The sequence below is a fragment of the Hevea brasiliensis genome, chromosome 16 (assembly GCF_030052815.1).
Source record: "Hevea brasiliensis isolate MT/VB/25A 57/8 chromosome 16, ASM3005281v1, whole genome shotgun sequence".
Classification (NCBI taxonomy): Eukaryota; Viridiplantae; Streptophyta; class Magnoliopsida; order Malpighiales; family Euphorbiaceae; genus Hevea; species Hevea brasiliensis.
The window spans coordinates 5,217,541-5,289,629 of record NC_079508.1 but is presented as its reverse complement, the minus strand read 5'-3'; the positions used below and the strand labels follow the sequence as shown (position 1 = coordinate 5,289,629).

The window sequence follows — 72,089 nt, the reverse complement described above, 5'->3', positions numbered from 1 at the left end:
ACCACACCTCCATGAAAGCTTGCTCCAAGCTTTAAATCCCCCATTAAACCCTAATTTCTTCCCCAATCACTTCATAAAACCTTATTTTCTTCCTTTGAGAAAGAGATTTAGCAAGAAAGAAAGAAGAAAAGAGGAGAAAAATTAAAGATTGAATATCAAAGTTGAGGTAAGTAATTTACTTTGGAATTTTGAGTTTAATACATGTGTTTATGATTGAATGAACTTGAAAATAAGCTTAAAATGAAATGAAGACAAGTGTTAGGGGAAAAAACTGAATTTTGGCCAACTAGGGTTTTGATATATGTATGCATGAATTTGGCAGATTTGAAAGTGTATGTGAGCTTAATTGTGTTGAATAATTATGATTAAATGCATTGAATTGGTTAAATGCAATTAATTGGTGAACTAGGGTTTTGGACACCTAGGGTTTGGGAGACAAAATGTGGAGAAATGGTGAAATGATGTAGTTGACCTAGTTTGAGGTGAGAAATGGTCATTTGTGACCAAATGAAGTGTGTTGGAAGTGTTCGAGTTGAGGTTAAATTCGGATTCCATGTGGTCATGCTGTTGGCAGCAGGACCAAGGTCCCTTTGAGGGACCAAGGTCCCTTTGAGGGACCAAAACTGAAACTTTACAAGTTCAATTGGTATGAGACCAATTGGGAATGAAAATAGACACAAAATTACACAATTTTCATTCAGGAAGCATGCCCAAAAAAGTGATCTAAACCTAGTGAATAAATTGACCAAATCTGGAAATTCTCAGTCTGCCCTGTACAAACTGACCAAATGAACAGTGTTTGTTCATTTGGCCATAACTTGAGCTAGGCAGGTCTAAATGACCTGAAATTTTACCAGTGGACAGATGAGATATAGACCTAAAACTTTTATGAAGAACACAAACCCAAATTATGCCATTAATCAAGTCATTTGGCCACCCAAATTTGGTGACCTAAAACTGCCAGAACCAAAATTTGCCCAGAAATCTGGGTTGAGTCCAATCCGGTAGCCATGGTTCAAATGGCTATAACTTGAGCTACAAAACTCAAATTGGAGTGATTCAAAAAGGAGAATACAATAAGGAAAATTTTCTATGAAGAAAGTTTTGCCAAATTCTAACAGTAAAGTGACCAATGGAACAGTGCAACTTAGGACACCAAAACTGAAAATTTGCAAATTTTCCTAAAAGACTTAGAATTTGAGAAAACAACCAAAACCAACAAATTTAGTGACCAAAATGTGGTATGTGGGTGAAGTTGGAATTCCCATACCTATTAAGCCTTAGAAAGTCAACAAATTGACTTGAATAGTGTAGTGAATAGTAACCCTGAAACACAAATTTTGAAGAATGCCAAGTTTAGCATATTAAAGCTAGGTATAAGTGAATTTGAATTTATTTTTGGATTTACGATGAGTTATGATACTGAAACAATGTGAAACTGTGTGCTTCAGTTGAAAAGAATACCTGAAAAGAACCCGAGGGATCGAGTCAAAGCCAAGAGGTGATCATTTAAGGTTTGTGCACAACTAAATCTTTTGTTATTTTTCAATTCCAAATTGATTTGAAATAAATTTATGGTATGATTTATGATTTTTGTTGTGTTGATAATTTTAACTTATTGAATGAAATTGTATAATTTGAATATAAATTTTCTTATGCATTTAAGGATTTATTACATTGTTTTGAGGATTGAAAATTTTAAGTTTGATGTGTAGCCAACCTTGAGCATGAATTTATGATGATTAAATATGTTGATGATTTGTAAACACTTTATAAATAGAAATTGTTTTGAATATGATTTGAAACCACTGTTGACATGGCAAAATTTGTTGTGAATTCTCATTAGCTTGTCTAGTGAGATATCTCCTCCACTAGATGGGGCGAGTTACTTCCTCTCTGAATTGCCAGTTGGGGAAGAATTTGAATGGGTACTCATATATACTAGCTAGTCTTTGTTTCTCCCTTTTATCCTCGGTTATTGGGAGAATGTGAAATGTCGTGGTGTACAACACGGCATCTATTTGAATTTTGGGTCATTGGTTCAACTGTGTGAATTGTTGGCAATGCCCTTTAAATTATGCATAATTTGATAAATTGTGATTGAAATAAAGTGATTCAAAATATTTTTGTAATGTTTCGGAATTTAAAAGAAATATAAATAAATAGTTATTAATTGATCAAAATATTATTCAAATAAATAATTTGCATGAATGAAAATAATGATTTTTGAATGTCATGGATTTTGAAGAGTTTAGAAATTTCAAATTTTTATTCATTATGAATTGTTAAGGATAATTTGTATTAAGTTTTAAATTATTAGTTTGTGCACCACTGAGTTCACCATCAGCGATAACTTTGTATGCTGTCGCAGGTGCAAGTAATAATAAAGCAGCTGAGCAAGATTTCTGAAAAGACATAATGAGACTATCTTCGGGTATATCATAGGTATACCATTGTACATTAGCTTTTGATGTAATTCTGTAATTATATGTATGAAATTTCCTTTGAGCAGTTGTACCAACTCTTTTGTAATATATTTTTGGATTGTAATGAAATACAAATTATTGTAATGTTATTTTGAAATTTCATATACTTATGAAGTTTTGCATTATTAAATTTTAATGCTCCCATGGATATGAAAATTAATTTGTTTGCCTCAATGAGATGTTTTAATATTTGATTTAATTTACACTGTGTATTGAGTGGTTTATGCAGATTTGTGAAATGAGATTGAATAATGGAGTTGGGATTGAGAAATATATTGGTAGTGTCTTTATTTTCAGGTTTTGAAGAATTGTTTTCTCTAAATACAAATGGCACTCTGCCGAAATTTTTGTAAAAATTGTGGAGATTTTAAATATCTAAAAATTAGATTTATGTTTGCACTTTAAATAAAGGTTTTTAATATTTGAGAAAATTTTACCCACCAATTTAAAAATGAACGAAAATTGTTTCAAAATCTCTTGTAGTATATTTAATGGGTTACCGGTAGGTGAAGTACGGTAATTCATTAGGTGTACTACAGGAGCATGTTACATTTTACGAGGAGTAGGGTGTGACATGTTTTTGTGGTATCAGAGCAAGGGTTTCAAAATAAATTTTTAACTGTGAATTTGAAATATTTTTCGATAAGTACAACTGCTCGAATGTTTGATACATATAGTACATTTACATCATAAATATGAACTAACGGGGAGAAATCTCCTTGTGTTGGTTGTACAGGAAATAGAAAAAAAATCCTGTGAATAGATATGGATAAGGGGGATAAAACAGTAGAGTAGTCTGATATAGCTAACATATAAGGAGGGGCCCCAGTTTCGCAGAGCGTTGGAGGTCCAACTGCACCAGTCGCTCCTATACAAATTACTGCACAAACGGCCCAGCAGATGGCCATGTTCTTTCAGCAGATGGCCATGTATCTATCAGCCCAGGCCCAAGTACAAACCCAACCCCCTCAAGAGCAGCATGAAAAAGAGAAAAGTGGAAAACCCATCGGTCAAAGTTCGAGTAGTAATTTGGGAAGGAGAAAAGATTTTGAGGGACTCCGAGCTCTTAAGTATGACAGAGGCGGATCTTCAGGGCGGAAGCAATCAAAAACCATTCGTCAAAGAACCAGAAGTTCCTACCCTATCCGTATCTGTGACGTTTGTGGAAAATTTCGCGGGGGTATTTGCCATAGGGTCACTGGATCCTGCTTCAATTATGGTGGAATTGGACATTTCGCTCGAGATTGTACTAGCGCACGTCGATTTATGCCACATACTACACTAGAGAAATCAATTAAAGATTCTGATTTTAGAGGCTCATTAATAGTCAGTAGGGGCAGAGGCAGAAGTAGAGACAACACTTCGGGTAATCCTCGCACAATGGACCAACCCGAATAGAGGAATACATTAGAAAGACGGAACGCCATGCATCGAGGGGAAGAAGTAGAGACTTCAAATATAGTTGTCGGTATATTCTTAACTTGTGAAAGGAATAATCATGTACTATTTGATTCTGGCTCTACTTGTTTATATGCTAATGCTAAAATTATATGTTCTACTGCTATTCCCTTGCATGGAGATAAATTTTAATGTGTTAGTAATTAGTCTTTTAGGATATGAATTGCGATAATAAGCATGATTGGAATTAATTTTGGAAAAGTTTCTAGTGAGAGACATCTTCTAGACTATGATAAGTTATAAAGTTAATTAGTAAGCCTAATTAGGTAAGGCATGTCACACCCTATCCCTCTGTAAGGCATAACATGATCCCGTAGTATACCTAATGAATTACCAACTCTGTCTACTGATAACCCATTAAATACACTACAAGGGATTTTCAAAACTTTTCTTACTTCTTTTACAGTGGTGAGCACTATTTACAGGTGTTAAAACCTTTTTGAACTGAAGTGATAGAATTGACACATTTGAATTATTTGAAATTTCTGTAAAAATTTTGGCAGAGTGCCCTCTGTATTTTGGATAAAACAGTTCTTCAGAAAACCTGTAAAAAGCACTTCAATATGTATTTGCAAATCTCAACTCCAACATATTTCTCAACACAACATTTTTCTCAACTCAAATCATGATGATTTTTCAAAGACTGAGATACAAGAAATATAATACAAAACTATTCAAGTAAATGAAATCTCAAATTTACATTTACAATAATTTACATTTAATTACATACCAAAATATTTTACAAGAGTTTCTATACAACTGCTCAAATAATTTACATACATATTATTACATGCATACATCAAAACCTATGTACATGGGTATACCTATGATATACCTGGAGCTGATCTGAATATATCTTCAAGGAAATTTACTTACTACTCTATGCTCTTCTTACCTGTGACAGCATACAAAGCTATCGCTGAGTGGTGAACTCAGTGGTGCACAACTAAAATTTAAAACATAGTACAATATACATTGACAAAATTTACAGTAAATAAATTGGGAATCTGAATAATCATCAAATTTCAAAACTCAAAATATTCGTTGCCAATAATGTAAATCATTTGTATAAATGACTTTGATCACAAAATTCAATTTATCAAATCATGACTAACCATTTAAGTAATTCCAACAAAATCAATTATACATAAACCATAATTGAAATCACAATTTCTTACCATTCAAAAGCCATTCTGTATCTCAAAAATCAATCTTTATCTCACTAATAAGCAAGACTAATCCGAAAGGGCCATATTCGATGTGATTCTAACTCCCTATGGTCGGGGAGGTCGAATCAGATTCTAACTCCCTATGGTCGGGGAGGTCGAATCATCGTGCACAGTACCATCACAATAATGAATCTTCCGCAAGGGCCATAACGATAAAATAAACTTAGATCTAACCTCAAATCAGAGGAAAATCTAAGCCTGTGCACGTACCATGGTAATCAAAACACAACTAACTCCATTGTCTTCTCAACAAATGAGAGAGACGGGTAATAACCTAGTCAAGCATCTATAGTGAGATATAAAACAATATCACAATCCTTTTAGTGAGCATAAATCACAATATAATTCGATTCAAATTCAATTCCAATATCCAATAATTTTTATGCTCGTCACAATTCAAATCATAAATTTGCATTTTTCCATGAAAATTACAATCACAATTCAAAACATGTTCTGGCACAATTTTCCAAAACATAATTTATTCAATCCATAACAATGCTTAACACTTGTGGAAATACCATTTCACAAAGCTAAATTCATACATACTATAACAATTTCAATAATCATTGAATTAAATCCAATGCTTGTTAAACATAATACATAAGAAAAATATGTCATTTAATCATATGAAATATTCAAAACAAAATCAGTTAAAAACTAGTTGTGCACAAACCTCTGATAATTGTCTCCTGGTCTGGACTCAGTGTTTTCTTCCCTTTTCCTGAGTCTTTGGTAACTGAGAAACACAATTTGAAGTGTTTCAGTACTAAATTAAACTGTCTCTAACGATAATGTTCGATAAGTAATTCACTGAAGGCTATTATTTGCTCAATTACCTAATATACCGACCCTCGATGCGTTTAAGGTAAATTAGGTTTTGGTGTCCTTAATATGTCACATTTGATAGGGTTTTAGGGTTGGTACATTTTACCAAACTCATTTCCTTGTTTAGTGCATTTTCTTGCAATTTGCTGGATTCCGGGATACTAGTTTGACCTAACCGGACGACCTAGTTCCCTCAGTTTTCGGGTTTCGGTCAAAACTACAAACTTGTAGATCTATGTCTTATTGCACGCGGGGCAAAATTTCAGGTCATTCTGAGTTATGTAGACCAAGTTATGGTCATTTTACTATTGCTGGTCAAATGGCATCAAATTAGGTCATTTTAGGTCAATTTGGTCAACTTTGGTTCGGCCAGTTTTTGGACCCGAACTTGTGCAAGCTGTTTGACTTGCTTATGGTCATTTATGGGCTTTGGTGTCTTCATAAGACTTGTAGGTATGGGTCTTAAATATTCATGGTTAAAATTTCAGATCAATTGGACCTGTTTTGAGTGAGTTATGGCCTAAACACTCACTGCTGCCCAATTGGTCATTTTTCAGGTCCTAATTGTACCTAATCCGAATTGGTCATTTTCTTAGGTCACCTTGTAAGCAGAATTTTGGTATGTTTTCTCAATGAAAGTTGGCACATTTTGTGCCTAGTTCCACCTCCAATTGGTCTCATACCAATTGAGGTTACACATTTAAACTTATTGGCTAAAATGTACACTGCCCTTAGTTACCTTGCTTGAACACACATCAATCACACACTTACCTTGCAAATATGTTACCAAATCTGTTTTGGTACATTACCAAAAACATATTCCACTTTACATTAACATTACTTTGGGCAGATTACAATTATCCTCAACACACCAAATATAATTCACATTTACAAGTTCTAAGTACAATCACACACACACCTAACCATTACAAATCTTACATACACTTTACAATATCAATCTATATACATATCCATCAAACTTCTATGTCAATATTCTGCCACCACCTTCATGAACACACACATTTATTCAAGAATCCCCAAGCTGCCGAAATTCTTCCTCAATACCAAAGTGTCCTACAATCATCAATTTTCATCCAAGTGCAAAAATCACCTTATACATATGAAATATTTTACTAGGATATTAAATCACCATAACCAACATAATTCTCATCAATTATATGTACAAATACTTCATCAATACATGAATACATGGCTGCCCAAAAATGGATATCTCAATAACTCTTCAAACTTAAAAATTTCCTTCACAAAACCAACACCCATAACATGTACACAAATTTTAACAAAGAAATCTTCAAAAATGCTAACTTACCTTATGGTTGGGACTTGTTAAACCTTCACCAAACTTCTTGATTTTAGTATCAAACCCTTCCTTGTGATGTGTAGACAATTTTTCATGAAGGAACCTAAGAGATTGGAGTTGAAATGGAGGGGTTGATGGAGCTTGCATGAAAATGGAAATGGAGGTTTTCTCTCCTCCTTCAATTCGGCTTGGATGATAAATGAAGAAGATGAAGTTGCTGCTGGATATAGTGGACTTACATCAGCCTCATTTTGTGTTTAATTTATTCCTTTAGTGGCTCACTCACTCCATTTAATCATATAATAAGCCTAAATGTGTTATTTACACATTTTTCACTCCATTTTTGGTTATTTGTATTAGGTATCCCAAATTTAATTTTTCATTTTATTTTCTAAGTGTAATATTATTTATTTTTAATGGACATTTAGGTCAAAAGATAATTCGGAATGTCAAATGACCATAATGCCCCTGTTCGGGTTGCATTCCCGATTTTTCGGTAATACCGGGTTTTGTCTGTTTTTCGATTTCTCACTTTTCTTTGTACTAATTATTTAATTTTTCTTTGATCTTTCTAATGATATTTATTCTTCAATAAGGGTCTATTTAAGTCCTAAAAATATTTTCGGGGTTCCATGATCCGAGGGCTAGTCAACGGTCCACGCCGTGACTTCCCGGTGCGGTCACCCATCGCTAGGATTCTCGGCTCGCTTAACTTGATCACATTTCTTTGCTATTATTTTTCCTTTGTTTTTCTTGTATTTCTTTTCTTGTATTTCATTATTTTATGTCTTCTCACTCATATCGAAGTGTAGTTCTAGGCATCCTAGCTGTCCCGACAACACTGGTCACCAGAATAGTAGAACGCACTACCGAACTTAGGGGTGTTACAAGGCAAGAGGACCAGAAAGTAAGTTATAGCAATATATCTGCCCTAGATGGAAGTAAAGGTATTACTGTTGATAGATGTCAGTAAGTACCATAATCAAAATAAGTTTAAGATATTAGTGGATTTGAAAGAAATAAGACATAGGAAAGTTTGATCTATTAGGATATATCGTAGTAACTATGTAATATTCTTGATGTTTGTGCTGTAAGCTACAGATTACAGTACTGACTTGAGATTTATTGTGTAGAGCTACGTACTACCCAATGGTACATAAGGATAAGAATAGTTGTAAATGACTTTCGCTCTAGTACAAATATACCAGAATAGAGTTTTATTACTAGAACTGAGTTTGAAAATCCTAATTCGGGATTTAAAACTCTATAATTAGAATATCAAAAGATCATGGTTGCAAGGTAGTGAGAGTTAAAGACTCCGTTACCCTAGCACGAATTACAGTACATCAGGAATTGTTATGGGATTAGAGATTTTAGCATGGAAAAATTTAAAAATAACACCTATAGGGCTAATTCATCCAGTCTCTGATATGGGGTTTATAGTTGTTTTAATATTGCAACGGATCTTTTGCTCAAAGTTTAGTAAGGAACAGTATTCTATTTGTGTAGCAGTAAGACACAAAATATAATTTTGTTCCCCTAGAAGAGACATGATGCTATGGATGACAATTATAACTTATAAAACTGTTAAGAAATGATATTCTATTGATAACAGTAATTTGATAGGAACTAGTTGGCCAGGTATTCTTTAGGAAGAGCACAATTTTATTGTGCGGATCATAAGGATTAGATTAGAATTAAAGCGAAACTTTTGAATAGCATGGGAAACAGGAGAGTCCGGTAGACTCCCTTCTTAAGATTAAAGAATTGTTTATGGTTGAAAAAAAAAAGGGTAATGATCGCAAACGAGCAGAAAATAAGCTATAGAATATTGACAGATAAAAGAGTTGTGGATGTAAAAATTAGAATAGTTGGTGCTAATGTAATAAAGAAACGTTATGAATATTAGTTAAAGTGTTGACTAGAATGGTCAAAGGACCAAATCAAAGTAATATTGAAGTATAGTGAATTTATTAGGGATGATAATAGGTGCTAAATCATGATTCAACAGTTAAGTTAAGGAAGAAGATAAGATTGAGGAATAAAATAATTAAAGTTAAGTTGTGGAATAAAATAATTAAAACAATTTTCAAAGCTCATATAACACAAATTTGATCAAATAATTTGATAACACAGTGTTGCCAATCAATAGCACAACTTAGGTCATGACAAAAATTTTCCAAACGTGCTATGTTGTACACCACGACAAGACAAACTCACCCCACTAATCGAAATCAAGGAGGGAGGTGGCTAGCTAGCTAATGAGTACTCATCCAAACTTACCTCAGACTGGCAAGTCAAAAAGGGAAGAATATAGTCTCACTTGCTCTACACACTTGGTTTGATTTCATAGAATCAATCTCTTTTTCTATTGCCTTAATTTATTCATCCTTAGCAAGACATATGAGGTCATTCATCCTTGGTAGGGCATATGAGGGATATATTGAGGGATATGCTTACTATCACCTGTTTCTTTATCTTATGTAGTAACTATAGATGCTTCCCCTTTGATTTCAAAATGACGATGGGAAACATTCATACGACTCGATCGTTGTGATTGAGATTGATAAATTGACTTGTCAAAGTTTATGTGTTGGATTCTCTATAGGTTGTATTTCGATGGCAATTAAAACGTGTTTCGTTTTCAGTAGAAATACTCCCAATCGAAAAAAAAAAAACCATTTGGATTTGTATAGCGGAAGCAGTCTGGTCTGCAATTTTATATAGAGATAGATCTTGACCTATCCTGCCCTGTCGAGAAAATTATTCTTTAAGAATGCGAATCTTATGATTCTAATTCAATTATAGTGCCATTATCTTTTTCACCCATAAATACATGTCCTTTTGATTGTTCTAAGTTTTTCCTTCCCCTTAGACCTAATTATCCATATTTATGAGAAGTATTGTGAATAAAAGCAGCATACCTCAATGTTTCCAAAAACACTTAAGCTGGGTATTCTATTAGTCGATACACATATGGAGTTTGTAGTAACTAATTTGGATAAAACATGGTGAAGGATAAATGCAGTGGTAAGCAATATATCACCCTGTAATAGACAAATTAAGAACCTTTTGTGCTTACAGGATATATGGGATTTACTTATTGATATATAAATATAAACTAATATGAGATAATATGTAATAAATAATAAATTTATATACATAAATATCCTATATAATAATTAATTATGTTAATAATTATTTCTTATTAGATTTAGAATCAAAAGTTCACTATGTTCCAAATCATCATCTAAAATTCTAATGTGCAATAAGGTTAACTTAATTAATTATGTAAGGAACTCTAATATTAAATTACTCAAATAAAGATTAAACAATAATATATTCAATATCAAATACTAAAATATTTAATAAGACACCCATACACGTATATATGTCTTATATGCATAATTATTTACAGATAAATAACTTATAAAGATATCGACAAATGTATATATGACACCATAAGTAAAATAAAACAATGAAAATTTCATACATACATACTTTTGATCCAATTAGATATATAAAATTTTAAAACAAATTTAAAAGCTAAAATTAATTTTCAATAAAGTCAATTAAAACTAATTTTAATTGAATTTATCAAAAAATTAATTTTCATTTTCCCATGTAATTTTAGAAAACTCTTTTTTTCTAAAAAATTAAATGAATTAAGCACTTTTAATTCCATTTCCTAATCATATTGGAAATATTAATTCCAAAATAATTTTTAGATTTAATATAATTAATTTTAATAAGATCAATTAAAATTGATTTTAATTAATTTTGTCAAGTTAATTTAATTTTCCTCATTGTTTACCATTTTAATTTTAGACAACAAGTTTTCTAAAACTAAGTATTGAATTAAACAATTTAATTCAATAATTTATTTCTTTAATTGCCCAAAAAATGCCATTTATTTTGGAAAAAAAATTTCTAAAATAATATTGAATTAAACAATTTAATTCAAGAGCCAACTGACTTTACATACCACCTTATATTAATTCAAGAAAACATTTTTCTTGAATTAATATAAATTAAACAATTTAATTTATACCCCTATTTGACTAGAATTAAAATTACAAATTTAAATTGAATTAACAATTTTTAATTTGAGTTTTAATTCAATTATGATTAAAATAATAATTTTATTTGAATTAAACTGATTTAATTCAAATCCTAATTGAATTAAATTAAATCTGTAATTTTATTCAAGTTAAAAGAAAGTCAAGCGGTAGGAGTGACATTCTTGTAATTTTCCAGAAAAACCAAGGCAAATAGCGGTGCATTTTAGTAATTTTGGAAAAAAAATAATGGGCCTGGCAATACCATAATTTTCTCAAAAATAAGGGGCATGCCTAAAATGCCTTCTTCTTCCTCTTAGTTCACGATGAGCCAGTAAACCATTCGAAGACCATCCCTCGTAGCAAGGAAGGACGCCTCCAAGAGTCGTCGTTGATGATGCTGCGGCCCATCATGGGCTGCGGCACTACAGATGATAGCCTCAGTGCTTCCCGGTGTTCTCCTGCCTGAGCTAGTTGCACAACACCACAACTAGGTGTAAGCTCGTTGGTGGTGTTCATGGTAGCGAAATGAGGTTGTAAGGACGACGCCAATCATCATGCGTGAAAGGAGGCCCTCTAGCATCGCTAGTAGCTAGTGGCCACCATCCCACTACTTGGCTCCATGAACACCATACAATGTGCTCTTCAAAACATAAGTTTCAAACTTGTTTTTGATTAATAATCATATTTATTTTTTCTCCCACCTTCAGAAGAATAAAGCATAGCTGTTCTACTATCTTTAAAATTTTCTGAAAGGTAACTATCTCGGTCAATAAGGTATAGCATAAATCCAATATCTAAAATAATAAAATAAATACTAAATTAAGATTAAAAGCATGAAGCAAGAAAATAACTTAGTATGCACAGTATCACATTGGAGAATCACTATATATATATATATATATATATATATATATATATATCTGGAACAATTTCAATTTCAAGATTTGTTTCTATGTTGTCCAAAACCACCGAAGGTTACTGGCCATCACAACATTTGGGAGGACCCTTTTTTACACTATGGCTCATTTCAAAATTAGCAGTTTCCACAGCTTTCATGAAGAAAAAATTTTCCAAAATCATTTTCTGAAGATTTATTCCTTTTTTTAATTTAAAAAATTCGAAAAACAAATATTCTAATATTAACAAAAAACTTGAAACCCCAGAATCAATAATCTAGAACAATTTTAGAATAAAATATCAAAACAAAGATTCATGAACTTCTCATGGCACATGTTTGTAGATATCAAATTGGTCTAGAACAATTCTGGACTGAGGAAGATACACACACACACACACAAATTACTTAAATAGATTCACAAAATAATACTACTATAAATAATTATACTTAGACTAGGAAACAAATATTTAGGGCTCTGATACTAATGAAGAAAATTATAAAGACCCAACGCATGGATTTAAATACATGGATCCTATTCCATGTTTATACAACCCTAAGATCTCCACTATTTTTGTTCTACCATATAATCACATAAATAATATGAACTATATAGATTAGTTCACAGTCTAGATGTATACCTTATTTGCAGAAATAAATTGCTCCACAACTTGTTTAAAATGAGCCTCCAAACATTAAGAACCGGGTCAAACTTGCATACACACAAATGCACACTAATTTTTTCTTTTGTTACTCATTACACAAGGCTTGTAAGGCTTTTATATATACTTACTCAAAGTGTGCTGGCCTTTTGGTCAAAATTTGCATCACTTCATGTATGTAACTATTAAGAAGAGTTGCATCTCTTCATGTAATTACATCTTTTAACCATTGTACATGATTTTTGGATTTTACCACCTTTTGATAATATACATTACTTTTCATATGATTATTCTTAGTATTAATTTTAAGTCTAATGGATTTGTGTTAATCCGCATGGGTGACTAAAATCATATTTCAAACAGGAACACTAAAAGGTTGGACCTTTGCATGGGGAAATGGGCCAATGTGTCTTATTTGGACTTTTAATTCATTTCTCCTTTCCTTTCTTTAGTGTTAGGATATTTTTAAGGTTTTATAATATTTTCTCCTTCCCTTTTTCTTTGCATGCTTTATTTTTTTGCTTTTCATCACGAAATAACATGTAAATAACTTAGTAAACTAGTTTAGGGGAAGATGGTAAATTAAAATAAGCTTTGCATGATAGAAACATGGAATGCATTCTTAGGGGTTATTTATGTTCTTAATTGTCTTTAATATATGCAAATCAATCCAAGGCATGAAATGAATTTAGAAGCATATTAATTAGGGTAATAAGGTAAACATGGTAATAATCTTTAAATATAGAAATAAAGCATGTTGTAGGGCAACAAATGTGCATGTCTTAATTGTTGTATGATTAATTGAACTAAGTGTGCGTTTAACTTAGCTTTGCATACTGTATGACTAAAGAACTTTAATAAGGAAACAATAAGGTAGGCTATAAGAAACACAAGTGGAGGCTGCCCTTGTCTAAGGTAATTCTAGGAAAAAATGGTGGCTATCACATTCTCTCTCTCATATTCACTATCCCGAACCTAGGCAATTGGGCTCATTGTAAGAGAAGGGTAGTGGACCTCTGTAAGGGGTAGAATTGTCACCCACGTCCCTTTTGAAGTTTTGTCCTAGTTATCATCTAGGTGGTGACTATAGTCAATCCTTTGCCTCTTGAGGCATTAATATTTAAGCTCCTTGGTTGTGTTATGGGAAGATGGAGCTAAACTAGCTTAGAGAAAAACCTGCCACTTATAGTGGTGACTCTATTAGGGATTAAGGATAGTTACTCCGTTGTGGGTTATAGGCTATTGTTATTTCTTTATTAAAGTTCTTTGCATTGCACGAACACAAACACCCATGCTACTTTTATAACCTTAGTGTGATGTAGCCTACTGAGTCAAGTTGAGAAGGCTCTTCTTCCATTTGAGCTAGAGCAAAATATCTTTCCTTGCAACCCATAGCATGTACCTTTAGGTATAAAAAGGCCATGAACCCTATTGTTTATACCTTTGGCTTTCTTAAGGCCAATGGGAGACATAATGGTTAAGTCCTCGCCTACGGGAGCCTGTTGACCCTAATGGAGATATAAGGATGATATTCAAGCCCATACTAAATGTTATAAATATGTAGCCTTAGTACCCTTGTCGCATGCTATGTGTTGAATTTGGACCTATGTGTTAGACATGTAAGTTTTAAGGGTTAGTAGAATGGATTTGGGCCAAGAATGAGTCCCTTATTGCCTATTTAGAAATTAGGCTAAATAAATTTCATTCACCATTAGGGGTAAGTGGATGCCCACTTATATGCTGGACTTTCGGGTTTACAAGTTCTTTTGTTTGTGAAGGAAGGATCGTCTTGGGCTTAATCCCCTATTGATAAGCCCAATGTAGAAATACCTAGGGACAATATATATTTGGGCTTGACCTTCACTACAAGAAAAAAAATCATATTAGTGACAAAAAAATCTATCACAAATCCGTCACAAAATTCCATTGTGATAGATTTGTGACAGAAAAATTGATGTCAAAATTTTGCCTGTCATAAATTTTTAGTGACGGATTAGAAAAATCCATCACAAATTTTTGACGGACTTGTAACGAAAAATCTGTCAAAATTTGTGACGGAATTCATTCATTCGTTACAAAATATTGGCCCATCAAAACACGAATCTGTCACAAAATTAGGACGGATTAATGACAAAATTTCGTCACAAAATATTGTCCATCACAAATTGTTTTGACTAATTTTTTTTTGTGAGGAAAGCTTTCCGTAACAAAATTGTGAGGAATCAATCCGTCACAAATTTTTTATGGATCGGTCCGTCATAAATTTGTGATAGATTCCATCACAAATTTTTGAGGGATCATTCTGTGACACCCCTCACCCGTCTATAGTGTAGCCGAGCAAGGCATGTCACACTCGGTGCTGGAGCACCCTAACTTATCTTACTTTATTTCTTTAATAATTTTGAACTCGTTATATTTTAATATCAATTATTTGTTTATGGAGAAACTAACAGAGTTTTCCCTATTTTATTATCGTTTCACGTGTTTCACTATTCACCTGTTTGAAATTCAACAATATTTTCAAAATAAAATCTTATCCATGCTAATCATAATTATCTCATCAATCATTCTTATAATTTTCTCATATTTCAAATCTCATCCATACATTTCAATTTCATAATCATTTCCATACATTTCCATTCATACACAATTCATATATGAAAATTTTCAATATTCATTAATTTACATGATATACAATTTAATCACATATGAATCTACCGATTTATTAATTTACATCACATACCTATTAATTAAATTTTCATAATTTATATTACAATACTGTAACTAAGCATTTTATATAACATACAAATTATGACTTATATGGGCCCTATCTACATGCATTGCTGAGGAGGTGACAATCTTAAATACTTCAGACACTTCTGCAGATCAGAACTCCGAAATCTCTGTTTAATATTCGTTGGGCTTTACCTTCAATACCTGCGTGAGGAAACAAATCCATCGTGCTAAGCATTTCTACTTAGTGGCGCAATAATATAATAAGAAAATAATATATACAAAATACAGATGGAAATAAAATCTAATTTGTATAATCAAGAATTATTTTCATTTCATATGGAATTCCTAATATTAATTATCTTTTGTCATATTATATTGTTCTTTGGAATCGCTTGTTTCCTAAATCTACTGTAGTGATATACAAAATACAAAATATATTAGTATATTACATTTCTATTCATGTTATTTCAGAAGATGCAATTGTAATTATTCAGTTAAATGATATCTATTTTGCTAATTTTTTTATCCTTTCACTCAATATTTCCTAGGTGTTTGGATCATTTCATAGTAAATAAAATTTAAAAACTAATTCTAGTTTCTTTCCTATTCATTCATTTAATTCACATTATTCTTAACAAATTTCACTGCCCATGTAACCTATGATAGACTGACTAAACTGGATAATGGGTCGTTGGCACTGGACACCGTGGTGCCTCGAGCCGTCATACCATAGGAAGCGGAACGCCAACCACGTATGCAATCAGAATGGCTAAAAAGTCATGCTAACACATGATCGGGCATAATAGCCATGAGTGCGGGCATAAAGCCATGAGTGCAGGTATAAAGCCATGAGTGTGGGCATAAAGCCTTTCGCAGTACTGCTAAAATAATACCCTATTGGCATGCCAATCTATCCAATCTGACACACGTGTCTAGGCAATACATGGGCACATTAGTACCATTAAATGTTAATATATTGAGTTTTATGACTTTATTATTTCATGATAAATTTCAATTATAATTTATACATTCATTTGATCATTTATATGATCACAATTCACATCAATTATCCTTTTATACCATTATACTCAAAGTACTTTTCCTTTCTATAATAATGAGAACTAATGTCTCATTCACACATTAATATGATTCATTTATTCATTCATTATGTCATTCATATTAATCACAATTCAAAACAATGGTTCACATGTACCATTGTATTCAAAACATTTTTCCTTTCTCATTTATACATTCGAAAATCTACTTATGTAATTACAAATTTTATATTTCAAGTTGAATTACTAATATTTTATGAATTCTATTTGTGATGGGCATATAAGTCCTAACTACCTATTCACATCAATTAGATAACTTACTTTTCATGTTTCAAACAATCCATGAACATTTCATGGATTTCAAATTTATGGCCTTAATTTCCCTCTAACAATTTTGGCTAAGATGCATAATCCACATTTGTCATACAATTCTAAGCATTTAAGCTTAGAATTGGTTCTAGGTCTTCATCTTAATTTACTAATCATTTTGATTACTATTCACCTTACTAGTCAATCAAAATGTTGACATTTTCATACTTAATGGATATGTTAATTCTAATTACACCAAGATCCCACATTTTGAGTTTTACATTTGTTAATATTAATTGTCAATTGCAATTTAAAGTCCCCTAGATGCATTTATAAATTTTCAGTTTTGATTACCTAAGTTTACTGTTCCATTGGACAATTCTACAATGGAAACTGTGTCACACCCTACTCCTCCGTAAGATGTAACATGATCCCGTATTACACCTAATGAATTACCATACTTTGCCTACCGGTAACCTATTAAATATACTACAAAGGATTTTAAATCAATTTTCGTGAAATTTAAATCATCGATTAAAATCTAGTGTTATAAAAAATTTTCAAAATTTTGACAGAGTACTGGCTGTATTTTAAGAAAACAGTTCTTCAAACCTGAAAAGGAAAACACTCCCAATATGTTTTCTCAAATACAACTCCAATAAACTTCATTTCATCTCACAATTCAATCTCAATAATCAAATCATTTCATTTTCAAACCAACCTCATCATAAAAGAAACATTTCATTGATTACAAGACTCAAAAATTAATATTACAAAACTATTCAAGTAAATGAAATCTCAAATTTACATTTACAATAATTTACATTTAATTACATACCAAAATATTTTACAAGAGTTTTTATATAACTTCTCAAATAATTTACATACATATTATTACATGCATATATCAAAACCTATGTACATGGGTATATCTATGATATACCTGGAGCTGATCTGAATGTGTCTTCAAATAAGCTTACTCAACTGCTCTATGCTCTTTTCACCTGCGACAGCATAAAAAGCTATCGCTGAGTGGTGAACTCAGTGGTGTACAACTATAATTTAAAACATAGTATAATATACATTGACAAAATTATAACAATTAATTTGAAAGTCTCGAAATTCAACAAAATTCCAAAAGTCAAAATCTTCGTTGCCAATAATATAAATCATTAGTTAAAATGACTTTGAGAAAGAAATTCAATTTATCAAATCACAACTGGACATTTAAAGTAATTCCAGCAATTATGGAAATAAAGATTAATTCCAACAAAATCAATTATGCATAAATCCCATTTGAAATCGAAATTCTTTACTATTTAAAAACCATTCTTTATCTCACTAACTATGCAAGACTAATTCGAAAGGGCCATCTTCGGGGTGATTCTAACTCCCTATAGTTGGGGAGGTCGAATCGAATTATAACTCCCTATGGTCGAGGAGGTTGAATCATCGTGCACAGTACACACCACAATAATGAAACTTCCAAAAGGGCCATAACAAATAAAAACTTAGATCTAACCTCTAATAAGAGGTGAATCTAAGCCTGTGCACGTACCATAGTAATCAAAACAAAGCTAACTCCATTGTCTCCTCAACAAATGAGAGAGACGGGTAATAACCTAGTCAAGCATCTATAGTGAGATATAAAACAATATCATCAATCTCTTTGTTCTTTTTGTGAGCATAAATCACAATACAATTCAATTCAAAGTCAATTCCAATATCCAATAATTTTTATGCTCATCACAATTCAAAACATGAATTTATATTTTTCCATGCAAATTGCCCATCACAATTCAAAACATATTCTATCAAAATTTTTCAAAACATAATTTATTCAATCCACAGCAATGATTAATACTTGTTAAAATATCATTTCACAAAGTGAAATTCATACATACTATGACAATTTCAATAATCATTGAATTAAATCCAATACTTGATAAACATAATACATAAGGAAAATACGTCATTTAGTCATGTGAAATTTTCAGAACAAAATCAATTAAAAACAAGTTGTACACAAACCTCTGATGAGTCACCTCTTGGCCTTGACTCAGTGGGTCTTTTCCTTTCCCAGTGTCTTTTCTAACTGAAACACACAATTTAAAGTGTTTTAGTACTCATTTAAATTATTTCTAATAATAAGGTTCAATAATTAAATTTTATTAATACTATTCCTTTCATTAATCAACCTATAATGTTGACATTTAATGCACACTAGGTGAATTAGTTTTAATGTCACTAATATGTTCCATTTTTCATTCCTCACATGTTGACATATGTTGCCAATTTCATTTCAAAGCTTATTGCATTTTATTGTAATTATTCAGATTTCATAGCCAATGTTTACTGTCTATTGGACCAAGCTACAGTGTAAATTTAACAGATTTCTCTTCATTAAATTGTTTCTCATTGTGTCTTCTTTAATTTCCTTTTTGAATCGTGCCATTTGGATTTGTATAACTCAAGTTATGGTCAATTGACCATAACTAGGTCAATTCTAAATTTTGGTTCCCTTACTAGGCAATTTTAGTATTACACTTTGCCAATTTTATTTGAGTAGGTTGCTGTCATATTTAGGTCTATTACTCTTCATAGGATATGTTACCCTATGTCTTATGGTCACTAAAAATTTTTTTATTGTAATTTTTCAACTCTTGTAGAGTCACTTATGGTCAAGTTATTGGACTGGACTCAATGGTCTTGTAGTGATAGGATGTTCAACTAGGACAGTAGATTTTACCCAACATTTGAGCTTCTTACATTCATAAGGTGAGGGAGAGGTCTAAAACAAAGTTGAAAGTCTATTTCTTAGCTTTCCAGAATGGTATGGCTCATTTTGTTTGAAGACTTCTAGTGGGAGTTATACTTAAAACACTTTGCTAGAGTAAATGGTCATTTGAACCATTTCCAGATTTGGTATGCCAAATTAATCAAGTTAATAGACCTAGTTCCCTAAGTTTCTGGGTTTTGGTCAAAATACCATTATTGTAGGCCTATGTCTTAGTGAAAATTTAGCACTGGTTTCAAGGCATTTGGAGTCATATGGACCAATTTATGGTCATTTTACTATTGCTGGTCAAGTTGCACTTATATTGCAAAGTTTAGGTCATTTTTAGGTCAAAGTCAATTCGGTCAGTTTTTATAACCCAACTTGTGTAAGCATTTTGACTTAGTTCTGGTCATTTCTGGGCTTTAGTGTCTCCATAAGAGTTGTAGCTCTATGCCTAAGCTTTCCATGGCATAAATTTCAGGTCATTTGGACCTGTTTTGAGTGAGTTATGGCCAAAATACTGACTACTGTTCATATGGTCAAAATTCTGGGTTTTCATGTCATGCAATTCCGGATTTGGTCATTCTTTTAGGTCACTTCTAGGCAAAATTTGGACAAGCTCTCTACATGAAAGTTGGTCTATATTGAGTTTAGTTTTACCTCCAATTGGCCTTATAGCAATTGGGATCACACAATTAGGGTTATAGCCCCAAATGCATACTGCCCTTATACAATTCTTCAATAGCACAAATATTACACATTTAAATTCTAAATCCTCAAACTCCCATACCTAAATTCTGGATTCATCACATTCCATACTCATTCATTACACTTCAAATTGGTCAATTTGAGCAGTTTATACAAGTCCTTAATATACAATACACAACCCTTAATCAAATGGTCAAAATTAACCATAATACACATGAATTCAACTTAACAATTTGCCATATACTTTCACTAATGTATTACACCATAATTCAGTATTTATATTCATGAAATTAGCACTCTCCAATGGACCTCAAAGCTGTTGAAATTCAACAATTACATACAAAGTCTCCAAATCAAAATCAAAACCCTAATTCAAACTTATTAACATCATAATTACATATACCATTAAATCCTATTACTTGTAACTACTTAATTAACCTCATTAATCCTCAATTACATATAAAAATCAATCAAAATTTCCTAGCTTCCATGGCTGCTAAATTCTTGACTCTTCAATACTTATCAATTTTCTCAATTTTACTTAGCAATTCAACTTACCCAAAGCTCAACACAAGGATTAGTGAAGGAAAATGGGAAGATTAAGCACTAACCTTTGTTTGGAGCTTGCTAAACCTTGAAATTTCTTCTTTTTCTTGTTGCCCAAAGCTTTCCCATGGTGTGTAGACTAAGTTTAATGAAGAACCCTTGAAGAAATTGTGGCTTGAAATGGTAGAGATGGAGCTCATGCAAGAAATGGCAATGGAGGATTTTGAGATGTTCATTTCGGCCATGGGTGCTTGGAATGAAGAAATGAAGTGTTTTTGGTGCTAAGATCTATCCACTTAGTTATTTATATGATCCAATAATTTAGGTTAATGAATATAATATATGCCACTAACTTTAGGTTAATATTAGAATAATTAAACTTATGAATATTTCAATTAATCCCTATAATTTCATTAATCACATTATGTATAAAACTTCTTATTTTCATGATATTTTCAACATTTAATATTACTTATTTTTAATGGACATTTAGGTCAAAAGGCAACTCTAGGTGTCAAATAACCAAAATGCCCATCTTCGGGTTATATTTTAGATTTTTCGGTACTACCGATTTACTCTTTGTACTGCCGATTTCTTTAATTTTCATTTTTTGTTTATACTAATTAATTTTTCTTTGACATTTTCAATGTCAATTACACCTCAGTAGACCTTTAATTATATCCCAAAAATTATTTTCAAGGGTTTCCCGCAGTCCTGGGGTCGGCTATTGCCTACGCCGTAACTTCCCCGTGCGGTCACCCATTGCTACAATGCTGGCTCGTTTAATCTAGCTTCATTTCCTCTCTTTTATTTTTCCTTAATTTTTCTTGTATTTTCTTTTTATTTATTTCATCATTTTATGCCTGTTTACTATCACGGGAGTGTAGTTTCAGACATCCTGACTTGCCCGGACTAACTTTAGATCATCAAAGCAGCAGAAGATACGGACTACGTAAAGTGAGGGCGTTACAAACTGGACTAACTTTTCTTCATCGAAGTTGTTCCCTATTGTGTCTTCTTTAATTCCCTTTTTGAATCAGTCCAATTGGAGTTTTGTAGCTCAAGTTATTGCCTAAATACCATAACTGGCCGGATAGGGCAATACCCAGAATTTATGGGCATAATCCATTCTGGCGGTTTTGGTGTCTTGAGTTTGGTGGGCAATTTCATTAAGTTCTGGTCAAACTTTGGAGTTGTGTCCTTCATGAAAGTTGTCCTAAATTGTCTAAGCTTTCCATTGATATAAATTTCAGGTCAATTGGACATTTCTACAGTGAGTTATGGCCATTTGAACAAATACTATTAATTTGGTTAATTTCCAAGACTAGCAGGTTGGTTACCCGGATTCAGTCAATTTTTAGGGTATCCTAAGTTTGTTTTCTGAGCAAGGTTTCTTCATCAAAGTTGTGCCATTATGTATCTAATTTCATGTCCAATTGGCCTTGCACCAATTGAACCTACACAACCCAAGTTATGGCTGCCCAAACATGTTGGACTCATATCCAGACCTGCAGTGCACACTGGACAGCATACCTAATCTCAATTCCCATGGCACAAATCATTATTTCCTAATCAAACACAGCCAGTCACTAATTGACCACTGCAACATTACTTTAAGTTCAGTTACATCAACCTCTAAGATTGAGTTTCAAAACCCTAACCCTAATTGACCAAGCCTCCAATTCATGCATCTTAATCCTAATTTACTATACTAATCATATATTTTATACTAGGGGCAGCTAATATGTCACTTTAAATCAAAGAATTCTCCTAATCTTAACTTATGTCAAGGCTGCCAAAATTTCATGAAACATAATTATGCCTCATTAATTCAATTTTTATCAAATTTTCAACTTAACTTAGCTTAAATTCATGTTTAGAAATATGTAAAAGCAAAGAATATGGCACTAACCTCTTTGGTGATTTTCTAAGTTTGTTCACACCTCACTTTCTTCCACTTTCTCTTCTTCTAATTGCTGCCCAAGTCTTGCTCTAGTGGCAAGGGAAATTTTTAATGAAGCGAGGATAAGGTTTTGAGGTGGTTTGGTAGAGATTTGGAAGCTTGGTGAAGCTTCAATGGTAGAAGAGAGGGAGCTGGTTCATTTGAAGAAGCAAATTGTTTCTGTGACACCACTTACCCGTTTACAGTGTAGCCGAGTAAGATATGTCACACAGTGTACCGAAACATCATATTTTATTTCAACTATTTTTATCCTTTCTTAATTTATTTCTTTTGGTTATGATGTACAATTTGTTAAATTTACCTCATTTGAATCATTTATTGAAATTATAAATTTATTTGAGGTTCTGAAAATTTTATAGAAAATCCGGCAGAGCATCGGCTAAAAATGGAGAAAACAGTTCTTCAGAACCTGTGAAAAACACTTCCAATACGTTTTCAATCATTCCCAAACTCCATTCTATCAACAAAGTCTCAATATTTCTCAACAATACTTCTATTTCTCATTCATTCATTTCACATGATAATCATATACAAATCATAAATAAATACACAATTTTTTATTTATAAACACAAATTTCAACTATTTACATTAATACCAAAATATAATACATGAGTCTCAAATACATGAGAAAATAAAAGCTTAATTACAAAATACCAAAATGGGACCTAGTGTCCCACCAATGCACTGAAGTCTGTGAGGTGACACGGATACTATGCAGAACTGTGGACGGCCTCACCCAGTCTGTGGTCTACTGGGCTCTCTGTCAGTCTCTCCAAAATCTACGTGTGGCAAAAAGCAACGCGCTAAGCAATAATGCTTAGTGGTGCCAATAATAAAATAAAAAGAAATAAAAGAAAATAAATATGTAGTGAATGTATTAATATCTCATGTAGACAAATTTTTTGTAATTATTTGTAATCTTATTTGTTTGGTATTTGTTATATTTATTATTTCATTAAATTTATCAATTTTCATTTTTGGTTACTCAAGTAACCTATATTGGATGACTGGACTGGATAAATAGGTAAACTAGCACTGGGTATCAAGTACCTCGGGTCGTCACACCATCGGTCACATATGTATCTCCCGGTGTGCAACAGAACAACTGATAAGCTGTAATAAACATTAGGCACAGGGCCAAGTATTATCACAATATCAGAATGGCTAAAAGCCATAAAATCACAGAATGACATAATGCCTTGTACAGTACTGCTAACTGACCCTATTGGCATACTAACCTATCCAAACCTATCTTACTAGGTGTACTAGGGCATGTTACAGTTTTAAATTTTACAATTCTTGAAATTAAAGTTTCATTATTACTATTCATTTCATTAGTCAACTAAAATGTTGACTTTTTCATAGACAATAGGTACATTGGTTCTAATATCCCCAACATACCATATTTTGCATTCTAAAGTTGTTAGTATTAGTTGCCAATACTATTTCAAAGCTTAGTGTTAGTTATTCACAATTTTCAGATTTCAAGCACTAAGTTTATTGTTCCATTGGTCATTTGTACAGTAAGAATTTGATAAAATTGTCTTCATGAAAGTTGTTCCTTATTGTGTCTAGTTACATTTCTTTTTTTGAATCACTCAATTTGGAGTTTTGTAGCTCAAGTTATGATCTAAACACCATAACTGGACGAATTGCAAATTTTCCAGATTTTCTGGGCAGAACCCATTTTACAGTTTTTGTACACTAATTGCAGGTCAATTTTTGAACATGTTAAGGTCGAAATTTGGGTTTATTTTCTTCATAAAAGTTGTAGGTCTATGTCTCAGCTTTCTACTGGTAAAATTACAGATCAATTGAACCTTTCTACACTAAGTTATGACCAAATGAATAAATACTACTCATTTGGTCATTTTGCCCAGGCAGAATATAAGTCAATCGGATTAGGGTAATTTTTAAGTCAATTTGGTTTGGTTTTCTGGGCAGGATTTCTTCACCAAAGTTGTGCAATTATGTGTCTAGTTTCATGTCCAATTATCCTTGCACCAATTGAACCTATACAACTCCATTTATAGTTGCCCAAACCTACTGGACTCACAACCAGTCCTGCAGGTTACCAAGGGCAAGTTCAACTCCAACATCCTTACTCACTTCAATTCCTCCTCACACACATTCAAATGGTCACTAATTGACCATTACAATGTTAACATACCATTACATCAGCAAACCCGAATGCTGTTTAAGTGTCCACATTTTCAAGTTCATTCATGCACTATACTTGCATTTCACTTACACAAACATGTTCAATCACTCATCTAATACTAAGGGCAGCCCATGAACTACTTTGCTTCAAGTAAATTCATCAAACCCTAACCAACCCTAAGCTGCCGAAAATTATAGGGATGCACACATACAAATTTTATTTTGTTTTCTTACACTTTCCACTTATTTCAAGGTATTAAACATGGCTTAAGTAAAAAAAAGTAAAAGACTAGACACTAACCTCTTTTGCTAACTATTCCAAGTCTCCAAAACTTCCTTTTTCCTTCTTCTTTTTACTGCCTAGTGGTGATTTAAGGTGTGAGGATCAAATTTAGTGAAGAGCTTGAGTGGTTTTATGGTGAGATTAGGTGGGGTGTGAAGCTTGGGAAGCCTTTAATGGAGGAATGGGTTAAGGGAGAGGGAGACGGCTGGTTGATAAGGAAGAAGCAGATTGTACTTTTAATTTTTTTTTGTTTCATTTATCTTCTTTTATTACTTAATTAAATGGTGATTAAATGTGATTGGTGGAATTTTTTTTAAATGACATCATGGTGATGTCATAATTGGCATTTTCTTTCATTTTCTCTTTTTTACTTCTCTACTCATTTTCAATTTTTTTTTCCAGCAATATTAATTCACATTTTATGTCATAATAATAATTTACTTAATAGGACAAGTCGGCCAAAAATCATCTCTGAAGACGAAATGACCAAAATGCCCTCCGCTTGGCTTAACAAATCAAAATTGTCTGTACCGATTGAAAAATTTTTCTAAGCATTTTCTTGGCATTCTAATGCCATAGAAACCTCAATGACTCTTATCTGGAGTCCCAAACATTATTTTATAAATTTTCTCCTGGGTCTAGGGCTCCTAGTTGCGAGGATTGCAACTTCCCACTGGGTTACTCATCGCTAAGGCACCGGCTCATTTAACTTGGTTGTATTTTATTTCTAAAATTTTTTCTAAATTTTTCTTATTAATATTTGAGTTAATTATGGTTCATCACTTTAGTTTAAATATTTTTCCAGACGTTCTAGCTGTCCGTGTGACACCCTACGCCTCCGTAAGATGTAACATGATCCCGTAGTACACTTAATGAATTACCGTACTTCGCCTACTGATAACCCATTAAATACACTACAAGGAATTTTAAACAATTTCTTCTTTTTAAAGTGGTGGGCACTTTTGACAGGTGTAAAAACTTTTTAATCGAAGTTAAATCACACATTAGGTCTGAAATAGCCACAACTTTTATAAAAATTTCAGCGGAGTACCGTCTGTATTTTGAGCAAAACAGTTCTTCAAAAACCTGTAGAAAACATTTCCAATATATTTGTTTTAGTCCCAAACTCTAATATGGCTCAACACAAATCAATTTTCTCAAACATAAGTCAAACTCAATTCAACATCACTTTCAGTAGTTTCAAAAATAGAATGCAAAATGACTAAGTATTTCAAAGCTGAGATAAGAAAATTATAATACAACATTTTTATAGGCCAAAATAATTTATAACTTTCGTTTACAACTGCTCAAGACCACAATATATATATATACAGTGTACATACATTACAACAAAAATTACAAAAGGTGGTATACTCAATATACCCGGCAAAATCTCAAAGTGTAGTACAAGCAGCCTAATTTGCTGCTCTATCTGTCTGTCTACCTGCGATAACAATGAAAAAGCTATCGCTAAGTAAAATTTACTTAGTGGTGCACAATAACAATTTAAAATGCGGTATATAAAACTTTTATTGACAATTTACAATTCAAATAATTCACAATTTTCAAAGCTTATATAACATAAATTTGATAAAACAATTGAATAACACAGTGTTGCCAATCAATAACACAACTTAGGTAATGACACAATTTTTTTCAAAATCAATGAGGGAGGTGGCTAGCTAGCTAATGAACATCCATACTCACCTCAGACTGACAAGTCAAAGAGGGAGGAATATAGTGTACCTATCAGAGCACTTGCAGGCGTTACGTATCATCGTCCCTGCAAGCTCCTGAGCAGAGAGTCACGCTTCGCCACAGTTCGTGCGTAAGAGTTCCCAGGAATTGTAGACGTTACGTATCGCCGTCCCTACTTTGCTCTGATACCACTAAACACATTTTATCTCAAAATTTCCATTTACAAAGTAGGCAACACAATAATTCTCAAATAAAATTCCCAAAATCAAAACAATAAAAAATTATTCATAACTCATTTCTTCAAATAAAGTTTCCAGTAAAAGCAGTGAATATAAAAAGTATTATGCACAGACCTCGGATGAGTTGCCTCTTGGCCTTGACTCAATGTTCCTTATGCTCTTCAATATCCTTTTCAACTGAAACACACAATATAAAGTGTTTCAGTACTCAGTTAAATTATTTTTAATCATAAGGTTGCATAATTAAATTTTATTGATACTACTCCTTTCATTAGTCAATCTATAATATTGACCTTTAATGCACACTAGGTGAATTAATTTTAATGTTACCAATGTCAAATTTTATAGTCCTCAAGTGTTGGTATATATTACCAATTTCATTTTCAAGTGTATTGCACTTTATTGCAATTTATCGGATTTTGGTATGCTGTTTTGACCTAGCTGGATGACCTAGTTCCCTCAGTTTCTAGGTTCTGGTCAGAATTACAAACTTGTAGGTCTATGTCTTAGTGAACTTTTACCATAAATTTTAGGTCATTTGGAGTTTACTAGATCAAGTTATGGTCATTTTACTATTGCTGAACAGATTGCACTAAAATGGCAAACTTAGGTCATTTTTAGGTCTTTTCCGATTCTGGCAGTTTTTATACCCGAACTTGTGCAAGCATTTTGACTTGCTTATGATCATTTCTGGATTTTGGTGTCTTCATAAGAGTTGTAGCTCTATGTCTAAGCTATCCATGGTATAAATTTCAGGTCATTTGGACATGTTTTGAGTGATTTATGGTCAAAATACTGACTGCTGTTCAAATGGTCAATTTTCAGGTTTGCAAAGTCACTAATCCGGATTTGATCAATTCTCATGTCACTTTTTGGACAGAATTTAGGTAGGCTTTTTTCATGAAAGTTGGCACATTTTGTGCCTAGAACAAATCACTTACCTTTCAAGCACTTTAAGCACTTTAATTAACTTCATTACCCATCAAATTCATATAAGAACAAATCACTTACCTTTCACTTCCATGGCTGCCCAAAATGGTACACTTCAATAACTCATCAAACCTCAACATTTCTTCCATAAATCAACTCACCACAACACCCACACAAGCTTTAACAGAAGAAAGGATGAAGAAATGGTTACTTACCTCTTGTGGACTTCCTCAAATCTCCACTAAATCTCTTCTTTCTTGTTCCCTAAAGGCTACCTAAGGTGTGTAGACCACTTTTAATGAAGACACTTATAGGAATCATGACTTGAATCATGGTAGATGAGGACTTTGCATGAAACGGCCATAAGAGAGTTTGGGAGAAACCATTTTCGGCCATGAGAGAGCTTAGTGAGGATGATGAAGTGAGTGGGGAAATCTATCCTTATTTTAAGTATTTATGTGTCTACTTAGTGCTCCACTAAATATAGTTTAATTATATTATAATCTAAGGCTTCAATAATTACAATTTTGACCTTAATTTTTCTTAAATTACATTTTATCTTTAATTCTATTTTTCATTAGATTTTCTAAATGTAATACCATTTATTTTTCATTGACATTTAGGTCAAAAGCCAACTCTAGGTGTCAAATGACCAAAATGCCCCTATTCTGGTTGTACTCCCGATTTTTCAGTAACACCGATTTTTGCTGGTCTCTCGATTTCTCGTTTTTCTTTGTACTAATTAATTAATTTTTCTCTGACATTTTTAATGTCATTTATACTTCAATAGATTTTTATTTAAGTCTTAAAAATATTTTCCAGGGTTCCCCGCGGTTCAGGGCTAGTCAACGGTCCATGCCGCCACTTTCCAGTGCGGTCACCCATTACTACGGTTTTTGGCTTGTTGAACTTAGTTACATTTTCTCTATTTTATTTTTCCTTTATTTTTCTTTTATTTTCCTCTATTGTATTTTATTATTTCATGTCTCCTCACTAATATTTAAGTGTAGTTCCAGGCATTCTAACTGTCCGAACAGATACTGGTCATCAGAACAGTAGAACGCACTACCGAATATAGGAGTGTTACAGTCCGGACCAACACTGATCACCGGAACAGTAGAATGTATGAAATTGCTACAGTGAGGTGTTACAACTCTTCCCTTCTAATTTAAATTTCGTCCTCGAAATTTACCTGATGCAAACAGTTGAGGGAACTGTTGCCTCATCGTCTCTTCACTTTCCCAAGTTGCCTCCTTGGTGTTGTAGTGCCTCCAAATCACTTTTACCAGTGGAATTTGCTTATTCCTCAACTCTTTCACTTCCTGAGCCAGGATCCATATGGGTTCTTCTTCATATGTCAAATCCGGTTGTACTTCAATTTCTTCTATGGAGATGACATGTGAAGGATCTGAGCAGTATCTTCTTAGCATAGATACATGAAACACATTATGGATCTTGTCCAGCTCTGGTGGTAAAGCTAACCTGTAGGCCACTGGACCCACACGTTCAATGACTTCATATGGGCCAATGAACCTAGGGCTTAACTTACCTTTTCTTCCAAACCTTAGTACCTTCTTCCACGGTGACACCTTGAGGAACACTTTGTCGCCAACTGTATATTCTATTTCTTTTGTCTTCAGGTCGGCATAGGATTTTTGTCTGTCTGAGGCAACCTTCAGATTGACTTTAATTAGCTTTACCTTCTCCTCAGTCTGTTTCACCAGGTCTGGCCCTACCATTTTATCTTCACCCAATTCAGTCCAACACACTGGAGTTCTACATTTCCTCCCATACAGTGCTTTATATGGGGCCATTTGGATGCTAGCTTGGTAGCTATTGTTGTATGCAAATTCTGCCAGTGGGAGGTATCTATCCCAACTTTCCTCAAACTCAATGACACAACTCCTCAGCATATCCTCCAGGACCTGACATATATTTCATGTTATTATTATCATTTCAGTTCAATATTTATATTAGTTCAATTGGTTTCAATTGTTTACCTGGATTACTCTTTCTGATTGCCCATCCGTATGAGGATGAAAAGCTATGCTGAAGTGGAGTTGTGTACCCAAGGATTCATGCAACTTCTTCCAAAATCTCGATGTAAACCTTGGGTGTCGATCAGATATGATGGAAAGTGGAATTCCATGCAGTCTAACTATCTCACTGATATACAATTCTGCTAACTTCTCCATCGAGTCATCCTAATCGGCGAGAAAGTGTGTTGACTTCATCAATCTATCTACTATCACCCATATTGCATCATGCTTCTTCTGGATGAGAGGTAGACCACTTACAAAATCCATGGTGACCCGATCCCATTTCCATTTAGGTATGCGTATGGGCTGTAGCAAACCCGATGGAGCTTGATGTTCTGCCTTGACTTGCTAACATGTCAAGCATTTAGTCACATAGTCAACTATGTCCTTCTTCATATCAGGCCACCAGTAATGAAGCTTCAAGTCATGATACATTTTTGTACTTTCTGGATGCATAGCATAAACACTGGTGTTTGCCTCTTTCAGAATACTGGTTTTCAATTCCCCAACATCTGATACACATACTCTTCCTTTGTAGTACAGACATCCATATGCTTTTACCTCATAGTCAGTTACTTTTCCTTCTGAGATTTTACTCACAGTAGTCATTAACTTCTCATCTACCTTCTGCCCATCTAAAATCTGCTGTAGCAGATTTGGCCTCACTTGCAACTCAGCCAAAATAGCTCCATCTCGAGCCAAAGATAGGTGGGCATTCAGTGATCTCAAAGCTATGATGGATTTTCTGCTCAAAGCATCAGCAATTACATTTGCCTTCCCAGGATGGTAATCAATCACACAATTATAGTCCTTCAAGAACTCAATCCATCACCTCTATCTAAGGTTGAGCTACTTCTGGGTTGGCAAGTATTTTAGACTTTTGTGGTCTGTGTAAATGTATAACTTTTTACCATACAAGTAGTGCCTCCATATCTTCAGTACGAAGATAATTGCTGCAAGTTCTAGATCATAGGTAGGATAGTTCTGTTCATGTGGCCTTAGCTGCCTGGAAGCATAGGTGACTACCTTCCCTTCTTGCATCAATAAACACCCTAACCCATTATGAGAGGCATAACTGTAGACCACAAAGTCCTTGTAACACCCTCTATGTAGCAATTCCGTACATTCTACTATTCTGGTGACCCATGTCGATCTGGACAGCTAGAACGTCTGGAAAAATATTTAAACTAAAGTGAGGAATCGTAATTAACTCAAATATTAACAAGAAAAATTTTAAAAAAATTTTAGAAATAAAATACAACCAAGTTAAATGAGCCGGTGCCCTAGCGATGGGTAACCCAGTGGAAAGTTGCGGTTCTCGCAACGAGGAGCCCTAGACCTGGGGGAAAATTCATAAATAATTTTTGGGACTCCAGAGAAAGGTCATTGAGGTTCCTATGGCATTAAATTGCCTAGAAAATGCTAAGGAAAAATTTTCAATCGGTACAGACAATTTTAGTCTGTTAAGCCAAATGGAGGGCATTTTGGTCATTTTGCCTTCAGAGGTGATTTTTGGCCGACTTGTCCAGCTAAGTAAATAATTATCATAACACAAAATGTGAATAAATATTGCTAAAAATTAAATTAAAATTAAGTAGACAAGAAAAGAAAAGAAAATGAAAGAAATTAGAATTATGACATCATTATGATGTCATTAGACTTTGACACATAGCACTAACTTATATAAAATGACTTAATGGGCAGAAAAAAAAAAGAAAAAAAATCAGTTGCTTCTTCTCCTTCTTTCAACTAGTCGTTTCCTCTCCTCTACACCCAACCTCCCTTAAAGCTTATCAAAGCTTTAAACCATACTAAATCTCACTTGAAATTCTTACCTAGCTTAATAAAAAATTAACCTAGCAACTTGAACATCCTTTAGGCAGCCAAAAGAAGAAGAAAAAAAAAAAGAGTTTAGTTGGCTTGAAATTCTGCTCCAACAAGGTTAGTGTCCAATTCTTGTTCCTTTTATTTTAATTCATGTTCAATGGCATGAATTGTGTAGAAAATATAAGAAAATAAAACAAATAAGTGTGTGTGTGCACCTTACAAATTTTGCCAGCTAGGGTTTGATGATTTTGCTTGGCAGAAAAATGGTTATGAACAGTCTTTGGTAGTGGATGAGGGATTGAACATAATTAAGTAAATGAAATGCAAGAATTGTGCATGTATGAAATGAAAAAATTAGACACTTGAATAATTCTAGGGTTTGCTCATGTGATGGTTTATTAACCTTGTAATGGTCAATTAGTGACCATTTGAATGTGTGTGAGGAGGAAAAGAAGTGAGTTGTGGATTGATATTTGAGTTTGGGTGAGCTGCCTTGGCTGACCTGCAGGACTAAGTATGAGTCCAGCAGGTTTGGGCAGTTATAAATGGAGTTATAGAGGTTCAATTGGTGCAAGAACAATTGGACATGAAACTAGACACATAATGGCACAACTTTGGTATAGAAACCCTGCCTAGAAAACCAAACTAAGTTGACCTAAAAATTGCCCTAATCCGGGTGACTTGCATTTTACCTGGGTAAAATGACCAAATGAACAGTATATATTCATTTGGTCATAACTCAATGTAGAAAGGTCCCATTAACCTGAAATTTTACCAGCAAAAAGCTGAGATATAGACCTACAACTTTCATGAAGAAACTAAACCCAAATTTTGATCATAACATATTCAAAAACTGACTTGCAGTCAATGTACAAAACATGTATCTTGGTATTAATGTAAATAGTGAAAATTGTGTTTATGAATGAAAAAGTGAATATTTATTTATGACTTTTACATGAATATCATATGAGATGAATGATTGAGAAATGAAATTGTTGTTGAAAAATATTGAGATTTTGTTGATGAAATAGAGTTTGGGATTGATTGAAAATTTTGGAAGTGCTTTTCACAGGTTCCAAAGAACTGTTTTCTCCATTTTTAGCTGGTACTTTGCCGAATTTTCTATAAAACTTGCGGAACCTCAAATAAATTTATGATTTCAATAAATGACTAAAATGAATTATATTTCACAAATTGTACTTCATAACTATGAAAAAAATAAATTAGGAATAATAAAAATGATTGAATTAAAATAGGGTGTTGCGGTACACTGTGTGGCATATCTTCCTCAGCTACACTGTAGACGGGTAAGGAGTGTCACAGTCCTTTCCCGACACTGGCTGTGTTAACACTGGTGCCTCTGTCAACATAGCCTTCAAATTCTCAAAACTGGCCTAACACTTGTCATTCCAATCAAATCTGACATTCTTGTGTAACAACTTGGTCATTGGAGCAGCTATTAAAGAAAATCCCTTCACAAATCTTCTGTAATATCCAGCTAGCCCTAAGAAACGTCTGACCTCAGTTGTATTTCTGGGAGGCTTCCATTCCATCACTGCTTCTATTTTCTTGGGATCCACCCTAATCCCATCAGATGACACTATGTGTCCAATGAATGCAATTTCATTCAACCATAAGTCACACTTGGACAACTTAGCATACAGCTTCTTTTCTCTCAAGGTTTGCAGAATAATCCTCAAATGCTCATCATGTTCTTCTCTGGTCTTGGAATACACCAAAATTTCATCAATAAAGACCACTATGAACCTATCTAGGTATGGATGGAAGATACGGTTCATAATGTCCATGAATGCTGCTGGTGCATTTGTTAGGCCAAAAGGCATCACTAAGAACTCATAATACCCATACCGGGTCCCGAATGTAGTACTTTGGCACATCTTCATCATTCACCCTCAACTGATGATACCCTGATCTGAGATCAATTTTAGAAAATACTCCTGCTCCCTTCAACTGATCAAACAGATCATCAATTCTAGGCAATGGATACTTGTTCTTCACAGTCACTTTATTCAACTATCGGTAATCGATGCATAACCTCAAAGTCCCATCCTTCTTTTTCACAAACAGCACTAGAGCTCCCCATAGTGACACACTGGGGTGTATGAACCCCTTATCCAGTAACTCCTGTAACTGGATTTTCAGTTCCTTTAATTCTGTGGGTGTCATCCTATAAGAAGTAATAGAGATTGGTGTTGTACCCGGCAGTATCTCAATAGCAAATTCGACTTTCCTTTTTGGTGGCAAGTCAGACAATTCTTTAGGAAACACATATGGGAAGTCTCTTACTGTGGCTATATCACACAGATCTGGCTTAGCCTGCCTAATGTCCACCACATGCGCTAGGTAGGCTTCACAGCCTTTTCTCATCAGTTTTCTTGCAACTGTGGCTAAGATAACATTGGACAAGAAATCTGTCCTTTCCCCCACAACTGTAATCTCATTATCCTCAGGAGTTTTCAAGGAAATTCTCTTCAGTTTACAATCAACCATTGCCTGATGACGTGACAACCAGTCCATTCCCAAAATTATGTCAAACTCATGGAAAGGCAACTCAATTAGGTCTGCCAAGAATTCATATCCCTGAATCCTTAACGGGCAACATTTGTACACTTTGTTCACCACTACACTGTGGCCCAATGGATTAGTAACCAGAATATCTTGGTCACTCTCCCCTACTAGTATCCCCCTTTCTACGGGTAAGTTGATGCAGATATATGAATGAGTGGATCCTAGATCCACCAATGCATGCACAGATGTATTGTAGAGGGAGAACGTACCCCTGATGACATCCGGGGCATCTTGCTCCTCCTAAGCTCTTATGGTATAGGCTTTGGCAGGTGCTCTGACCTCTGCTGGCTCAGATGCAGGTCTCTGTGATGGTCCTACTGCCTCAGATTTACCAGATTTCTTACCCCTTTGAGATGCAGGAGCGGATCATCTGCTTGTGTTGGAGCAGCTGTAGCAGTTCTGCGTGGACAGTTCCTTAACTGATGCTCTATCGACCCACACCTTAGGCAGGCACCCGTCACTCTCCAACACTCCCCCTTATGCCAATTCAAATAATGCGGACATGTAAAAGATGCTGGGGCTGGTCCCCTGAACACCATCCCTAGAGAGCTGCCCACTGATGGTGTGGACTAACCTCTCCTAGGTGTAAACTATGGCCTGGGCCCCTGGGACTGACCATGACCTTGAGGTTGACCTGAACTCTATGCAGGTGGACCTTTGAACTTCTTCCCTGATGCAGGAGATGAGCTAGACTGTCCCAGCCCCCTCTTCTGCTGTCTCTCTCTTCTAGTCTCCTCACTTATTCTCACTTTCTCAACTTTTAATGCAGCTTCCATCAACTTGGTGAAGTCTATAATTTCCAAGGCAGTGATCATTATCTTTATGTTATCATTTAGCCCCTCTTCAAATCTTTTATACCTTTCGACCTCATTAGGGACCATCTCCCTTCCATAGCGGCTTAGTCTGACAAATTCCTTTTCATAATCTGCCACTGTCAGCTGTCTCTGCCTCAAGTTAATGAATTCTCTTCTTCTCTCTTCCAGGTATACACTACCCACATACTTCTTTTTGAACTCTGAGAGAAAGAAGTCCCAGGTTATTAATTCTGGCTGCACTTCACTAGACACTGTATCCCACCATTGATAGGCATCATCTTGCAGTAAAGATACAACAGCTTCTAGGTTTTGCTCTGGAGTGCAGTGGAGTTATTTTAAAACCCTTCCTATTCTGTTCAACCAATTTTCGACTACAACAGAATCATCTTCTCTCTTGCCAAAGAAATCTACTGCTCTAAATTTTCTCAGTCTTTCTAGATGTGATTTCTGCTGTAGAGGTGGTGGTGGTGGTGGCGGCGGCGGCGGCATTGCCCCAGCCATTTGTTTGAAAAACTCGGCCATTTGCTGGAACTTGGCCTGTGAAAGCTGAGCAGGCTCTGTTGGAGCTGGTGGAGTAGGCTCTCCCCTATCCCCAGTCTCAGCTGCTGCAACTGCCCTCTGAGATGTGGAGTCCATATCCTAATCAAAATAACAAAAACAAACAGATTTGCATTAATGTCACCTCGACTTTTATAAATGCAATGCTGGTATGGACTCAATCTAGACCCAGAAACGCCTAAACCGTGCTCTGATACCACTAAATGTGACATCTCTTACCCATCTACAGTGTAGCCGAGTAAGATGTGCCACACAGTGTACCGAAACACTATATTTTATTTCAATTATTTTTATCCTTCCTTAATTTATTTCTTTTGGTTATAAAGTGCAATTTGTTAAATTTACCTCATTTGAGTCATTTATTGAAATTATAAATTTATTTGAGGCTCCAAAAATTTTATAAAAAATTCAACAGAGTACCGACTAAAAATGAAAAATGTTCTCCGGAACCTATTAAAAACACTTCCAATACGTTTTCAATCATTCCCAAACTCCATTATATCAACAAAGTCTCAATATTTCTCAACAATACTTCTATTTCTCATTCATTCATTTCACATGATAATCATATACAAATCATAAACAAATACTCAATTTTTCATTTATAAACACAAATTTCAACTATTTATATTAATACCAAAATATAGTACATGAGTCTCAATTATACATGAGAAAATAAAAGCTTAATTACAAAATATCAAAATGGGACCTAGTGTCCTACCAATGCACTGAAGTCTGTGAGGTGACACGAATACTATGTAGAATTATGGACGGCCTCACCCAGTCTGTGGTCTACTAGGCTCTCTGTCTGTCTCTCTAGAACCTACGCATAGCAAAAAGTAACGCGCTAAGTAATAATGCTTAGTGGTGCCAATAATAAAATAAAAAGAACTAAAAGAAAATAAATATACAGTGAATGTATTAATGTCTTATGCAGATAAATTTTTTATAATTATTTGTAATCTTATTTATTTAGTACTTGTTATATTCATTATTTCATTAAACCTATCAACTTTCATTTTTGGTTACCCAAGTAACCTATACTGAATGACTGGACTGGATAAACGAGTAAACTGGCACTAGGTATCAAGTACCTCGGGCTGTCACACCATCGATCACATATGTATCTCCCAGTGTGCAATAGAACGGCTGATAAGCTGTAATAAACATTAGGCACAGGGCCAAGTATTATCATAATATCAGAATGGCTAAAAGCCATAAAATCGCAGAATGGCATAATGCCATATGCAGTACTGCTAACTGAATCCTATTGACATGCCAACCTATCCAAACCAATCTTATTAGGTGTATTAAGGCATGTTACACTTTTAAATTTTACAATTCTTGAAATTGAAGCTTCATTGTTACTATTCATTTTATTAGTCAACTAAAATGTTGAATTTTTCTTAGACAATAGGTACATTGGTTCTAATATCCCCAACATACACATTTTGCATTCTAAAGTTGTTAATATTGGTTGTCAATACCATTTCAAAGCCTAGTGTTATTCACAATTTTCATATTTCGAGCACTAAGTTTACTGTTCCATTTGTCAATTGTATAGTAAGAATTTGGCAAAATTATCTTCATGAAAGTTATTCCTTATTGTGTCTAGTTACATTTCTTTTTTTGAATCACTCCATTTGGAGTTTTGTAGCTCAAGTTATGGCCTAAAAACCATAACTGGCCGGATTGCAAATTTTCCAGATTTTATGGGCTTCCTTTTTATAGTTTTTGTACACTGACTGCAAGTCAGTTTTTGAACATGTTATGGTCAAAATTTGAATTTTTTTTCTTCATGAAAGTTGTAGCTCTATGTCTCAGCTTTCTACTGATAAAATTTCATATCAATTGGACCTTTCTATACTGAGTTATGGCCAAATGAATGAATACTGTTCATTTGGTCATTTTGCCCAGACAGAATGTAAATCACCCGGATTAAGGTAATTTTTAGATCAATTTGGTTTGATTTTCTGGGCAGGGTTTCTTCATCAAAGTTGTACAATTATGTGTCTAGTTTCATGTCCAATTGGCCTTGCACCAATTGAACATATACAACTCTATTTATAGTTACCCAAAACTGCTGGACTCACAACCAGTCCTGCAGATCACCAAGGGCAGCATGCTTAAGTTCAACTTTAACATCCTTACTCACTTCAATTCCTCTTCACACACATTCAAATGGTCACTAATTGACTATTACAATGTTAACATACCATTACATGAGCAAACCCTAATGTTGTTCAAGTGTCCACATTTTCAAGTTCATTCATGCACTATACTTGCATTTCACTTACACAAACATGTTCAATCACTCATCTAATACTAAGGGCAGCCCGTGAATTACTTTTCTTCAAGTAAATTCATCAAACTCTAACCAACCCTAAGCTGCCGAAAATTATAGGGATGCACACATACAAATTTTATTTTGTTTTCTTATACTTTCCACTTATTTCAAGGTATTAAACATGGCTTAAGTAAAAAAAAGTAAAAGATTGGACACTAACCTCTTTCGCTAACTATTCCAAGTCTCCCAAACTTCCTTTTTCCTTCTTCTTTTTACTGCCTAGTAGTGATTTAAGGTGTGAGAATCAAATTTAGTGAAGAGCTTGAGTGATTTTATGGTGAGATTAAGTGGGGTGTGAAGCTTGGAAGCCTTTAATGGAGGAATGGGTTAAGGGAGAGGGCTGGTTGATAAGGAAAAGGCATATTGTACTTTTTTTTTTTTGTTTCATTTATCTTCTTTAATTACTTAATTAAATGGTGATTAAATGTGATTGGTGAAATTTTTTTAAATGACATCATGGTGATATCATAATTGACATTTTCTTTCATTTTCTCTTCTTTACTTCTCTACTCATTTTCAATTTAATTTTTTAGCAATATTTATTCACGTTTTGTCATAATAATTATTTATTTAACTGGACAAGTCGACCAAAAATTATCTTTGAAGACGAAATGACCAAAATGTCATTTGTTTGGCTTAACAGATCAAAATTGTCTATACCGATTGAAAAATTTTTCTAAGCATTTTCTTGGCATTTTAATGCCATAGAAACCTCAATGACTCTTCTCTGGAGTTTTAAAAATTATTTTATGAATTTTCTCCCGAATCTAGGACTCCAAGTTGCGAGGACTGCAACTTCTCACTGAACATCACTAGAGCCGGCTCATTTAACTTTATTGTATTTTATTTCTAAAATTTTTTCTAAATTTTTCTTATTAATATTTGAGTTAATTATGATTCCTCACTTTAGTTTAAATATTTTTCCAGACGTTCTAGTTGTCGAGACCGACACCGATCACCGGAACAGTAGAATTAACAGAATTGCTACAGTGAGGGTGTTACAATTTCCTTCAATTTTTCTGCCCATTTTATGCTTTTTAAGTGATTATGGACATGCGTCACAATGTGATTGGGTGGGAATGCTTTAGCGACATCATGTGATATCATAATTCTCAATTTCTTTCAACTTTTTTTCCTTTTCTTTTCTACTCAGTTTCAATTTAATTTTTAGCAATATTTATTCATATTTTATGTTATAATAATTATTTACTTGACAAATCAGTCAAAAATCATCTCCGAAGACGAAATAACCAAAATGCCTTCCATTTAGCTTATTTAGCCAAAATCATCTGTACCAATCAAAAAACTTTTCTAAGCCTGTTCTTGGCATTCTAATGTCATCGAAACCTCAATGACTCTTCTCTAGCGTCTCAAAAATTATTTCATGAATTTTCTCCCCGGTTTAAGACTCTTAGCTGCAAGGACCGCAACTTTCCACTAGCTTACCATCGCTGAAGTACCGGCTTATTTAACTTGATTGTATTTTATTTCTAAAATTTTTTCAAAATTTTTCCTACCATTATTTGAGTTACTTATGACTTATCACTCTAGTCTAAATATTTTTCCAAAAGTTCTAGCTGTCCGGACAAACATCGATCACCGGAACAGTGAAATGTACGAAATTGCTACAGTGAGGGTGTTACACATTCCGTCACAAATTTATGATTGATCAGTCCATCACAAATTTGTGATAGATTATAATTTGTCACAAAATTATTTTTCTTTCAATTTTTTTTGATATTCTAATTTTTTTAATAATAAATAAATAATAGTGAATTAAGAATTATTATATTTATATAATTAGTAATAAACATAAATAAATATAATAATAAAATTTATAATAATTAGTAAATAAAAATACCATATATTATATAAAAATATAAAGTCAACTGTACAAGGAATAAGTTTAGTTAGCAAATATATATAAATAATATCAAGCTACAGATTTGGCATCCTCTGATCATGAGGATAAATAGAATCACTTGAAGGACGAGATGATGCCATTTACCTCATTATACGCCTCATCTCCTCTTGCATAGAGCGAAATTGCTCTTCACTCTGTTGCCTGAGGCGCGATACCTCCTCTCAACGCGTTGCTGAAGAATTCGCTCTTGATTTTCCCTCATGCATACGATCTTCTCCTCAAGCACTTTAATGCGCTCATCAGCAACATAATTTGTCACCGTAGCTGTCTTGCGGGAAGTGACAGAGCTGCTGAATGAGTCTGGGTATAAAGTTGAAGCATGAGAACCCAAACCATACACACGTCACTTCTTCTCTCCACCCACAATATCTAAGTATAGCGATTGACATTGATTGAGATCTCTTGTGAATCGTCATCTGTGAGTTCGAAGTAGCATTAGTAGTAGTAGCAGCAATCACTATAGCCTCCATTTGATCCTGTGTATAATTATTATAGCTAATAATTAATTACAAGTAATAATGAAACTAGGAAAATAAAATTTAAAAATTTCATTATACAAACTTAATAATTAAGAAAATTTCAGCAGAGTACCGTCTACAATAGGACATATCATACCTACTAATAAAAGCAAAATAATGTTCTTGCATATAAAACAACACTTCCAATATCATCCTTAAACCATCCACTGCTACAATATTTATACACAAACACAAGCACTTCTGAAACATTAACAATATTGCTCAATTTATATTAGTCAATCAACAATATTACAATGAATCATATCACTTCCAATATTCTCCTTATATCACCAAAACTACATAATTTACTCGCAAACCCAAGCACTTCTAAAACATTCATAAGATACAAATAACAATAAAAATGAAATGAAATTTAATAACAATAACAATATAACATATGCATAATAATTAAAATGAAAATAAAAGAAATATAAAAATTACTTATATTAATGCTTTGAGACCTGGCATCAACAAAGGTTCCATCCTTTTTTTTATGCAACTTTTTAAACAGCTCCCAAGAATTAGGATCACGGTGTAGTTCTTCTGCCTAAAATTTATGTAAATTTAAAATGATAAATTTATTGTTAATGCCATGAAATATGTAATAATAGTTCATTGAAGAATTAAAAAGTGAAATGCAATACAATTTTCAGACTGTGCTCCACAGTAGACCTGAAATTACCAGTATGCTTGCTTAAACCAGTGCCTAGACTACCAGTCTCGCTACGCCAATTTTGAGAAGCAATACAAGATTTAGCAATCCACTATGGAGTAGACCAGTGTGCCATCCAGCTATCCCATACATCTTGTGCAACACCTATAGGTTTTGTTCCTTTCTTCCGCCAAGTGTATAATTTCTTATTGTATAGAAGAGATACCACTTTATCCCAAGTGTCATTAATTAAGCCATCATCAGTTGCATTCCATTGATATTTTTTTCTAAAAAATCAGTATTTCGATTATTAAAATAATTATATCAATAATAGTAAGTATATATATTTTTGTTAGAAATAAATAATAATGACCATAAGTAGAAGTCACGAGTAGATGGAGAGACATTCTTCCATATGTAACCAGTAGCATTCTGTCGCTCCCTAAAGGTGCCCATGATATGGGTTGAGATAGCATGACCATTAGGAATGAACCTAAACAGAAAAATACTAAAAAATAACATTTTCCATCATGTTTAAAACTGAATCTCTTGGATTGTTTATGTTAAGAAATAAGATATCTAATGTAAAATAATGTTACTTACTTTCCCCTTACAACTTTGATCATAATCCGATTAGATGGGCATGAGCCAAGAGCAGAACCAATAGAAGCATCTGGAGTACTAGGAAATGATGCTGGCAAATTATTCATATGTCCAAGTGGAAAGCTAGGAAGACCACCTTCATCTGTCATTTCTATAAATAACATATTTCTTTCTCAACTCACATGAAACACAAATCATTAATAATTAAACATCATATACAATAACCATTGTATTTTAACTTACTAAATTAATAGTCATTACATCGAAATTGTAAATGAAAAACAACTAAGCAAGAAATTATATTATCATCATCATCATCATCATCTGCTTCCTCCTCTTCTTCTTCTTGCTCTTCTTCTTCCTCAACTACATCAACAGTTTCATTTTCTGGTGCATCATCTATGTCAATGAATGAACCATCCACATACGGTATACTATCTGTTGTTTCATCTACATGAACATCAATTTCATGCACTTGAATGCAATCTTCTTGAAATGCTGAATCAATGGATTGTTGTGATATTTCTGAAACCTCCACAATAGATCGTACCTTTATTTTACAGACAGTAAGCCATTCATTCACGGTCCTCTATAATGTAGGATAGGTTGCATAATATACTTGAGCAGTTTGTGTAGCCAAAATAAATGGCTCATATCTGTTAAATGCCCTTCTTCTGTTAACTTCAACAAGCTTATATTATGAATGTACCCTTGTACCATGTTTTTGTGTTGGATAAAACCAAAAGCACTTAAATAGGATGGTTTATTTGATTGGTAATGCAGGGTACTCTATCTGCACTATTTCTGTCAGCCGACCATAATAGTCAAGATCATTTGCACTGTAACTAGAACCCTTAATGCATACTCCATTACTCATTGTAAACCTACTTGAACCATATCCTTCAGTGTGAAACTTGTATCCATTAACATAATATCTATGAAAGGACTTAACAATATGCAACGGACCTTTTGCAAGGTCTTTAACGATTTGGTTGGTAATGTTTGATGAAGGATCATGTGCCTATGGACAAATTATAAGCAATTAATTGATATGTAAGAAAATTTGGTTGTAATAATGGATATAAATAATGTATATAAATTATTACTCACGTATTTCTCAAACCAAGATGCAAACTCCATTTCAAGTTTTGCATCAACATCGCTATCTTGAATAAATGGTTGACTTTGCCTTAAGGTATCTTCATAGATTCTTTTAAGGAAAAAATATTAAAGTTAATCTAGCATCAAATGTAAATGATTTTAATATCTGCATCATTAATAACTTAATATATGGTTTAACTTCATCGCAATTTAACAAAATATAGGTGCAAGCTGAATGAAATTCTGTATCATCTAATCGTCTGGATTTCTCTTGACCAAAAGATTTTCCAGATTATTTGAATATAGATAGCATCCCTAGATGTTCATATACTTCAATCTTGGGCATCCATAAACATTTCGGGGTACTTTGTTATGCCTTGTTAAAATGTGCAACTTGAAATAGTGTGCACAAAATGATGTAGCTTCTTTAACTAAATATGCATTGCATATTGAACCTTCAACCTTGGCTTTATTTTTCACATTATTTTTCAACTTTCGAAGATACCTACATTGAAGAATACGTAATTAATAGATACATTGAATAAGTTAAGTTTTATATGATTTTATATAGTTATTGTTACTTACCTCTCAAATGAATACATCCATCGATATTGAACTGGGCCCGCTATACATCCTTCATAAGCTAAATGGATTGGAAGATGTTCCGTAGAGTCAAAGAAGCTTGGAGGAAAATTACGCTCAAGCTTACACAAAACAAAAGGAATATTTTTTTTGAGACGTCTCATATTTTCCTCTGTTATGATATTAGAAGTGAGATCTTTAAAGAAAAGACTTAATTATGTTAATGACTGCCACACATTTCCTGGAAGTAACTCTTGAAATGCTATGGGTATTAGTCGCTGCATAAAGACATGACAATCATGACTCTTCATGTCAGACAATTTAAGCTTGTTCATATCAACACATCTTCCCTTGTTAGACATATATCCATCTAGAAATCTCAATTCTTTCACCCACTTACATAACACTTCTTTTGCATTCTTGTCTAGTGTCTAAGGAGCTTTAGGAAACTTCTTGGTATTTTCATCCCAATGTAACTTTGGACGATGGCAAAATACTTTCAAATCTGCTCGAGACTTTGCATTGTCCTTTGTTTTCCCCTGGACATTCATAATGGTATTGAAAATATTATCAAACACATTTTTTTCTATGTGCATTACATCTAGATTATGCCTAATGAGATTTGTTTTCCAGTAAGGCAAGTCCCAAAATATACTTCTTATCTTCCACTCACATCCATAATTCTTAGAAATTCTAGCATTGATTCCTTCTGAATCAACTTCTGTAACTTTTTGGAGTCCCAAATCCTCAATCTCCTTAAATATTTGTTCACCCAATTGTTTTATTGTTGCTATCTTTTGTACTGTTTGACCCTTCCTAAACCACCTTTTATTCCTTCTAAATGGATGATCTGGTGGCAAAAACTTCCAATAATTGTCAAACCATGAGGTCTTTCCACCGCTAGTTAAAGTAAAAGCATCTGAGTTCTCCTTACAATAAGGACAACCTTACTTCCCCACTCTGCTCCAACCTGACAACATTGAGTATGCAGGAAAATCACTTATTGTCCACATCAATGCAACTCGCATATGAAAATTCTTCTTACTGGAAACATCATATGTTTGGACTCCCACCTCCCACAAATCTTTCAACTCATCAATGAGGGGCTGCAAGAACACATCCAACTTCTGTTTAGGATTTTTTAGGCCAAGCATAATCACAAATAAGAACATGTACTCATCCTTCATGCACATCCACGATGGCAAGTTGTATGGCATAACCATCACAGCCCATGAAGAGTATTGTTGGCCTTATTGCCCAAAGGGTTGAAACCCATCAGTGCATAAACCTAATCTGACATTTCTTGTTTTACATGCGAAACTTTGATGCATTTGATCAAAATGCTTCCAAGCAGGAGAGTCTGAGCAATGAGACATGACACTATCTTTTTCATGCTCAGCATGCCACCTCTTATACTTTGTTGTGGCATCAGATGCATACAACCTTTGTAGATGCGGAGTTAGAGGAAAGTAGTACATCTTCTTATAAGAGACATTTGTTTTTTGACTGGAAGGTCCATGTCTTGATCTTTTAAATCGTGGGTGTCCACAGAACTTACAATTATTCCATTCACTGTCTCCATGCCAATAAATCATGCGACCATTAATCCAATAACCAATCTTTTCTATTGGTAAGCCTAATCCTCGCATTAGTTTTTTTGTACTGTAGAAGCTATCTGTCATTATATTATCAGCTGGCATCAATTCTGATAGAAATTAACATAACTCATCATATAACCTTTCAAAAAAATGGTGTTCTGCCTTTAGATTCAGAAGTGGAGCAACGACAGACAACTGTGAATGGCCGTAGGGATTTCCTGGCCACACTTCCTGCTCTGATGCTTTGAGCATATCATAAAGATACTGTGCTGGTGGGTTTGGGTTCTCCCCAAAGTTTGGATCATAAGAAGGCCCAACAATATCATAAACCATAGACTGAAATTCATTGTGAGATTGGGGCTCTATAGTTTGAAGCTCAACATTTTGAACAAATACTTCTTCTTGAGAAACATTCTGTACATTTTGATGCTGCACATAAGTTTCCCCATGGTTATACCAATAATAATAATTTTCTACAAACCCATATGTGCCAAGATGTACTTTAACTGTAATCTCATCTAGAAAATTCCTATTCCGACACTTACGATGATTACATGGACATCTTATCTTTTCACCATCCATGTACTGTGGATGCCTTTTAGCAAACTCCACAAATTGCTCAACCCCAGCTATAAACCTAGGATTTATGAACCCATTTTCCAATTTAGCATACATCCATTGTCGATCTGAATTCATATTTAATGTCTCTCACATATAGCCAATAATGAAATTTGTGTTAGCACTTATGTAATGATACTAAAATAAATGTTTATTATTTCATTTAAAATTATGTATTAGATATATACAATTACTCATTAAATCTTTTAAAATTTAGAAAGTTCCTAAATTAGTATGGCCCTAACCATTTGAAAATGCATTGCCTATACAACTACAAACAAACACTTTTACCATGCAAATGTAGAAATTTCGACAGCATCTCCCCTAGGTTCTCCAATTGCACGATATGAAAAATGTGCTATTCCATTTAAGATTATTAAATGAAATATCACATTTCTATGTATGCAATAAGAGAACATAGTGACATACTAGTAAATTTCTACTTAAGCATAAGTAAAGAGGCACCCATTTGTAGAGATTGAATATAGACACTGCATTTCCAAACTGTCCTTCAGGACAATTCAGTAAAAGCTCACCCTCCAATGAGCATATCACCGAACAGTCATCTATGTCTAAATGAAATTAGATTTACTTCATTTTTTTTTTTTTTTGCGTAATGTTAATATATGTTTTATATCATATAAATATATGAATATTTATCTAATGAAATTTCAACAGCATTCTGACTATTCTAGAATGTACAAAAACCTCTTCATTAGGCCAATTTTACAAACCTAAAATGAAGGAAAAAAAAAAAAAAACACTTCCAATACTTCCACCTTATACCACCCAAACTACAACACATTTCAAACAAACCCAATCACTTCAAATAAAGCTACTAATATCAATAGGAATGCTCATCAATAATTGTTATGCATATAATCATATCATCGATAATACCTTGATTAGCTCCAATGTTGCCACTGGCGGATAGGCACAGATTCATCACCTAAATCCCTTGCAGTAACCCTAAAAATAAAATCAATTTGAATCTTGGATGAGGGATAGATCATTTCACGATTTAATATTCACGATATAGCAAAATTTACACAAATTGAAGATAATAAAAAAAGTTTACATTAAATTTATATTGTGCATATAAGAAAAAGGTCATAAATGAGTCATATTCAAGTTATTTCAAAGAAAATCACACACACACACACACATATATATACACATTTTATTGAATAAAATAAATTTCATTTGAAAAAAATTAATATAAATAAATTAAATTAAGTCAAACACTAAGCATATAAAGGACAATAAAGATTCTTAATTAAGATAGTTAAGAAAATATTTTTTTTAGTAGTAATTTCAATAATAACATAAAATAAATTATAAACCATTAATAACACTTTAAATTCAAAATAAAAGTTTCATTTATTTCGGTTCAATTCGGTTCTAAGATATAATAATTCGATTTTGGTAATTTAATTCGGTTCAGTTCGGTTTGAACCAAATGTTCACCCCTACTTCCTACTTATTGTGAAAGTTCAATTTAATTTATTTTTAACTTTTTGTCCAAATTAATCTATAAGTTTTAATTTAAACTCAATTTAATCTAAAAATTAAAATGTATGAGCTAAATTTCTTTATTTAAATATAAAAATTAAAAAGTTTAATTTTTAATTCTTGAATTAAATTTTTTCATTTTTAAATAAAATTAAGTTTAAATTGAAATTTCTAAACAAATTTAAATAAAAGTTTAAAATAATTAAATTCAACTTCCAACTAAATTAAACTTTAAGCTAAATATAAATTATAAAGAATTATGGGACTCTGGAAATAAACTATTAATTAGAATATAAAACAAGAGCAAAATTAACAATGGGCATTTGGTCTAGTGGTATGATTCTCGCTTTGGGTGCGAGAGGTTCTGAGTTCGATTCTCAGAATGCCCCATCTTATTTTTTTTTATATGCAAATATTGAGACTAAAATCTGGCCCCTAAGTCAAATCATTGAATTCCTGTTTTTTCTTGTTCTGCTTCAGATCTGGCCCTAAAGTCAAATGCATAACTAACAAGTCCCTACACTAGCGTTCCAACTTGTTTCTTGTCTTCTTGAACAACTCAAGTAACCATATTTAATATAGGGTTTCTGAAAATAAACTTAAAATAATTTGTCCATGTGATCTGGAATAGAATCAATTGTAGAACAATATAAAATTTTCATCAGTGCATATTTATTTTATTTTCTGACAAGATTCTAACTAGCAAGTAAATAAGCTAGTAACTTTGCAACCCAGGTGAGCAATTTAGAAACACAACAGTTAGCCCAGCAACCAATTAAAAAGCTATCCATCTCAACCCTGCCAAATGGTTGTGGAGGTCAGACCGCAACAAGTGACATGAATGTAGGCATATAAAATTCAAAGAAAAAGAAACAAATTAAATCTGCTACACATCAATAATTTCCATGGCAGGTGGAGCAAGCTAAAATATATATGAGTATCTATACTAATTCATTGTTAACCAAAACCTTCTTGAATCCAAATATCTCAGCTTACCTTTCCTAAGCACATTTTTCATCAGTACCTTGAAAAGAAAAAGTTTGAAGAGTATTTTATGGGTAGACAAGCCAGATATTAAAACTAGAGAACTCGTTGATAGTCAATTATAAATAGTTTAGTTTCAATTCCAAGTTTAATTGTGAACCACCCAAGAAATGCCTAACACTGGGAGGAAAAAAAATGGCAGCTGGTTGTAAAGATTTCCTATTACTAGCAACAAGCAACAAATAAAATTCAAATGTTGAATGTGCATGTCAACAAGCTAAACACACTACAGAGAGTCAAACTGAAAAAGCAAGCTTGCACAAGGATATCTTAAAAGATGTATTTAATGTTTATGCTACAGAATCAACATTGTGTTCACCTGCTGATCAAATTCAGTGAAGTTGTAAATAGCTATAACAACTGCAGAACTTGCAAGACTTCCACATCTTCCTATACCACCCAATTTCAATTCCCAAATCTCTAACTCCATGACATTACCAAACACTAGTTTGGCCACTTGCGTGTTCATATACGTCTGTTATCATTCAGTTCTAAATTTTGATTTCTCGCCATTTCTTTTAATTTCTGAATAAGCAAACCAAACATAAAATCAATCAATAAAGGCAATCCAAGTAGAGGAGACCCACAATTCTTGAAGGAGAGAGCCACAAGTAGTGCGAGAAGGAGAGATCGAAAAGAAGACAACTGTCATTTGTTAAAGAAGAAGAAGAAGGGATTATGAGTAGAGAAACTCGAAACCCTAGAAATTTATCGAGAGAGCGAGAAAGAGGGCATGCGTTAGGAGAGCATTTTCTTGTCCATTGAGCTAGTATGTGAGATTTCCCCACCGTCGAATCCCCAATCAACACTACCTTCAACACAATCTATCTTCTTGCTCGGACCTCCATACCCTCCACTCGCCATTACCGCTCTTAACTTCTTTTTCACTCTAAAGAACTACAAAGCTCAATTTCTAGAGTGACAAAATCTATCAGTCAGTGAAGGATTTTCCCTATACCCAGAAAATTAACAACAGATAACTACATGCTTATGAATAAAATCGAAAACCTAATTTTCCACATAAAAGAAAAATTGAAGAAAAAAGGTTGAAATCAGGTAACAAAGATCACTCACTTATCGTCTTCTTGGCATCAGCGTTTTAAGCATCTTGGACTGAAAAGGCAGAGCTTTATGAAGGAAAGTAGCAGCTAGGCTCAACGGTAAGACACTCATTCACCAAGTGTCGTGCCTGGGCCGTTGAACTCTAGAATAATCAATCTCCACCCAAAAAATGGTGACCGACTGAAAGAGAGGGAAGAAAGGGATCGAAACTTGAAGGAGTGAGGAGCGGCGGTGGAAAACAGATGAGTGTTTCAGGTAGGGATGGCAGTGGGTCGGGCTTTTGCAGCTACAATCAGACGGAATCTTCCTAGGACGGACGGGTTTGGACATAATAGGATTTGGGAAGATTTGGAGTTTGAAATTTAATATTCACCATGAGAGTTAAGGTCGGGTTCAAATTCTATAGTTCGGATATTCCTTATTCAAATTTATTTATATAAATATTTAATTAAATATAAAATATATTTTTTTTAATAATATTTATAAATTTTTATATATTTTATTTTATATAAAATAAAATTAAAATATTTTATAAAATTGTTAAATTTTTAAAATATAAATTATTAATAAAAATAAAATTTTAAAATATAAATTATTAATTAAATATATAAAATTAAATGGGTTCGAATATTTTTCGGGTAATAATAATCGGGATTGGAATAGATTCGAGTAATTGAAAATAAATTTTAATCGAGTTTGGAACGAGTTCGGGTTTTGAAAATATTAATCGAGCCCGTTGCCCTCCCTAGTTTTAGGTTTGCTAAGTTCACACCATATAGTTTTGAATAAATTTTAAAATTGAAAGCTATCGGTTTCTAAGTATAAACGAAGAAATTAGAAATCGACATAAATCGATTTCTATTTTGACTTTAAAATTTAATAAATAAAATATAAATTATATTAATTTTGAAACCAAAAGAAATCGGTTTCTAAATAACTTAAGGAATTATAAACCGATATAACTCGGTTTCTAATTTGACATTAAAATTTAACAAACAAAATAAAAATTATATTAATTTTGAAACTGATAGAAATCAGTTTCTAGATTTAAATAGATAATACATTTATTTTGAAACTGAAGGTAATTGGTTTCTAAATTAGACATAATGAAATTAGGAACTGATTATATTTAGTTTCTAATATGACTTAAATATAATGGAACTAGTTTTGAGCCTTTAAATTAGAAACGAAAAACAATTTGGTTTCAAAATTCGGTTTGTAATTGGTTTCTATACCGATACTAAATTTGCCGTCAAATTGTGTTGCCTAATTTAGAAACGATAGTTTTCCTTTTCAAATTTCGGTTTTAAAGCGATTGCTAATCGGTTTCTGATATGTTTAATCTGTTCTACTTATTTTTCGTTTCAAAAGCCGTTTCAAATTACAAACCAATATAAATCCATTTCTAAATTCGATTTTTGTTTCAATGTTTTCTTGTAGTGTCTTAATGATTATTTTTTGAATTATAAGAAAATATTTTAATAATATTATATTTTTTTTATAAATTTGAAAAAGTTTAATTTAAAAAATAAAAAGTAAAAGGAAAGAAATTTAAAAAATTATAAAAAAAATTAAAAAGAATTGCCCAAAAGACAGATAATGTGGCTTCCATTTACATAATACACGTTGATTTACTGAACTTTTGCTTGGGACTTTTTTTCCCTCCTTTGGACCATTGCAAATGTACAAGCTGATTCATTGATAACGGCAAAAAGGAACTTTCACTATAATTGCTGTAACACTCCTATTTGCATAGCTTGGTATATTTTACTGTTCCGGTGACCGGTGTCGGTCCGGATAATTAAGGAGATTAGAACCACACCTAAGACAACTAGATAAGACCTGAACATAAATAATTAATAATTATCAATTAGTTAAGTATAAATAAGAAAAACAGAACACAAAAAGTTAAATGAGCCGAGAGTCACAGCGATGGGTAACCTTCTCGGGAAGGACTGCGAGGTCGATTGAAACTCAAATTTCAAATCGTAAAATATGACACCGCAATCCTTAGGACTATTGCGAACACAGTGGAAAAGAGAAAATCACAGAAAAGAATGGTTAAGTAGGTCAAATAATTAGGTCAGAGATCTGGAAGAAATATTAAATTAATTACAAACCGGATCGAACTGGCGATGGTCAATTTGGTCAATTGACCCCTAAAACTGACTCCTGACCTGACTGTCAAATAAAATCAAAGAAAAGAAAATTTTGAGATCAAGAATTAAATTAAAGAACTAAAGAAAAATAAATGAAAAAGGAAAAAAAAAGTAAAAGTGAAAAAGTTTATTACATCATGCATGACATCATGCATGATGCAATAAACTTAATAATTAAAATTTTGAAATTTTCATTGGATAATTGTGAATTAAAGTAGATTAAAAACACAAAAAAAAATAAAAAAAACAAAAGTCTTTATCTTCTCTTCTTATTGCCGTCCCTCATCCCTCTCTTTTCTCTCTCAAAATCCATCATTGAAGCTTGATTTCAAGCTCCATAAACCTTAAAAATCTCCCATAAATTCCCTAATTTTGTTGATGAAACCTTGTTTTGGAAACTAGAAAAGAAGATTGATCAAGAAATTTTAGAAGAAAAGTGAAGGATTTGGGTGGTTGAATTTCAAAGATGAAGGTTAGTAAGCTAAACTTTGAATTTCTAGTTTAATTATTGTGTTTATAGTTGAATAAACTTAAAAATTATAAAAAATGGAAAAGAAAACAATTGTTGGAGGACTATATGTGAATTCGGCCAGCTAGGGTTTAAGTTGAGAATGAATGCTTTTGATGCAAATTATGAAGTAGTTAAGCTTGAATGAGTTGAGAAATTATGTTTATATGCTTTTGAATTAGTAAAATGTAATAATTTATGGAAGTTAGGGTTTTGGATCTAGGGTTTGGGAGACAAAATTTTGAGAATTGGTCAAATGGTGTGTTTGACCTTGTTTGAACTGAAAAATAGTTATGTATGACCAATTGTGGTATGTTGAAAGTGTTGGAATCAAATGGAAATTCGGATTGGTTATGGACATTCTGTAGGCAGCATGACCAAGGTCACTTTCAGGGACCAAAACTAAAAATTTACCAACCCAATTGGTGTGAGGCCAATTGAGAATGAAACTAGATACAAAATGGCACATTTTTCATTTAAGAATTATGCCCAAAAAGTGACTATAGTATAGTGAACAAATTGGCCAAATCCGAAATTAGGTGTTCTGCCCTGTACCAAAATGACCAAATGAACAGCCATAACTTGGGCTAGGCAGGTCCAAATGACCTGAAATTTTACTAGTAGAAAGCTGAGATATAGACCTACAACTTTTATGAAGAACAACCCAAATTATTTCCTTAACCAAGTCATTTAGCCACCAAAAATTAGTGACCTAAAACTGCTAGAACCAAGTTTGGTGCCCAGAAAATCTGGGATAGACCAATCCAGCCAGCCATGTTCAAATGGCTATAACTTAAGCTACAAAATTCCAATTGGAGTTATTCAAAAAGGAGAATAAAGTTAAGACAATAAGGAACAATTTCTATGAAGAAAACTTAGCCAAATTCTAACAGAAAAATGACCAATGGAACAGTGCAACATAAGACACAAAAAGTGAAAATTTGTAATTTTGTCTAAAAGACTTAAGTTTTGAGAAAATAACCAAAATCAACAAAATTGGTGACCAAAATATGGTATGTGAGTATAGTTGGAGTTCCCATACCTTTTAAGTATAAGAAAGTCAATATTTTAACTTGAATAGTACCATGAATAGTAACTTCAACATAAAAATTTGCAAGAATGTAAGTTTAAACATATTGGAATTAGTTATTGGAATTGTTATGAAGTAAAGATACTGAGACACTATAAATTTTGTGTTTCAGCTGAAAAAGACTCGGAAGGTCTGAGAGACTGAGTCAAGGCCTAGAGGCGACTCACGTCAGGTTTGTGCATAATAAACCTTATTTAAGAATTTTATCATTGAAAAATTGATTTAGTACGCATTATGAAATTTCTGTGTTAATTATGAGTTTAAGAATTTTTGTGTTGCCACTTTGTGAATAAAAAGGTGACTTTGGAAATTTAGTGTGATTTGCATGAAATATTTGAACAAATTGCTTTAAATTAATTTCGGATTCACACTTAGCATGACAGTGCCTTATTATTCCTCCTCCATTTTTAGGGTTGAGATCGATTATTTTACTCCCTCTCTGGTTTACTAGTTGATGTTGTAGATCGGATGAGTACTCATTAGCTAGCTAGCCACCTCCCTCATTGATTTCGATTAGTGGGATTATAGATTGCTTTGTTGTGGTGTACAACGCGGCATTAATAAAAAATTTTGTTTCATGATTTAAGTTGTGTATGAATTGGTAACACTGTGTTTATTAAATTATTTGACCAAAATTGTACTATAATGAGTTTTGATAATTTATGAAATGTGATTGTGAAATATTTAAATTGTGATTTATCAATGAATATTTTAAGTACTGCATTTCGAATTTTTATTGTACACCACTGAGTATTTTTATACTCAGCGATAGCTTATTTTGCTGTTGCAGATAAGAGCAAGGAAAAAGCAGCAGGGCGAGCTGCTGAATTGACAAGGACTTTATTGATCTTTTTGTACGGGTATTTATTTATACCCTTGTTGTTATTTGATATAAATATTGTAATTTCATATGTATTAATATAAAGTTGAGCAGTTGTACAGTAAATTATAATATTATTATTTGAATTTTCTTTTTATAAATTAAGATATTTATTTGTAAATTAAGTACTATATGCAATGTGAATGAATTTATGAAGTATTTGAGATGACACAAACTTTGATTGAATTGTGTTGACTTGAGTTGTTTTGGTGTTGGGAGTTGTGAAAAACAATTATTTGAAGTGTTTTTACAGGTTTTTGAAGAACTGTTTTCTCAAAATACAGATGGCACTCTGCCAAAATTTTTCCAAAAATTACGTAATAATAAAAATGGACAAAATTTTTTACTAGTTTTGAAACTTCAATTAAATGTTTTTAATTCCTACCAAAATGCTCACCACTTCCAAAAAGTAAGAAAATGGTTTTAAAATCCCTTGTAGGGTACTTAATGAGTTATCGATAGGTAGAGTTCGGTAGTTCATTAGGTATTCTATGGGATCATGTCATGCCTTACAGAGGGGTGAGGTGTGACATGTTTTAGTGGTGTAACGATTGGGCTCCAACCACTAGAGGATTTGTCCGCTTTGGCCATAAGCCTCATGGTTTTGTCCCATAGGTGGAATGGAGAACTTCCCACGAGGTCACCCATCCCAGGATTTCTCTCAAGTGAGCACGCTTAACCCTGGAGTTCTTCCAACTCTCCAGGCCATTCCACCAAAAGGCACCTCTAATGATTAGTTCCCCCATTTTATATCTCATTACTTTTTGAGCCCAAGACTATCTCCATGCTTTGCCGATGTGGGATTTGCCTAAGGAACCTTTCTCCCCCCCTTTCAAGACTCAGCGTCCTCGCTGAGGTTTGCCCCACCATCACTCAAGAGGACACGCGAGCGGCTCTGACACCAATTGTAATGATCGGGCTCCAACCACTAGAAGAATTGTCCGCTTTGGCCATAAGCCTCACTGTTTTGTCCCATAGGTGGAATGGAGAACTTCCCAGGAGGTCACCCATCCTAGGATTTCTCTCAAGCGAGCACGCTTAACCCTGGAAGAAAATTTCGGAGATTTTAAATATCTAAAAATTTGATTTATGTTTAGACTTTAAATAAAGGTTTTTAATATCTGAAAAAAAAAAATTTACCCACCAATTTAAAAATGAATGAAAATTATTTTAAAATCCCTTGTAGTATATTTAATGGGTTACCGGTAGGCGAAGTACGGTAATTCATTAGTTGTACTACGAGAGCATGTTACATCTTACGAGGAGTAGGGTGTGACAAGTGGTATTAGAGCATGGTTTTGCAATGAATTTTAACTATGTATGTGAATATTTCTTTAATAAGTACAACTGCTCAAGTGTCTTTAATTGATACATATGACATATTTACATCATGAATATGCACTAACGGAGGTCAACCTCCTTGTGTTTGATCTCAGGAAGTAGAAATTTCTAGGAAACAGAATGGAAGAGGGAGATCATTCCATGGAGCAATCTGTCGAGGCCAAGGTCCAAGGGGAAGCCCCAGCACTCCAGAACGTGAGTGGGTCAGCCACTCCAACTCCTACTCCTACTCAGTTGGCACAGCAGATGGCTGCGTTTTTCCAAAAAATGGCAGGAAATGTGCTACCTCAAGCTCAGATGTAAGCACCTATAGCACAATTACAGCCCTCGGCTCGGTAATATGAAAAATTAATGAAATTTAGGGCCACCGAGTTTAAGGGCACTGTGGATTCACTGGAGGCAGAACAATGATTAGAGAGAATGGAATGGGTTTTCAGAAAGCTGCAGTGTGTAGAAGAGCTGAAGTTCGAGTACTCTATTTCTCTATTGCAAAGGGATGCATATGAATGGTGGAAGACCATCCCCCCACAGCCTGGTTGAGCCACCTGTGCTGACATGGACAGACTTCCTGAGGGAATTCAGGCAGAAGTGGGTCCCTGATGCTTATGTGGATATGAAGTTACAAGAATTTTTGAGCTTGAAGCAAGGGGACAGAACAATAGCAGAGTATGAGCGGGACTTTTCAAGGCTAAGTTATTATGCTGGAAGCTTAGTCTCCAACCCTAGAGACAGATGTAAGAGGTTTGAGGCTGGGTTGAGGCCTAGCTTAAGAATGCAAGTTGTGGGATTCAGACACCAGAATTTTTCTGAGCTGATTTCACAGGCCTTGGAACTGGAAAGGATAGAATCAGAAGGGGCAGTGAAGAAGGGTACACTAGAGAAAGAGAATACTGAAAAACTACTGGACAAGCACCTGAAAGTGGTTCAGGGAAGAGAAAATAGTCTGGAGGATCTAGCTCTCGCAGATCTGGCAGAGGCAGATTCTCTGGCCAAAGACCACCCCGATCTAGTCAGCAGACCCAGTAAGCACCCCGAGGAGCTCTATCAGTACGACAGTGTGAAACTTGTGGTAGAATACATGGTGGGGTTTGCTTCAAGGCCACCGGTGCATGTTTTAACTGTGGAGGGAGCGGACATTTCACTAAGGATTGTATTAGTCCGCGCTGATCTGGACCTTCTGCTACATCTAAGGATCAGCCCAAGTCTCTACACCTAGAGGGTCACAGCCAGCTGGTAGAGGTAAAGGCAGAGGGAGGGGTTCTGGTAACACTCCTGGAAGTCAAAGTACTGTTAACTAGCCAGTACCCAGTGGCGCACCAGTCAGAGTGCATACAATGCGTCAAAGGGAGGAGGCTGAAATGTCAGACTTAGTAGCTGGTATTTTCTCCATCCTTGACCAAGATGTATATGTGTTGTTTGATCCTGGCTCCACACATTCATATGTCAGTGCTAGTGTGATGTGTTCTACTGCTATTTAGTGTGTACCAATGGACTATGATGTGCTAGTAACTAGTCCATTAGGCCATGTAACACCCCTATTTGTATAGCCTGGTATATTTCACTGTTCCGGTGACCGGTGTCAGTCCAGACAATTAAGGGGATTAGAATAACACTTAAGACAACTAGAGAAGCTATAAATACAAATAATTAGTAATGCTCAATTAGTTAAGTATAAACAAGAAAAACAGAACATAAGAAGTTAAACGAGCTGAGAGTCACAGCAATGGGTGACCTTCTCAGGAACGACTGCGAAGTCGATTTAAACTCAAATTTTGAACCGTAAAATGTGACGCTGCGGTCCTTAGGACCCTTATGAACACAGTGGAAAAGAGAAAATCACGAAAAAGAACTGTTAAGTCAGTCAAATAATTAGGTCAGGGAGCCAGAAGAAATATTGAATTATTTGCAAACCGGGATAAACCAGCGAGGGACAATTTGGTCAATTGACCACGAGAGCTGACTCCTGACCTAACTGTCAAATAAAATCGGAGAAAAGAAAATTTCAGAATCAAGAATTAAATTAAAGAACTAATAGAAAAATAAATAGAAAAAAAAATGAAAAAGTTAAAAAGGTGATGACATCATGCATGACATCATGCATGATGCCATAAAAATAATAATTAATATATTTAATTAATTGAAATTTTTGGTCTTCCTAAGACATAAAAGAAAAGAAAAGAAAAGAAAAAGAAAAATAAATTCATCTTCTTCTTCAAAAAAAACGTGACCCATCTCTTTCCTCCCTTCCTCACCAAAAACCACCATTGAAGCTCTAAAACTAAGCTTCATAAACCTTCAATTCCACCATAGAAACCTTACTCTCCAACATTAAATCTTGTAGTTAAACCTAGATAAGGAGCTTGACAACAAAAAAAAAAAAAGAAAGGAAGAAGTTTTGAAGAAAAAGAAATTCTGCATAAAAGGTTAGTAATCAAATTTGATAATTTGAGTTTAATTCTTACATTTCTAACTTATTGAGCTTGTAAATAAACTTAAAATGGAAAGAAAATTTATTGAGGGACCAAACTGAAATTTGGCCAGTATGAAGGGAAAGGTGATTTGCATGATTTGAATGGGTTTAGGAACTTTAGTTAGTTGAATGGTTAGGATTAAAAACTTTGAAGGTAGTTAAATGCATGAGGTTGGTGAATTAGGATTTTGAATATTGGGGTTAGAGACAAAAAATGTGAGGAAGTGGTAAATGGTGTCTTTGACCTAAGGTGAAGTGAAAAATGGTCATTTGTGACCTAATTAAGTGTGTTAGAAGTGTTGGAATTAAAGTCAAATTCGGAGGGAGTGTGGTCATGCTACTGCAGCATGACCAAGTCAACTTTGAGGGACCAAAAATTAAATTTTATAAGTCTAATTGGTATGAGACCAATTGGGAATGAAAATAGGCACTAAATGACACAATTTTCATTTAGGAAGCATGCCCAAAAAGTGACCAAAACCTAGTGAACAAATTGACCAAAGTTGAAAAATCACAGTCTGCCTCTATACAAATGACCAAATGAACAGTGTTTGTTCATTTGGCTATAAATCGAGCTAGGCAGGTCTAAATGATCTGAAATTTTACCAGTGGTTAGATTAGATATAGATCTAAAACTTTCATGAAGAACACAAACCCAAATTATGCCATTAACCCAATCAAATTAGTGAGCAAAGTTGACTCACTGAATCTACAGAACTGCAAATTTACCATATGAATAGTAAAGTTTCAATGGCTATAACTCTCTCTAGAAAACTCTGATTTAAGCGATTCTTGAACCGATGGAAACCTAAGACATAGTAGAACATTTCATATGAAGAAAATTAGACCAAATTATGGACTTAACTTGATCAAATTACTGAACGAAGTTGGATCAATAAATCTGCCAGAACTAAAATCTGTAGCATGAACAGTAACCATAATTTGGATATAACTTGAGCTACAAAACTCCAATTGGAGTGATTCAAAAAGAAGAATAAACTTAAGACAATAGGGAATATTTTCTATGAAGGAATTTTTGCCAAATTCTAACAGAAAAGTGACCAATGGAACAGTGCAACCTTAGACACCAAAACTGAAAATTTGGCAATTTTGCCTAAAAGATCTAAGTTTTGAGAAAATGACCAAAACCAACTAGTTTGGTGACCAAAATGTGGTGTGTGGGTGAAGTTGAAATTCCCATACCTATTAAGCCTTAGAAAGTCAACAATTTGACTTGAATAGTATAGTAAATAGTAACCCAAAACACAAAATTTCAAGAACATCGAGTTTAACACATTAGAGTTAGGTAAAAGTAAAGTTAAATTTATTTTTGGATTTATGCTAAGTTATGGTACTGAAACACTGTAATATTGTGTGTTTCAGTTGAAAAGAATACCAGGAAAGAACCCGAGGAACCGACTCAAGGCTAAGAGGCGATTCGCTTGAGGTTTGTGCACAACATCACTATGCTTTAAAATTCATTGTTAAAGTGAATGAAATATGGATTTTACTTTTGCTTTGAATTATTGAAAGTTTATTGTGACCTTATTTATGATGTTTTGATTTAAATTGTAAAAGTTATTGTGTATATTTGAAATGACAATGTTTAGCAAATTGTTGAGATAAGTTTTGAAACCACAGTGTCATGACCATATATTTGAACACCTCACTAGCAATACTAGTGGGGGTAATTCTTTTCGAATTTTGATTCCTTCTCCGGATAAGTGTTGATGTGTGCCAGTAGAAGAGGATGTGAATGGATATCCATATATTTGAGCTAGCTAGCCTTGTGATGTGATTTCTCTTTAGCCTCTGGTTATTGAGATTCTATTTGTTTCGAATGGCATGATCTAACTGTGAGTTTTATGAAATGTGATTTGATACTTCAAAATGAATTTGTTTGGGATTAAAATCTCATAATGCATGATTTGTATTTAATTCTCATGTTCAGTCAAAATTTTAAATAAATGTGATTTAAGTTCTGCATAAAGATTATTTTAGTATGTTGTGCACCACTGAGTCCTAGTACTCAGCAATAGCTTTTATTGCTGTCGCAGATATAGAGACTAGAGGAGCAGCAGACTGAGCTGCTGAGGATTAAGGATCTATCAGCTTGAAGTTATCAGGTATAATTTATACCCTGCCTGTAAATATTTATTTTGATGTATGTATTGCAAATAAATGTATGGACATGTAAATCGATCTTGAGCAGCTTGTACAAAATTTGCATGAAGTTTGTAATAAAAATTTAGTTTGAACTTCCTTTAATGTAAATTTTGTAATGATGTATATATAAATTATTTTGTCTCTAATGAAATATGAGTGGAACTATTTTATTTAATTTGAATAAGATGAATTGCTAGTATTTTGAGGATTATGTTGATTGTGAAATCTTGAGATTTGAGATTGATTGAGAATTTGAAGTAGTGGCTGAGAAAATTTATTGGAAGTGTTTTTCTCAGGTATTTAAAGAACTGTTTTCTCAAAATACAGATGGAACTATATCAAAATTTTTATAAAATTTGCGGTAAAATTAAAATGGACAAAAATTTTTACTAGTATTTAAGCTTTGAATAAATAATTTTAATTCTTACCAAAATGCTCACCACTTACAAAATGTAAGAAAATTGTTTTAAAATCCCTTGTAGGGTACTTAATGAATTATCGGTAGGTGAAGTTCGGTAGTTCATTAGGTAGTCTACGGGAACATGTCATGTCTTACAGAGGGGTAAGGTGTGACATGTTTTAGTGGTATCAGAGCAAAATTTTTGAAGTATGTTTTAACTTGAGAATTTGTGTCTTTCTTGTTAAGTACAACTGCTCAATGTCCATAATTGTTGCATACTACATCATGAATATGAACTAACGGAGGGAAATCTCCTTGTGTTACTTGTTAAGGAGATACCCTAACTTCAAACTGAGATGGAAGAAGGGGATCGCTCAATTGAGCAGTCTGTTAAAGCTGAAGCACAAGGGAAAGCCCTAGCTTTACATAATGCTAGTGGATCAGTAGCACCAACCCCGCAAATACCGCAGTTCCCTGCACAGTTCGCTCAGCAGATGGCTGCGATGTTTCAATAAATGGCTGGGGGTATGCCTACTTAAGCTCCACCCCAGACACCTGTTGCACAACCACTGCCTCCAGCTAGACAGTATGATAAATTACTGAAGTATGGGGCTGCAGAATTTAAGGGTACAGTGGACCCTTTAGAGGTAAAGCAATGGCTTGAAAGAATGGACAAAGTATTTAAGAAGCTGCACTACCAAGATGAATTGAAGTTTGAGTATTCTGTGTCTCTATTACAAGGGGATGCGTATGATTGGTGGAAGAACATCCCCCACAGCTTGGCTGAACCACCAGTGCTGACCTGGGATGACTTCATCAGAGAATTTAGACAGAAATACATCCCAGATGCATATATTGATCAGAAACTGCAAGAATTTTTGAGTTTGAAACAAGGGAACCGATCAGTGGCAAAGTATGAGAGGGAGTTCTCCCGCTTAAGTCATTATGCTGGGAGTCTCCTTTCCACTAGCAAGGCAAGGTGCAAGAGATTTGAGACGGGTTTGAAGCCCAGCATAAGGATGCAAGTTGTGGGATTTCGACACAGCAATTTCTCAGAGCTCATGTCTTAAGCACTTGAGTTGGAAAGAATAAAATCAGAAGTAACCCCAGTGAAAGAAAAATCAGAGAAAGCTGAGAAATCAGAAAAAGACAAGGGGAAAAAGTCAGTAGAATAGAGTTCTAGTGGGACTTCTGGGAAGAAGAAGAAATTTAGTGGACCCAGCAGGGGTCGAGGTGGAAGATTTGGTAGGGGCAGATTTTCGGACGAGACCCCTAGGTGCAGTCGTGATCGGCGAGGGTTCACATTTTGCCCGCCCCTGTGAGACTTGTGGCAAAATTCATGGGGAGGAGTGTTATTGGGCCACTGGAGCCTGTTTTAACTGTGGAGGCAAGGGTCATTTAGCAAGAGACTGCACTAGTGCTCCGTCTTCGAGATATGGTCCAGCTCCTACTACTACCGAGGGATCTATTGCAGTCCTGCTCCCGAGGTTCACGATCGGTTAGAGGTAGAGGCACCGCCAGCGATCGAGCACAGTTGGTCGATGCACAAGGAAGTGCTTCAGCCAGAGTTTACACGATGAGACAGCAAGAAGAGGCTAAGACTTCCGATGTGGTAGCTGTTAGATTCTCTATCTCTGATCAAGAAGTATTTGTATTATTTGATCCGGGTTCAACCCATTCATATGTTAGTGCTAGCATAGTCTGTTCACTTGTTGTTCCATGTGTGTAAATGGGTTTTGAAGTGCTAGTAACTAGTCCGTTAGGACAAGAGGTCCAGGTCAATAGAATCTATAGAGACTGTCCTTTGGTGATCCAAGGACATGTTTTCCTGTCAGACTTGATTGAAATGCCCTTCAAAGAGTATGATATCATCTTGGGCATGGATTGGTTAGCCAGGCATCACGCCATGATTGACTGTAGACTAAAGACAGTCACTTTTGGTCTCCTTTTGTACGGTGATGTGGTAATACATGGGGAGAGGCATTTACTGCCATCAAACATCATTTTGGCTGCACTAGCCAGAAGAATGATCAGAAAGGGGTGTGAAGCATACTTGGCACATGTAATAGACACCCAAATGGGGAGTCCAGCACTGAAGGACATCCCTACTGTATGTGACTTTCCAGATATATTTCCTGATGAATTGCCAGGATTACCTCCAGAAAGAGAGGTGCAGTTTGAAATTGATGTTATGCCTGGTGTGGACCCAATCTCTATAACGCCATATAGAATGGCACCTACAGAATTGAAAGAGTTGAAAGTGCAATTGCAAGAATTGCTTGACAAGGGCTTTATCCGCCCTAGTGTGTCACCTTGGGGAGCGCCAATGTTGTTTGTTAAGAAGAAAAATGGCACTCTCCGTTTGTATATTGATTATCGACAGTTGAATAAGGTGACAATAAAGAATAGATATCCATTGCCCCACATTGATGACTTGTTTGATCAGCTGAGGGGTGCAGCTGTGTTCTCCAAAATTGACCTGAGATCAGGTTATTATCAGCTGAAAGTACAAGAGTAGAGTATTCCTAAAACTGCCTTCAGAACCTATTATGGCCATTATGAGTTTTTGGTTATGCCATGCGGGTTAACTAATGCTTTGGCTGCTTTTATGGATCTGATGAACACTATCTTCAAACCATACCTCGACCAGTTTGTTGTGGTATTCATTGATGATATATTGGTATATTCGAGGAATGCAGAAGAGCATGATAGACATCTGCAGATTGTACTACAAACTTTAAGGGAAAAACAGCTATATGCCAAATTGTCGAAGTGTGAATTTGGCTGAAGGAAATATCCTTCTTGGGGCATGTAGTATCAGAAGAGGGCATCAAGGTAGATCCAAGTAAGATTGAAGTTGTCCTTAATTGGAGGCCACCCATAAATGTCACAGAGATTCGTAGTTTTCTGGGTTTAGCTGGATACTACCATCGGTTTGTGAAGGGATTCTCCATGGTGGCATCTCCATTGACCAAGCTACTTCGAAAAGATGTGAAATTTCAGTGGACGGATAAATGCCAACAGAGTTTTGATGAATTGAAGAAATGTTTGACTGAAGCTCCATTCCTAACTTTACCTACACCGGGTAAAGAATATACCGTTTACAGTGATGCTTCTCACAATGGGTTAGGCTGTGTATTGATGCAAGATCGAAATGTCATTGCCTATGCATCACACCAGCTGAAAACCGCATGAGAGGAATTATCCAACACATGATTTGGAGCTTGCAGCTATTGTGTTTGCTCTTAAGATCTGAAGACATTATTTGTATGGGGAGAAGTGCTACATCTACACAGATCATAAGAGTTTGAAGTATTTGGGTACTCAGAAAGAGTTGAATTTGAGACAGAGGAGATGGTTAGAGTTGATAAAAGACTATGACTGTCTGATAGACTATCAGCCAGGGAAAGCTAATGTTGTGGCTGACGCCTTAAGTCGCAAGACTATGGCAAGTCTACGGGTTACTCCTTTATCTATGGTACATGAGTTGAGATCATTGTATGCCAGCTTAGAGATTAATGATGATGGGCAGACAACAATTGCATGGCATGTACAGCTAGTGTTGATTGATCAGATTAGAATGGCTGCTCAGAATGATCAGAAGTATCAGAAGCTGATGGAAGAAGTCCGACAGGGCAAGAAACCAGAATTCTCAATCAGAGATGATGGTCTACTGCTACACCAGGGCAGAATGTGTGTTCCTAATGATGTTGAATTGAGGAAGATCATTTTGAAAGAAGCACATGAGTCTCCTTTTGCCATGCACCCTGGTGGCACACAAATGTATAGAGGGCTAAAGGAGCATTACTGGTGGATAGGTATGAAAAGAGATGTGGCAGAGTTTGTTTCCAAATGCCTAACTTGTCAGCAAGTGAAGGCAGAGCATCAAGTACCCGCTGGGTTGTTACATCCACTACTAGTACCAAAATGGAAATGGGAAAGAATAACGATGGATTTTGTGATGGGACTTCCGAGGACACAGAAGAGTCATGATGCAGTATGGGTCATTGTTGACAGACTGACTAAGTCTGCTCATTTTCTGCCAGTCCGAATGGACTACAGTTTAGAAAGATTGGCCAAGTTGTACATTGATGAAATTGTGAGACTACATGGAGTGCCAGTATCCATCGTGTTAGACAGAGATCCTAGGTTCACTTCTAGATTCTGGGATAGTCTTCAGAGAGCCCTAGGAACTAGATTGAACTTCAGTACTACATTCCATCCATAGACAGATGGCCAGTCTGAGAGGGTAATTCAGATCTTGGAGGATATGCTACGGGCTTGTGTGATTGAGTTTGAGGGCAGTTGGGACACACACTTGCCTTTGATTGAGTTTGCTTACAACAATAGCTACCAATCAAGCATCGGGATGCCTCCATATGAAGCTTTGTATGGCAAAAATTTAGGACCCCGTTGTGTTGGGATGACGTGAGTGAAAGAAAGATGATTGGACCCGAAATTGTTCAGTAGACTGAAGAGAAAATCAGGGTGATCAAAGATTGACTTAAGACTGCATCAGACCGTCAGAAGTCCTACATTGATTTGAAAAGAAGGGATATTGAGTATGCAGTGGGTGAGAAAGTTTTCCTCAAGGTTTCCCCTTGGAAGAGGATTATGAGATTCGGCAGAAAGGGGAAACTGAGTCCTCGTTTCATTGGGCCATATGAGGTTCTGGAAAGAGTGGGTCCTTTGGCATATCGTTTGGCACTACCTTCAGAGTTGGAGAAGGTACATAATGTCTTTCATGTGTCTATGTTGAGGAGGTATCGATCAGAATCATCTCATGTACTACCAGTAGAGGAAATTGAAGTAAATCCAGACCTCACATATAAAAAAGAACCCATAGAGATTCTGGCTTAGGAGGTGAAGCAGCTACGGAACAAGCAGATACCGTTGGTAAAAGTGCTGTGGAACCATCATTCGGGCCAGGAGGCTATTTGGGAACGAGAGGAGGACATGAGAAGACAGCACCCACAGCTGTTCAGAGATTGATACCAGGTAAAATTTCTAGACAAAATTTATTTTAAGGGGGGGAGAATTGTAACACCCCTATTTGTATAGCTTGGTATATTTCACTGTTCCGGTGACCGGTGTCGGTCCAGACAATTAAGGGGATTAGAACCACACTTAAGACAACTAAAGAAGCTATAAACACAAATAATTAGTAATGTTCAATTAGTTAAGTATAAACAAAAAAAACAGAACATAAGAAGTTAAACGAGCCGAGAGTCACAGCGATGGGTGACCTTCTCGGGAACGATTGTGAAGTCGATTTAAACTCAAATTTCGAACTGTAAAATGTGATGCTGCAGTCCTTAGGACCCTTATGAATACAGTGGAAAAGAGAAAATCATGAAAAAGAACTGTTAAGTCAGTCAAATAATTAGGTCAGGGAGCTGGAAGAAATATTGAATTATTTGCAAACCGGGATGAACTGACGAGGGGCAATTTAGTCAATTGACCCCGAGAGCTGACTCCTGACCTAACTGTCAAATAAAATCGGACAAAAGAAAATTTCGGAATCGAAAATTAAATTAAAGAACTAATAGAAAAATAAATAGAAAAAAAAAGAAAATGAAAAAGTTAAAAAGGTGATGACATCATGCATGATGCCATAAAAATAATAATTAATATATTTAATTAATTAGAATTTTTGGTCTTCCTAAGACATAAAAGAAAAGAAAAGAAAAGAAAAGAAAAAGTCATCTTCTTCTTAAAAAAAAATGTGACCCATCTCTTTCCTCCCTTCCTCACCAAAAACCACCATTGAAGCTCCAAAACTAAGCTTCATAAACCTTCAATTCCACCATAGAAACCTTACTCTCCAACATTAAATCTTGTAGTTAGACCTAGATAAGGAGCTTGACAACAAAAAAAAAAAAAAAAGAAAGGAAGAAGTTTTGAAGAAAAAGAAATTCTGCATAAAAGGTTAGTAATCAAATTTGACAATTTGAGTTTAATTCTTACATTTCTAACTTATTGAGCTTGTAAATAAACTTAAAATGGAAAGAAAATTTATTGAGGGACCAAACTAAAATTCGGCCAGCATGAAGGGAAAGGTGATTTTCATGATTTGAATGGGTTTAGGAACTTTAGTTAGTTGAATTGTTAGGATTAAAAGCTTTGAAGGTAGTTAAATGCATGAGGTTGGTGAATTAGGGTTTTGAACATTAGGGTTAGAGACAAAAAATGTGAGGAAGTGGTAAATGGTGTCTTTGACCTAAGGTGAAGTGAAAAATGGTCATTTGTGACCTAATTAAGTATGTTAGAAGTGTTGGAATTAAAGTCAAATTCGGAGGGAGTGTGGTCATGCTGCTACAGCATGACCAAGTCAACTTTGAGGGACCAAAAATTAAATTTTACAAGCCCAATTGGTATGAGACCAATTGGGAATGAAAATACGCACTAAATGACACAATTTTCATTTAGGAAGCATGCCCAAAAAGTGACCAAAACCTAGTGAACAAATTAACCAAAGTTGAAAAATCACAGTCTGCCTCTGTACAACTAACCAAATGAACAGTGTTTGTTCATTTGGCTATAACTCGAGCTAGGCAGGTCTAAATGACCTGAACTTTTACCAGTGGTTAGATTAGATATAGACCTAAAACTTTTATGAAGAACACAAACCCAAATTATGCTATTAACCCAATCAAATTAGTGAGCAAAGTTGACTCACTGAATCTGTAGAACTGCAGATTTACCATATGAACAGTAAAGTTTCAATGGATATAACTCTCTCTAGAAAACTCTTATTTAAGCGATTCTTGAACCGATGGAAACCTAAGACATAGTAGAATATTTCATATGAAGAAAATTAGACCAAATTATGGACTTAACTTGATCAAATTGCTGAACAAAGTTGGATCAATAAATCTGCCAGAACTAAAATCTGCAGCATGAATAGTAACCGTAATTTGGATATAACTTGAGCTAAAAAACTCTAATTGGAGTGATTAAAAAAGAAGAATAAACTTAAGACAATAGGGAACATTTTCTATGAAGGAAGTTTTGCCAAATTCCAACAGAAAAGTGACCAATGGAACAGTGCAACCTTAGACACCAAAACTGAAAATTTGGCAATTTTGCCTAAAAGATCTAAGTTTTGAGAAAATGACCAAAACCAACAAGTTTGGTGACCAAAATGTGGTGTGTGGGTGAATTTGAAATTCCCATACATATTAAGCCTTAGAAAGTCAACAATTTTGACTTGAATAGTATAGTGAATAGTAACCCAAAATATAAAATTTCAAGAACATCGAGTTTAACACGTTAGAGTTAGGTAAAAGTAAAGTTAAATTTATTTTTGGATTTATGCTAAGTTATGATACTGAAACACTGTAATATTGTGTGTTTCAGTTGAAAAGAATACCGAGAAAGAACCCGAGGAACCGAGTCAAGGCCAAGAGGTGACTTGCTTGAGGTTTGTGCACAACATCACTATGCTTTAAAATTCATTGTTAAAGTGAATGAAATATGCATTTTACTTTTGCTTTGAATTGTTGAAAGTTTATTGTGACCTCATTTATGATGTTTTGATTTAAATTGTGCAAGTTATTGTGTATATTTGAAATGATAATGTTTAGCAAATTGTTAAGATAAGTTTTGAAACCACAGTATCATGACCATATATTTGAACACCTCACTAGCACGACTAGTGGGGGTAATTCGTTTCGAATTTTGATTCCTTCTCTGGAGAAGTGTTGAGGTGTGCCAGTAGAAGAGGATGTGAATGGATATCCATATATTTGAGCTAGCTAGCCTTGTGATGTGATTTCTCTTTAGCCTCTGGTTATTGAGATTCTATTTGTTTCGAATGGCATGATCTAACTGTGGGTTTTATGAAATTTGATTTGATACTTCAAAATGAATTTGTTTGGGATTAAAATCTCATAATGCATGATTTGTATTTAATTCTCATGTTCAATCAAAATTTTGAATAAATGTGATTTAAGTTCTGCATAAAGATTTTTTTAGTATGTTGTGCACCACTGAGTCCTAGTACTCAGCGATAGCTTTTATTGCTATCACAGATATAGAGACTAGAGGAGCAGCAGACTGAGCTGCTGAGGATTAAGGATTTATCAGCTTGAGGTTATCGGGTATAATTTATACCCTGCCTGTAAATATTTATTTTGATGTATGTATTGCACATAAATGTATAGACATGTAAATCGGTCTTGAGCAGCTTGTACAAAGTTTGTAATAAAAATTTAGTTTGAACTTCCTTTGATGTAAATTTTGTAATGATGTATATATAAATTGTTTTGTCTCTAATAAAATATGAGTTGAACTATTTTATTTAATTTGAATGAGATGAATTGCTAGTATTTTAAGGATTATTGAATTTTATAAATTGAGAAATGTTGATTGTGAAATCTTGAGATTTGAGATTGATTGAGAATTTGAAGTAGTGGTTGAGAAAATTTATTGGAAGTGTTTTTCTCAGGTATTTGAAGAACTGTTTTCTCAAAATACAGATGGAACTCTGTCAAAATTTTTATAAAATTTGCAGTAAAATTAAAATGGACAAAAATTTTTACTAGTATTTAAGCTTTGAATAAATAATTTTAATTCTTACCAAAATACTTACCACTTCCAAAATGTAAGAAAATTGTTTTAAAATCCCTTGTAGGGTACTTAATGAATTATCGGTAGGTGAAGTTCGGTAGTTTATTAGGTAGTCTATGGGAACATGTCATGTCTTACAGAGGAGTAAGGTGTGATAGGCCAGGAGGTCAGGGTAAATAGACTATATAGGGATTGTCCTTTGGTGATCCAAGGACACACTTTTCTGTCTAATTTGATTGAAATGCCCTTCAGAGATTATGAAATTATCTTGGGCATGGATTGGTTAGCCAGGCATCATGCCATGATTGACTGTAGACTAAAGACAGTCACTTTTGATCTCCTTCAGTATGGTGATGTAGTAAAACATGGGGAGAGGCAGTTATTGCCTTCAAACATCATTTCAGCTACACTAGCCAGAAAAATGATTAGGAAGGGGTATGAAGCGTACTTGGCACATGTGATAGACACCCAAGTGGGTAGTCCAACATTGGGAGACATCCCTACAGTATGTGACTTTTCAGATGTGTTTTCTGATGAATTGCTAGGATTACCTCTAGAAAGAGAGGTGCAGTTTGAGATTGATGTTATGCCTGGTGTGGACCCAATCTCCATAACGCCATACAGAATGGCACCTGCAGAATTGAAAGAGTTGAAAGTGCAGTTGCAATAGCTGCTTGACAAGGGCTTTATCCGCCCTAGTGTGTCACCTTGGAGAGCGCCAGTGTTATTTGTAAAGAAGAAGGATAGCACTCTCCGGTTATGCATTGACTATCGGCAGTTGAATAAGGTGATAATAAAGAACAGATACCCATTGTCCCGTATTGATGACTTATTTGATCAGTTGAGGGGTGCAGTTGTGTTCTCCAAAATTGACCTGAGATCAGGTTATTATCAGCTGAAAGTACAAGAGTAGAGTATTTCTAAAACTGCCTTCAAAACCCGCTATGGCCATTATGAGTTCTTGGTCATGCCATTCGGGTTAACTAATGCTCTGGCTGCTTTTATGGATCTAATGATTACTATCTTTAGACCATACCTTGACCAATTTGTTGTGGTATTCATAGATGATATATTGGTTTATTCGAGGAATGCAGAAAAGCATGATAGACATCTGTGCATTGTATTGCAAACTTTGAGGGAGAAACAGCTATATGCCAAATTATCGAAGTGTGAAATTTGGCTGAAAGAAATATCTTTCTTGGGGCATGTAGTATCGGTAGAGAGCATCAAGGTAGATCCAAATAAGATAGAAGCTATCCTTAATTAGAGGCCACACAGAAATATCACGGAGATTCGCAGTTTTCTGGGTTTAGCTGGATACTACCGTCGATTTGTGAAGTGATTCTCCATATTGGCATCTCCATTGACCAAATTACTTCGAAAAGATGTGAAATTTCAGTGGACTGATAAATGCGAACACAGTTTAATGAATTGAAGAGGTGTTTAACTGAGGCTCCAGTCTTGACTTTACCTACACTGGGTAAAGAATATACAGTTTACAGCGATGCTTCTCACAATGGGTTAGGCTGTGTACTGATGCAAGATCGAAATGTCATTGCCTATGCATCACGCCAACTAAAATCGCATGAGAGGAACTATCCGACACATGACTTGGAGCTTGTAGCTATAGTATTTGCTCTTAAGATCTGGAGACACTATTTGTATAGGGAGAAATGCTACATCTACATAGATCATAAGAGTTTGAAGTATTTGGGCACCAAGAAAGAGTTGAATTTGAGACAGAGGAGATGGTTAGAGTTGATAAAAGACTATGATTGTCTGATAGACTATCAGCCAGGGAAAGCTAATGTGGTGGCTTGTCACACCTTATCCCTTTGTAAGGCATAACATGATCCCGTAGAATACCTAATGAACTACCAAACTTCACCTACCGATAACTCATTAAGTACCCTACAAGGGATTTTAAAATAATTTTCTTATTTTTGATAAGTGGTGAGCATTTCTAATAAGTATTTAAAACATGTAATTAAGTGGAAAGCTAGTTGGAAATTTTGGCCTATTTTATTTTTCCGCAAATTTTATAAAAATTTTGTGAGTTAATGCGTATTTTGAGAAACCAGTTGTTTAAATACTTGTAAAAAGCACTTCTAAAAATTTTTCTCAACAACTGCTTCAATTTCATACTCAATCTCAATCAATTTCTCAACACATTTATCAACTTTCAAATTTCAAATCCACTATCCAATGATCATCAAAATACTAGCAATCCATTTCATTCAAATTAAATAAAATAGTTCCATTCATATTTCATTAGAAACAAAACAATTTAGATACATCATTACAAAATTTACATTAAGAGAATTTCAAACTACAATATATATTACAACTTTATATAATTTTTATTCAAACTGCTCAAGACCCATTTTTACATGTCCATACATTTATGTGCACTATATACATCAAAAGAAATATTTATAGTTAGGGTATAAATTATACCCGAAGACTTTAAGCTGATAGCTCCTCACACCTCAACAGCTCAGTGTGCTGCTCCTCTAGTCTCTGTATCTGGGACAGCAATAGAAGCTATCGCTGAGTACTAGGACTCAGTGGTGCACAACATACTAAAATAATCTTTATGCAAAACTTAAATCACATTTTTTTAAAAATTTGGCTGAACATGAGAATTAAGTACAAATCATGCATTGTGAGATTTTAAATGCAAACTAAGTTCATTTCAAAGTATCAAAACACATTTCATAAAACCCACAGTTAGATCATGCCATTCGAAACAAATAGAATCTCAATAGCCA

The 72,089-nt window shown here is 34.2% G+C and overlaps 1 protein-coding gene and 1 non-coding gene across 23 annotated transcripts; one reads left to right on the top strand and one right to left on the bottom strand.

The window, feature by feature from the left end:
- Positions 1-26,675: 26,675 nt before the first annotated feature.
- LOC110657571 (uncharacterized) lies at positions 26,676-50,125 on the bottom strand. 22 transcript variants are annotated; one of them, XR_009144647.1, is made up of 11 exons: positions 49,746-50,125; positions 47,016-47,084; positions 42,217-42,367; positions 41,987-42,106; positions 41,644-41,900; positions 41,403-41,508; positions 40,528-40,919; positions 37,267-37,329; positions 36,894-36,995; positions 27,224-27,591; positions 26,676-26,921 (listed from the first exon to the last, which is right to left on the bottom strand). XR_009144647.1 is itself a non-coding variant. In XM_021814809.2 (5 exons), exons 2-5 carry the CDS (start codon positions 47,059-47,061, stop codon positions 40,901-40,903), a joined length of 351 nt encoding a protein of 116 aa, XP_021670501.2. In that variant the 5' UTR covers positions 47,062-47,084; positions 49,746-50,123; the 3' UTR covers positions 40,364-40,900. The 22 variants fall into 22 exon arrangements, 2 of the variants coding, with proteins under 2 accessions (XP_021670501.2, XP_057993346.1); XR_009144646.1 differs by lacking the exon at positions 37,267-37,329 and having other exon boundaries at positions 27,224-27,366; positions 27,529-27,591; XR_009144645.1 differs by lacking the exon at positions 37,267-37,329 and having other exon boundaries at positions 27,224-27,357; positions 27,529-27,591.
- On the top strand, positions 47,945-48,016 carry TRNAP-UGG (transfer RNA proline (anticodon UGG)). The gene has a single exon. It is a non-coding gene; the product is annotated as a tRNA-Pro (tRNA).
- Positions 50,126-72,089: the final 21,964 nt, after the last annotated feature.

Bases quoted from the DNA above. Each gene is read 5' to 3' on its own strand.
- LOC110657571 (XM_021814809.2), bottom strand. From the start codon at position 47,061: ATGAATCTGTGCCTATCCGCCAGTGGCAACATTGGAGCTAATCAAG. The intron at 42,368-47,015 runs GTATTATCGATG...TGTTATTTATAG, and splicing joins CAACATTGGAGCTAATCAAG to AAATGACAGATGAAGGTGGT. The intron at 42,122-42,216 runs GTAAGTAACATT...GTTATTTTTTAG, and splicing joins ATCAAAGTTGTAAGGGGAAA to TATTTTTCTGTTTAGGTTCA.